Source organism: Oncorhynchus kisutch, unplaced genomic scaffold, assembly GCF_002021735.2.
Source record: "Oncorhynchus kisutch isolate 150728-3 unplaced genomic scaffold, Okis_V2 Okis01b-Okis20b_hom, whole genome shotgun sequence".
Taxonomy (NCBI): domain Eukaryota; kingdom Metazoa; phylum Chordata; class Actinopteri; order Salmoniformes; family Salmonidae; genus Oncorhynchus; species Oncorhynchus kisutch.
Genome location: NW_022261978.1, coordinates 470480 through 541994, shown reverse-complemented (window position 1 = coordinate 541994; position 71515 = coordinate 470480). Strand labels below are relative to the sequence as shown.

General features: G+C 44.0%; 6 protein-coding genes across 9 annotated transcripts in view; 3 read left to right on the top strand and 3 right to left on the bottom strand.

Annotated features, from left to right (window-relative positions):
* The window catches only part of LOC109884209 (uncharacterized), a 17686-nt gene extending 5090 nt beyond the window's left edge, over nucleotides 1-12596 (top strand). The window contains exons 6-10 of the mRNA XM_031811043.1: nucleotides 4798-5553; nucleotides 8342-8681; nucleotides 9205-9446; nucleotides 9617-9796; nucleotides 10565-12596. Coding sequence (XP_031666903.1) covers nucleotides 4798-5553; nucleotides 8342-8681; nucleotides 9205-9446; nucleotides 9617-9796; nucleotides 10565-10813 — 1767 coding nt within the window. The 3' untranslated portion in view covers nucleotides 10814-12596. The remainder of the gene's footprint in view (nucleotides 1-4797; nucleotides 5554-8341; nucleotides 8682-9204; nucleotides 9447-9616; nucleotides 9797-10564) is intronic.
* Nucleotides 12597-17481: 4885 nt separating this feature from the next.
* Nucleotides 17482-20756, top strand: LOC116358920 (dynein light chain 4, axonemal). Of its 2 annotated transcripts, none has more exons than XM_031811330.1 (4): nucleotides 17482-17630; nucleotides 19250-19333; nucleotides 19440-19523; nucleotides 19682-20756. In XM_031811330.1, the coding sequence occupies exons 2-4, from the start codon at nucleotides 19262-19264 to the stop codon at nucleotides 19844-19846; spliced, it is 321 nt and encodes a 106-aa protein (XP_031667190.1). In that variant the 5' UTR covers nucleotides 17482-17630; nucleotides 19250-19261; the 3' UTR covers nucleotides 19847-20756. The 2 variants fall into 2 exon arrangements, with proteins under 2 accessions (XP_031667190.1, XP_031667188.1); XM_031811328.1 differs by having other exon boundaries at nucleotides 17485-17626.
* Nucleotides 20757-29994: 9238 nt separating this feature from the next.
* Nucleotides 29995-42609, top strand: LOC116358812 (extracellular serine/threonine protein kinase FAM20C-like). Its single transcript, XM_031811042.1, has 10 exons — nucleotides 29995-30545; nucleotides 30968-31143; nucleotides 32102-32180; nucleotides 34641-34733; nucleotides 35502-35617; nucleotides 35955-36135; nucleotides 36734-36843; nucleotides 37964-38045; nucleotides 38200-38259; nucleotides 41411-42609. Exons 1-10 carry the CDS (start codon nucleotides 29995-29997, stop codon nucleotides 41697-41699), a joined length of 1737 nt encoding a protein of 578 aa, XP_031666902.1. The 3' UTR covers nucleotides 41700-42609.
* A 9812-nt stretch (nucleotides 42610-52421) lies between these two features.
* Nucleotides 52422-54052, bottom strand: LOC109886449 (protein turtle homolog B-like). The gene is made up of 4 exons (XM_031811040.1): nucleotides 53492-54052; nucleotides 52959-53315; nucleotides 52566-52817; nucleotides 52422-52429 (listed from the first exon to the last, which is right to left on the bottom strand). Exons 1-4 carry the CDS (start codon nucleotides 53763-53765, stop codon nucleotides 52422-52424), a joined length of 891 nt encoding a protein of 296 aa, XP_031666900.1. The 5' UTR covers nucleotides 53766-54052.
* Nucleotides 54053-54229: 177 nt separating this feature from the next.
* On the bottom strand, nucleotides 54230-59462 carry LOC116358797 (nodulation protein O-like). The gene is made up of 3 exons (XM_031810986.1): nucleotides 57753-59462; nucleotides 56221-56298; nucleotides 54230-55176 (listed from the first exon to the last, which is right to left on the bottom strand). Exon 1 carries the CDS (start codon nucleotides 59090-59092, stop codon nucleotides 58085-58087), a length of 1008 nt encoding a protein of 335 aa, XP_031666846.1. The 5' UTR covers nucleotides 59093-59462; the 3' UTR covers nucleotides 54230-55176; nucleotides 56221-56298; nucleotides 57753-58084.
* A 9006-nt stretch (nucleotides 59463-68468) lies between these two features.
* Nucleotides 68469-71515, bottom strand: part of LOC109876519 (zinc finger protein 883-like) — an 11367-nt gene continuing 8320 nt past the window's right edge. For all 3 annotated transcript variants that reach the window (XM_031811241.1, XM_031811242.1, XM_031811240.1), the window contains exon 4: nucleotides 68469-70951. In XM_031811241.1, the coding sequence (XP_031667101.1) occupies nucleotides 69081-70951 (1871 nt within the window). In that variant the 3' untranslated portion in view covers nucleotides 68469-69080. The remainder of the gene's footprint in view (nucleotides 70952-71515) is intronic.

Here is a 71515-nt window from a genome sequence, read left to right as displayed (position 1 = left end):
TATTGCCATGTTCCAACGCCTGCCTTTAACTCGCTGTCGCCTTCAAGATTCCAGAATGTCCAGTATTCCTGGAACCTCAGTCAAGACTCTAAACGGACTCTCTAATTATTTAAGCTGTGGACTGCATGGAGTGGGTGTCATGACGATGTAGTATGTAACCTATCCACCGTGAACACTTCTGTACCTACCAGATATCCTCTGTGGAATAACCTGTAGTCCAAACCTCTCAATGGCCTTCTGACCCAGTTTGTGTTGACGTTCTGATATCCTGGTCCCAGATCTGACCATCTTCTGGTGCTGCCCCTGTTTCTATAGGGCCCCCCCCCCCCCTCTCTCTCTCTGTCTGTCTGGTGTATTTGTACAATATTATTACAATATTTAAAAGCATGTGTTGCCTTATAGCTGCTCAGTTCCAACTCCACTGCATCTGGTCCGTATACTGTATTAGATCGATGGTTGATTGTCGTCTAGTCTTTGATACTGTGATAATAATAATAATACACATCCTACCACAAACACATCTTCATTCAGCTGTTAATGGATAAAAACAGATTCTCTTTACTGTCATTGGCTAAACCAGTAGATTCTGTTGACTCATTGGTTAAGCCAGTAGAAGGAGTGTTCATGTACTTCTTGGTGGTAATTTAACAGTTGATATAAATAGGTAGCACAACTTGACATAGTGGCCTACATTTATACCAAGCAGGGCTCTAGATTTCTTTTGTTTAAAATTTGTTTGTTTTTTCATTTGTCAATTTTTGGATGTAATTTCAAGAGCCATGTCATTGGCACTTTAATGTAATGACAAGAAGCCAACCTGAAGAATCAAATATGAAATGTTTGTCCATGTAAACTGTTTTATGGGGGGGGGGGTTCATTTCGAGGGCTTTTGCTTGTGTACCTCATTATATATGTTTGAATGAAGCGTAATGTGTAATATGCTTGACCTTTTTTAATAATTACCTTTGATTGTTATTGTTTTGATTCATGTCCAATATGGGTTTGATAAGAATGGAAAACCCCAGATTTTTAATGAATTATAAATGTGTATCAAGACTGCAGTTTGTGTCTCGTAATATTGGTAATATGAATGATGTACATTGAATTGTTGTTAATGGTAATAATGATGATAATGACGAGGATAATGTCGATGGTAACGTTGTGATAATGTAGCTGAAGCATGTTTTGCGAGCCCTTATTGTACAGGTAAGGTGAGCGTGGTCATGTTGACATTCGTTTGTTGTTGCTTTCTGTATATGTTCTGTTGTGCGAGGCTTTTAATAAACACCTCCAAGACCGTTCCTTTTGTCGTTCATCTCTTCAGTTCTTTACAGAGGAGTTCTCTGACCTCTTTTTTATATGCTGATTCTGGTGAGTTTATCGCTTTTAAGATTCAATCTGGAATCTTGGCTTTCAACTGAAGGAGAAGGTTGTATTTGATTCTCTATGGCTGGTTTCCAGGGCCCGGATCAAGCCTAGTCCTAGACTTGGAGTAGTAGGTCTGGGGAAACTGGCCTGAGCTCAGACCACTGTTTGTAGTTCCCTGATGGTCCACATGGTGGCACTGTTAACACAGGTCACATGGGCAGGATTTTTGCTCTTAGCCTGCACTCTCAAAAGGTTTGAAGAGATGAAGGTTGGGGCGCTGGTTGTGCTTCCGGGGCTTTGGTGGCCTTCAGGGGTTAGCCACGGAACACAGAAGTTGAGAGAATATCTGTGGACACACTATTGTGAGAAAAGATAGCCCCTTCTCTTCCCATTGTCCTTCCCACAACCTGTTTTAAGTACCTAGGTGTGGTGAAGAAGACGCAACAAACCCTGACAAACTTTTACAGATTGCACAATTGACAGGATCCTGTTGGGCTGTATCACAGCCTGGTATGGCAACTGCACGGCCCTCTCCAGAGGATGGTGCGGTCTGCACAACGCATCACCTGGGGCAAACTACCTGCCCTCCATGATACCTACAGCACCCAATGTCACAGGAAGGCCAAAAAGATCAAGGACAACAACCACCCGAGCCACTGCCTGTTCACCCTGCTATCATCCAGAAAGCGAGGTCAGTACCGGCACATCAAAGCTGGGACCGAAAGACTGAAAAACAGCTTTCATCTCAAGGTCATCAGACTGCTAAACAGAAATCACTAACTCAGAGAGGCTGCTGCCTACATTGAGACTCAATCAAGGGCCACTTTAATAAATGGATCACCAGTCACTTTATACAATACCACTCAAAATAATGCCACTTTAATAATGTTTACATATCTTATGTATCACATGTATATACTATCATTTTATACCATCATTAGCATCCATGTCCTCAACTCTCTACCACCTTCTCCCATCCAGCCCAGCCCATACTCTGACAGGCCACCCATGGTCCCCCCTCCTCTCCCAACCCCAGCCAGCCCAGCCCATACTCTGGCAGGCCACCCATGGTCCCCCCTCCTCTCCCAACCCCATCCAGCCCAGCCCATACTCTGACAGGCCACCCATGGTCCCCCCTCCTCTCCCAACCCCAGCCAGCCCAGCCCATACTCTGGCAGGCCACCCATGGTCCCCCCTCCTCTCCCAACCCCAGCCAGCCCAGCCCATACTCTGGCAGGCCACCCATGGTCCCCCCTCCTCTCCCAACCCCATCCAGCCCAGCCCATACTCTGGCAGGCCACCCATGGTCCCCCCTCCTCTCCCAACCCCATCCAGCCCAGCCCATACTCTGACAGGCCACCCATGGTCCCCCCTCCTCTCCCAACCCCATCCAGCCCAGCCCATACTCTGACAGGCCACCCATGGTCCCCTCTCCTCTCCCAACCCCAGACAGCCCTCCTCTGGATGGCCTCAATCATCTCTAGTTTGGTCTCCCTGTTCTTCCTCCATTCTCTCCCAGAACCAGCCCATCCTCCCTTCTCCTCACCCTCTCTCCTCTCCCCATCTCTGGCTGGCCTCCCGTTGCGGTTTAGGGACTGGACAGATGGGACTTCCTAGTGTGATGGCTGTCACTCCAGGACATCTACAGCACCTGGTGTCACAGGAAGAAGAAGAAGATCATCAAGGACCTCAGCCACCCACGACATGGCCTGTTCACCCCGCTACCATCTAGAACCCGGAAACAGTTCAGGTGCATCAAAGCTGGGACTGAGAGACAGAAGCTATTTTTCAGTCTCCAGGCCTTCAGACTGTTAAATAGTCACCACTAGCCGGCCTCAGTACTCTGTCCTGAACCTTAGAGACTGCTGCCCTATGTACATAGTCATTGAACACTCGTCACTTTAATCATGTTTACATACTGTTTTACCCACTTCGTATGTATATAATGTATTCTAGTCAAGGCTTATCCTAACTACTGCGGTACACCTTTTCTACTCATAAAATGTCCATACTGTCTATGCCCACCATCATATACATACACAGAGTAGACAAAACATTATGAACACCTGCTCTTTCCATGACAGACTGACCAGGTGAATCCAGATGAAAGCTATGATCCCTTATTGATGTCACTTGTTAAATCCACTTCAATCAGTGTAGATGAAGGGGAGGAGACGTGTTAAAGAAGGATTTTTAATCCTTGAGACATGGACTGTGTGTGTGTGCCATTCAGAGGGTGAACGGACAAGACAGAATATTTAAGTGCCTTTGAACAGCTGTGGTATTAGGTGCCAGGCGCACTGGCTTGTGCCAAGAACTGCAACACTGCTGGGGTTTTCATGCTCAACAGTGTCCTGTGTGTATCGAGAATGGTCCATCACCCAAAGGACATCCAGCCAACTTGACACAACTATAGGAAGCATTGGTGACAACTTGGGCCAGCATCCCTGCGGAACGCTTTCGACACGTAGAGTCCATGCCCCGACAGAGTGAGGCTGTTCTGAGTGCGGGGATTTGACTGTATTGTTTTGTGTTGTTAGATATTACTACACAGCTGGAGCTAAAAACATAACAATTTCGCTGCACCTGCGATAAAATCTGCAAAATATGTACGCGACCAATAACGTTTAATTTGATTTGATTTACTAGAGTATATTGTCCAGGCAGACTAGACTAGACTCGTGCTGTGCGTGGGGGATATCGTATCGAAGTGTAGGTTTATGTTCCGGTCTGGTAATAGAGGATGTATGCCTCATACACACTTCTGCTGTGAGCGCGCACATACACACAATCCATAAACGGGTGTAGTATTTTGGCCTCTCTCTCTCTCTCTCTCGTTCTGTCTCTCTCTCTCTCTCTCTCTCTCTCTCTCTCTCACACACACACACACACGCCTCTATCGTATTAGATGGTGTTTATAATGTTATTTTCCTCTTCACCTCCAATGACGCATCCCACACATACACACCCTTTACTCCCTCGTCTGTCTCCCCGCCTACTCTGTCACGGTTCCCATAGTAACTACGGACGGAGGACAGGAGCGGAGCTTAGCAACACCGAGAGAGGGAGACGGTCTTTCGATTTAGGCCTGCTGACAGAACAATCGGTATTTCTACATTTAGAGAAAAACGCAACAAACGCGTCTGTCAACCGCTGTCGTTTGTTTTCTGCGCGTTGGGAGTTTTTTTTTAGGGGTGGCGTATTATAATATAGGCCTAGGTTATTCGTTTTATTTAAGCATATAAAAAGCAGGTAGATTAATCAACTGATAGACTATCGAGGAGCGGATTATGAAATCGCACGAGTGATGTTGGCTATAGCATTTTCATAGCCTAATGTAATCTAGATTGTGAGAGGGAAAACTGACCTTATTTTTCAGTAGAATCTATCTTGCCAACTGAATTTGATCTCTGATTTGTAGGCTAATCTATCGATCGCTTTAGCCCATCTCGCCGCGCTGCCGCTATGAAGTTCGTTGTAGTCTTGGTCGGTGCTGGTTCCGTGGTCTTCCTCGGCGCGGTCATCTGCATCATCGCCAGTGTTTACCCGCGGAAAGCTGCCGCGCCCCAGGACCTGTCCGACAACGCGACTCTGTCTGCTGAGCCCTTGTTTTCCCTGGGCTCGGTGGCTCACGCCGGTCCATTGGGCGCTCTCCATGGTTCTGAATCCTACGAGGGCGGCGGAGGAGGCGGCTTGGGGCTGGGGGGTCCCTCCACTCTCAACGAGCTCAGCCCCGGGGAGGTGACCGGTGGTGGTGGAGGGGCGCCGAAACAGTTCAGTTTCAGCCGGCTCATCTGCACTCCGATTCCCGTCGGAGAATGCAATGCCAAGAGCATGAAGCAGCAGGCGGACGACCCTTCACTCTATGTGGGTGAAGACTGGAGCTACCTCCGGACCACCGCGGACGACCTCCGGCAGACGGTGGTGCAGCAGAACGGACAGATACTCATAGATCAGCGGACCATCCGTGAGCTGACGGGGAAACTATCGGAGTGCGAGACCGGCCTGGAGGACGGGAGTCCCGGGCACTCCGAGAGGAGCCTGGGGGCCTGGGCGGGCAACCGCCGACTCATGGCCGGGGATGATGTGAGCTCATCGGCCGCTGTGCAGCTGCAGACCGCTAGAGCCGTGGAGGAGCTAGAGAGGGCCATTCTCAACCTGAAAGACCGCATCGAAAAACTGGAGGTGGGTTGGGTGAATATTGAGTATAGCTTACCCTATAGCCCAAAGCCACAGACTGTAGTCATATACAGTCTCGATATAAACTAGCTATGAGCAAACATATGAATAAGCTACTTTTGTAAAAAGTTTAAACAGTAGAGATAATGCGCCTCGGGAGAGCGTATAACACACGTTAGCGCCTCGAGGGGCGCTTTTGATAGGTTTAACCTATATGTCCCAGTGTGTTTTATAATGTGTTGATCATCTCCAGTCAGTCACTGAGCGAGGCCTATAGGCTACTACGGTTAGCATATGTATTATCTATATGATCATGGGAGATTTATGCAATATGACTATATGGTTACTGATTGCTTGCCCCCAAACAGAGTGAATCTTTCAGTAGATAATCCAAAATAATGAAAAGCATGTCGCCACCAATTGTTAGCAATATCCAACACCGACAGAAAGACAGACAGACATGTTGCACAACCCAACGTCTCAACCTTATGCAACAAATAGGCTACAATATCAGCGCGGAAACAGAGGCGTCCCAATTCTAGAACCCCCACATGGCGCGCCCGTGATGCAATGCATGGGGCCAGGCATCGGCTATATCACGTGATAACGAGGTAAATGACCATGGGTCCAGTATTCCTAACGGTTAGAATATCCTAATGACATCAATTATTTGATTGACTTCAGGACCTCTAACTCACCCCGACCCTCCCTCCTCCCTCCTCCCTCCCTCCTGACTTGATAGACATCAGGATCCCTGACTCCCTCCCTCCTCCACATCCATCCATTCATCCATCCATCCATCCATCCATCCATCCATCCAACTCACAGTCTCTCTCATCAGCATCATTACATGCACCCGCTCCCTCAGTGCAAGGGGATATAGTTTCTTGCTGTCTCTCCCCCCTCACCACGCAGCTCTTACATCCACATCCGTCCACATCAATAAAATATGAAGGGATGCTGGATGAAGAGAGGAGAGACCTTGAGACTTAAGCCATACTGTGCGTGTGTGTGTGTGTGTGTGTGTGTGTGTGTGTGTGTGTGCGTGTGTGTGTGCGTGTGTGTGTGTGTGTGTGTGTGTGTGTGTATGTGTGTATACACCTGTGTTTTTGCTGTAGCTTGCTGTCTTAACGGTATTGAGTGTGTGCGTGTCGGAGAGAGAGAGAGAGGAAGATAGAGAGGGAGAAAGTGAGAGAGAGAGAAAGGACAGAGTAAATGAGAGAGGAAGAGAGAGAGAGAAAGAGAGAGAGAGAGAGAGAGAGGAGAGAGAGAAGAAGAGAGATGAGAGAGAGAGAGAGAGAGAGAAAGGACAGAGTAAATGAGAGAGGATGAGAGAGAGAGAGAGAGAGAGAGAGAGAGAGAGAGCTAGGGAGGGTGAGGAAGATAGCGAGGGAGAGAGAGAGAGAGATGAGAGAGAGAGAGAGGTGAAGAGAAATGAGAGAGAGAGATGGAAAGAGGGAGAGTCAGTCTGATGTAAGAAAGGCTATTTTATTGCTTGAGACACTTAACATTTCCCAGTTCATTCTAACATACTGCACAGTCCAGGAACAGTGAGTGTGAATGTAGTCTATAGCTGTCCAGGCATTCAATCTCTCCTCATGCCAATTCTCTCTCTCTCTCTCTCTCTCTCTCTCTCTCCCTCTCTTGCTCTCTCTGCCTCCCATCTTCTCTTTCAGTCTGTCTGTCTGTGTGTATGTCTGTGTGCATGTCTGTCTCTTGTTGCTCTCTCTTGTCGCAACCCTCTCACTTTACTCGTACTTAGTTGCTCTCTCTCTCTCTCATACTCTTTCTCTCTCTCTTTATCTCTCTCACTTTCTCTCATACTCTGTCTCTCTTTCTCCATCCTTCCTCTTTCACATACACCTACTCATTTCTCTCTTCCTTCCTCTCTACTCACCTCCACTCTCTCTCTCTCTTTCTCTCTCCCTTCCTCTCTATTCACCTCCTCTCTCTCTCTCCACTTTAACCCTCTCTATCTGCCTGCCTGTCTTCGTTGTTTTCTTAAAGATGCAGTAAGTCATGTCAGAAGCTAGCATATTAATTATTTACCAACAACAACTGAACAGTCCAATAAAACTCCACCACATAGTGGTCTAACAACAATATCTAGACTCTAGCAAGTAAGTTTAGTGGGTCAGAGTGCAATATTTATTTAGTTTCAAAGCACAAACATTTGTTAGCACATTTCTCAATCTGGCTTTAACTATGGAGGGAGCCATCCTGCCCCGCTAATTGCAAGGGGGTTGCCTAGCAACACAAACCTCTGAGAGAGTCAAAGTCTGCATTGCATATGACACATTCCCATGATTTGTAAATCTGTACCTCACAAAATAACTAGATACAGAGCATTCGGGAAATATGCAGACCCCTTCACTTTTTCCACATTTTGTTATGTTACAGCCTTATTCTAAATGGATGAAATAGTTTTTTCCCTTCATCAATCTAAACACAATACAAAAACTGAAATATTACATTTACCAACATTAAGAATTCAGAATATTTACTCAGTACTTTGTTGATGCACCTCTCGCTCGCTCTCTCTCACTCTCTGTGTCTCTCTCTCTTTGTCTTTCTCTCTGTCTTTCTCTCTCTCTCTCTGTCTCTCCCTCTCTCTCTCTGTCTCTCCCTCTCTATCTCTGTATCTCTCTCTCTGTCTCTCTGTCGCTCTCTCTGTCGCTCTCTCTGTCTCTGTCTCTCCCTCCTTGCACTATCACTCACTCCTCCACAACCTCCTCTTTTCTTTCTCTCCCTCCATACTAACCCCTTCCTCTTCTCTTTCTCTCTCCTCTCACAGTTGGAGATCGGCCCTGCTGCCCTGAACCTCTCCGTTGAGACTCCATCCCCCAGCACCGGTGTGGGCGTCAGCAGTGGCATCGCTACTAAAGTTCAAGGGTCACCATCATCAGCATCAACGACAGGAGGCGGTAGTGTCTCCTCGGGGGGGCGAAAGGCCCCTGGGGGCCCTGGCAGAGGAGGCGGAGGCCCCTGGAAGGACCTGGAAGGAGAGCTGGAGAGGAAGATTGAAATGCTGGAGAAAGAGCGGAAGGCGCTGAGGAAGGAGACACAGACACATCACAAACAGATAGACCAAGGGATTGATACTCTACACCACCGCATTGCAGAGCTGGAACAGAGTGAGTGGAACAGAAAAGGGGAGGAGGGAGGAGGGGTACTATAGGGAACTAAAAGAAGGTCAAATATGTTGAGCCCAGATTTGCTGGAAAGCAAAGTAGATAAGAAGGACAAAACGGTAACTTCTTATTTTACTACAACTACTACTACTATCTGTTTCCCAGAGCCAAATGTAAACCATCTCTCCCTCCCTCTCTCCTTCAGTCTGACAGAGGACAACTACCCTGATGTCCTCTCCTTCCCCATGAGGACCAAGTACATGTAACAACCATCTCTCCCCCTTCCTTCTCCATCTCTCTCCCCTCCTTCTCCATCTCTCTCCCCTCCTTCTCCATCTCTCTCCCCTCCTTCTCCATCTCTCTCCCCTCCTTCTCCATCTCTCTCCCCTCCTTCTCCATCTCTCTCCCCTCCTTCTCCATCTCTCTCCCCTCCTTCTCATCTCTCTCCCCTCCTTCTCCATCTCTCTCCCCTGATTCTCCATCTCTCTCTCCTCCTTCTCCATCTCTCCCTCCCTCTCTCCTTCAGGTCTGACAGAGTACAACTATCCAGACGGCTATGTCCTCTCCTTCCCCGTGAGGACCAGATACATGTACGGCCTGGTGCGGAGAGAAATGCCTGAGATGTATGCCTTCACCGCCTGCGTCTGGCTCAAGGTGAAAGAGGGGGGTATCGGCACCCCCTTCTCCTACTCCGTCCCGGGACAACCCAACGAGCTGGTGCTGCTGCAGGGGATACACAACCCGGTAGAGCTTCTTATCAACGACAAGGTAGGAGTGTGTGTGTGTGTCATTATCATATTCATTACTGAAACATATCAGTTATCTCCTCCTATTGTTCATACTTGTATAGTTTTATGAATAACATTGATTGGTCGAATGATTGCTTGATTGATCGACTGATTGGTGATTGAGCTAAATGTCCCTCCCCTCACTTCTAGGTAGCTCAGCTGCCCCTGTCCCTTGCCCAGGGTGTGTGGGAGCACATATGTTTGAGCTGGACCCTCAGAGACGGGGTATGGAAGGCCTACCAGGGGGGGAAGCTGAAGGGGCGCGGAGAGGGGCTGGCCGCATGGCACCCCATCAAGCCAGGAGGAGTGCTCATTCTGGGGCAGGAGCAGGTGGGTGAGAGGGATGGAGGTCTTGAGGGGTGAAGAGTTAGAGGGATGGAGGTCTGGTGGAGAGTTTGAGGTCTGGAGGGGTGGAGAGTTAGAGGGATGGAGGTCTGGTGGAGAGTTAGAGGGATGGAGGTCTGGTGGAGAGTTGGAGAGTTAGAGGGATGGAGTGATGGTTGGTGGAGTGTTAGAGGGATGGAGGTCTGGTGGAGAGTTAGAGGGATGGAGTGATGGAGGGGTGGAGAGTTAGAGGGATGGAGGTCTGGTGGAGAGTTGGAGAGTTAGAGGGATGGAGTGATGGAGGGGTGTAGAGTTAGAGGGATGGAGGTCTGGTGGAGAGTTGGAGAGTTGGAGTGATGGTTGGTGGAGTGTTAGAGGGAGGGTGTGATGGAGGGGTGGAGAGTTAGTGGGATGGAGTGATGGGTGGTGGAAGGATGGAGGGGTGGAGGGATGAGAGATTGAGGGGGGGTGGCTTATCCTGTGGCAAGAGGAAGTGAGAAGGGTGGGGTAGAGGTGGAGGGTGGAGGAATGGAGAGATAGATGGGGTGGAGGGATAGAGGGATAGAAGGGTAATAAGAAACCTTGAGAGGAACCAGACTTTTCTGTCAGGCTGGCTGGCTGGCTGGCTGGGTGGGTGGCTGGCTGGGTGACTGGCTGGGTGGGTGACTGGCTGGCTGGCTGGCTGGCTGGGTGGATGAGTTGTATTGTAATCCCTGATCGCTCTCTTTCTCTTTCACTCTCTATCATCTCTATCATATTATATTTCCTTTCTAGGACACGCTGGGCGGTCGTTTCGACGCCTCCCAGGCCCTGGTTGGGGAGCTCTCCCAGTTCAACCTGTGGGACAGGGTCCTGAAGCCTGCTGAGGTATCCGCTCTGGCTGCCTGTTCCTTGGGCACACTGGGCAATGTGGCCCCCTGGACAGACCAGGACGTGGAGGTCTACGGAGGGGCCACCAAGGAGGCTGTGGACCCCTGCAACCAGCCACCCCGGGCCAGCCCCAGCTCTAGCCCTAAACAGTGAGGGGTTAGATGGGTTGGTAGAGGGGTCTCTTGGTTGTTATAAAGGGTAGCCGCTCAGTGAGGCCAGAGGGGTAGTTGGTTTGTTGATGCTCCTCATAAGAGGGGGGTTTAAGGTGTTTTCCTGGGGCAGGGGTTGTGTGATGGGAAACTGGGGTAGAGATGGAGAGTCAGTTGAGTTGTTTTAAAGAGGCATTGCTATTTCCAAGAGAGGGTGGGTGTGCTTGAGGAAGCCTTTCGGAGGGTCTGGGATCAGGGGGCGTAGAGATTAGTTGAGTAGGAGTGTTGTTATCTGGGTGTTGTTCACCCACTGAAGGTGTTAACGTCAACAGCGCTACAGCTGTTGAGAACAACACCCAGACTACCTTTAGCTCCGCGGCCATGTGGGAAGATGTTAAGGGAAAGGTGCTGCTTTTTTTTTCACCCCTCTGATTTGTGTTTTAGAGAGTTGGGGGGGGGGGTTCTCAGCCCCCCAGGGAAGAGCTACATACACCACGCCTCATCTCATCTCATCACGTGTTCTGAAGCTTGTGCTTCTAACTTTGGAATAGGGATTTTCTTCTGCTTTTGGAGATGTTGCTCCTCAACTGTGTTTGTGATCAACAACGGCTCGGTAAAAGTCAGCGTCTGGACTGCTTTTTCTACTGCGCATTTTGTTGATTTTCTTTGCAGCAATGTTTTTTTTCGGTCTTCTTTCTATGTATGTCTGTTACGTGCTTTCAGATCAACCTGTTGCGACTCACAAAACCTCTCACAAAGATGCAATTGTAACGGCCCAGAACAACGTATTGCCAGAGAGATAGCTGTTGCGAGTCACATGGATCATGTAAATTAAGACGTCAATTGATTTCTTAGATTCATAACATCCATCTGGTTGACTTAAAGAGGCAGTCTGTTGAGTGATTCATATCATCCATCTGGTTGACTTAAAGAGGCAGTCTGTTGAGTGATTCATATCATCCATCTGGTTGACTTAAAGAGGCAGTCTGTTGAGTGATTCATAACATCCATCTGGTTGACTTAAAGAGGCAGTCTGTTGAGTGATTCATAACATCCATCTGGTTGACTTAAAGAGGCAGTCTGTTGAGTGATTCATAACATCCATTGTGGCAGGATCGCTTTGTTGTTGTTTGAACTGCAGATTGGCCCTTTACAGTGATTTGTGACCTGTCTCAATGGTTTTTAAATGTAAAGCTGATGGAATGGAATGTATATCTGTATGCATGAGAAAAGCTTTTTCAAAATTAGAGGTCAGAGGTCAGATTTCTAAATAGTCCAGCAACAACACAAAACCGTACAACAATATTAACTATTGAATGGTGCGCTTCACCCCACAAAGGCCTAAATGAATACGCACCTCAAAGAATGTGTATTTAGCTTGATCTTACCTTCACAGAATTGCTTAATAAGTGGGTACAGAAGGGACATTGGGACACTGATGTTGAGTTGGGGGGTGTAGTGAAGAAAAGTGTACCCGGATTATTGGGTGTCCTTCCCCCCACTTCACCATCGACATATGGTTGTAAAGTGCCTGTCTGGGTGTTACACGCCCAATGCAAATGTCAAATGTATTTTATTCTCTCTCTCTCTCTCTCTCTCTCTCTCTCTCTCTCTCTCTCTCTCATTCTCTCTCTCTCTCCTGCTATTGGTTATGATGTTATTGTAACCAGCTGTGATGTCAGTAAGTGTTGTGCTTGTTCATCTTGTGCACCTCCATGGATCTTCTATGATATTGTGACAATATGTGGATGAATAAAATAAAATGGTTATGATGTCGTAAGGAGGTACGTTTTGGCTCGCTGTGTGTGTATGGTCAAATCCTGTGTGTGTGTGTCGTGACTGGTCCTCCACCCACACAGAAGGAACTGTGGAGTTGAACTGTGCTGCTCTCTGATCTAGTATCATCTCTCCCACACTAACTGTTATGTATCTGTCTCTCTCCCTTAAAGGGATACTGTTATGTATCTGTCTCGTTCTCTTAAAGGGATTCTTTATGTATCTGTCTCTCTCTCTAAAAGGGATACTTTATGTATCTGTCTCTCTCTCTTAATGTGATACTGTTATGTATCTCTCTCTTTCTCTTAAAGGGATACTTTATGTATCGGTCTCTCTCTCTTAAAGGGATACTCTATGTATCTGTCTCTCTCTGTCTTAAAGGGATACTTTATGTATAGGTCTCTCTTTCTTAAAGGGATACTCTATGTACGGTATCTGTCTCTCTCTCTTAAAGAGAGACTTTATGTATCTGTCTCTCTTTCACTTAAAGGGATACTTTATGTATCTGTCTCTTTCACTTAAAGGGATAATTTCAGGGATACTTCCCCAGAGTCAGATGAACTTTAATGTCTCTGTGTCCAGTATGAAGCAAGTTAGAGGTGGTTTCATATTCCAATGCTAACTAGCATTAGCACAATGAATGGAATAGCATGCTAGCATGCTACAATGAATAGCATGCTAGCAGATACCCATAGACTTCCAGTCATTGCGCTGACGCCAGTTAGCAATTGCGCGAGCCCTAGTTAGCATCATCCTTCAAACTGTTTGTTTGTTGAACATCTTCGTTATTCTGTCTACCCACTTCAACACTATATTTTTGCCTCTACTTTATAATCTTTGTTAGGTCCCCCTCTCTCTGTCTCTATCTATTTCCCAGGCAAGCACACACACACACACACACACACATATGCATGTACGTGCGTACGCAGGCACGCACACACACACACTCACGGAGTCACGCGCACACACACGTCAGCTTGTGATATTAGCATCACATGCAGTCATAGCCCCACTCCCTCTCCTCTCCTGCTGAATAATACATGAGCTTTAATTATCTCTGTCACTCAGCTCTGGTCCCTACTGTCTCTCTCTTCCTCTGCACCCCCCTCTTTGTGGAAACTTCTCTAGCCCTCCGTCCCTCTCTCTCTTTCCTCCCACCTCTATCTTTCACTATCCCTCCATATTTCTCTCCCTGCATCCTCTCCTGCTCTCTGATATTTACGTCTTCCCCTCTGCCCTTTTCCTTCCCTTCTTTCTCATTAGATTCTAATCTACTTCTCTTTTCAGTTTCCCATCCATTTTTGATCTTTTAGTCACTATTCATCTATTCTGACATCCTGGACATGACCCATTATTTCTCTTGTTGCGTCACCCCCACCCCCCCATCCTGGACATGGCCCATTATTTCTCTTGTTGCGTCACCCCCACACCCCATCCTGGACATGACCCATTATTTCTCTTGTTGCGTCACCCCCACACCCCATCCTGGACATGGCCCATTATTTCTCTTGTTGCGTCACCCCCACACCCCATCCTGGACATGACCCATTATTTCTCTTGTTGCGTCACCCCCACCCCCCCATCCTGGACATGGCCCATTATTTCTCTTGTTGCGTCACCCCCACACCCCATCCTGGACATGACCCATTATTTCTCTTGTTGCGTCACCCCCACACCCCATCCTGGACATGACCCCCACCCCCCATCCTGGACATGGCCCATTATTTCTCTTGTTGCGTCACCCCCACACCCCATCCTGGACATGACCCATTATTTCTCATGTTGCGTCACCCCCACACCCCATCCTGGACATGGCCCATTATTTCTCTTGTTGCGTCACCCCCACACCCCATCCTGGACATGGCCCATTATTTCTCTTGTTGCGTCACCCCCACACCCCATCCTGGACATGGCCCATTATTTCTCTTGTTGCGTCACCCCCACACCCCATCCTGGACATGACCCATTATTTCTCTTGTTGCGTCACCCCCACACCCCATCCTGGACATGACCCATTATTTCTCTTGTTGCGTCACCCCCACACCCCATCCTGGACATGGCCCATTATTTCTCTTGTTGCATCACCCCCACACCCCATCCTGGACATGGCCCATTATTTCTCTTGTTGCGTCACCCCCACACCCCATCCTGGACATTACCCATTATTTATCTTGTTGCGTCACCCCCACACCCCATCCTGGACATGGCCCATTATTTCTCTTGTTGCGTCACCCCCACACCCCATCCTGGACATGGCCCCCACACCCCATCCTGGACATGACCCATTATTTCTCTTGTTGCGTCACCCCCACACCCCCCTCTTTCTTTATCACGCTCTCTCTCCACCAGTCAGTCAGTTAGTCACGACTGTTGGTTTTTCAGGGTAAAACAAACAACACTTCCTCTATGGTTGTCTGCATCCCAAATTACATCCTATGTCCTACTTTTGACCAGAGTCCTATTGGCCCGGGTCAAAAGTGGTGCACCATCAAGAGAATAGGATGCTATTTGGGAAGCATACGTTGTTATGTGAGTCAGCTCTTCTCTCTCTTTGCCAGAGATGATGAATGTCTGTGGCTAAGTGCCAAATGGCACCCTATTCACTGCATAGTGTAATACATTTGATCAGTGGCTCATAGGGCTTTTGACCAGGGCCCATAGTGCACTAGATAGGGAATAGGGTGCCATTTGGGACTGTGTTAGGTTCTCCACTGTGATGTCCTTACCCACCTCTCTTTTTCTCCTCTGATCTCTCTCTCCATTTCTTCTCCTCTTCCCTGTTGGTCCAGCTGGTGGATCTGCTGTCACTATTTACACTTTCCCATCTGTCAGACACTTCTCCTGCTCTCCCTTGTTTTATCTCTCCCTCTATCATTCTTCTCCCTCCTTATTTGTTCATTTCTATATGTTGTTTCCTCTCTCTTTCTAGTAGAGTATTTATGATCCCCAGTTCATTTAGCAGCATGTGGTAAAAACTCAATAAATACATGACAGTACATGTACAACAGTATACAGTATATACAGCAACATGGAAACATCACACGGATACAGATGATTGACAAAGCTGATAGCCCCCCCCCCCCCTCTCCTTCTCATATCCCTCTCCCTCTCGTGGATGAGGATAAGGCTAGTCCATCTAATCTTCTCTCATTAATGAGTTTAGTTGGGGATTACGACATGACTCACCTCCCTACACTCTGAGTTTTTGCACACACACACACACACACACACACACACACACACACACACACACACACACACACACACACACACACACACACACACACACACACACACACACACACACACACACACACACACACACACACACACACACACACACACACACACACACACACAAACACACTTCAGTATAATTCCTTGACTTCTGAAGTGGGACTCCAACTCCAACTAAAGTCATAACCTCAGGTGGTTCACTCAGGCTGATCAAAGCCCAGTGAACCCATGATGTCATGATGCCAACCCCCATAGAAATATAACTAATACCTGCTCTAGTAATTATATTTCTATGGTAAATCTATTATCTAATGTGACCCTAATCTAAAAAAAAAACATTAATTTAATTAATGATTCATTGTCTCTCACAGCATACATACTCATACAAACACGCAAGCACACACACCCACCCACACAAACACAGAGAGAGAGAGCAAAAGAGAAAGAGAGAGAGAGAGAGACAGAGGGAGAGTGAGAGAGAGAGAGAGAGAGACAGACAGACAGACAGACAGACAGACAGACAGACAGACAGACAGACAGACAGACAGACAGACAGACAGACAGACAGACAGACAGACAGACAGACAGACAGACAGACAGACAGACAGACAGACAGACAGACAGACAGACAGACAGACAGACAGACAGACAGACAGACAGACAGACAGACAGACAGACAGACAGACAGACAGACAGACAGACAGACAGACAGATAGAGAAAGAGAGAGAGAGTGTGAGAGAGAGAGAGAGAGAGAGAGAGAGAGAGACAGAGAGAGAGAGACAGAGAGAGACAGAGACAGATAGAGAGAAGGAGATTACTCCTCCCTTTTGTCATCAGCTCAATGTGATCTGTTGTTTTTGTCCATCTCTCCAGGAATTGATAATCTGCAATAATCCACAACTGGAATCATTATTATCTCCTGGACAACATGTACTCAGTATATTCCCAAGAAACTGAACTCATACACCTTTTGAAAAAACATTGTAATGAGAAAATAAATAAAATTGGTCTAGAGACATAATTGTTATGTCACAAACAGCACTCTATTCCCTATATATTGCACTACTTTTGACCAGGGCCCATTGTATACTTAAAGTTAGCAGGTGACCTAGTGGTTAGAGTGTTGGGCCAGTAACCAAAAGGTTGGTGGATCAAATTCCTGAGCTGACAAGGTAAAAATTGGTTGTTCTCCCCCTCAATGTAAATAAGAATTTGTTTTTAACTGACTTGCCTAGTTAAATAAATTGAAGGCTAGGGTCTACAATAGACCAAGTCCATCTAGTCTATTTGATTCTTGTTTGCAACTGTGCATAAATCCACATCTGAGGTTTATTTCTCTTTTTTTCATGCAGGATATTTGGGTTAAAACCTTCACACAAACAGATGTGGCTGCAATCACAACTTAATAGGCCTATGGGTCATGCAGACAGACTAGACAGGATAACATAGGGAGGAGAGAGAAACAAGACATATTAAGTTGGCATAAGGACACTGAAATTAAATTGTCAATGTAGCTAGCTTAGAAAATGTATTGCTTCCAAATGACACATCCTTATAAAAACAAAGCCACATGATTTCTATCAATCTATTTGTGTTGAGCAGAGCATTGACAAACTTATCACCGTCTTGCCAGGGGTTAGGAGCGATTGATTGACAGGCTTCTAAACCACTGAAGAAGACGCTCGGCTAAGTAGGCGTGTTTTTAATGTTCCTGTTGAAGGGATCTGTTTGTTGCTATGGTTGAAAATGTCTCCTTAACAACCGGACTAAAAGTGGAGTAAACTTCGGTTGTATTACCAAACGGTACGTAAGTACAACATGCAGTACCTTCCTAAAACGTATCTCTACAATAAAATCACATAAATTACAACGGGCAAGTAAGAATTCAAATTATTTTGGAAGTGAAACAACAGCATGTAGTCGGCTATTGCTAGCTAGCCAAATTGCTAACGTTAGCCTGCTAGCTACCCATCAAAAACAAAGCTACCAGTAACGTTACATAAAGAAAACAAAAAAAACATGTTGAGCAAACTTTGGCAAGCAACATAGCTACGCATTTAACTTTAGCACACGTTCTCATCCATGCACCGGGTAGGTTGACGTAACGTACCACTAGTTAATCAGTAACGTTAGCTTTACTATATCTCTTTGGACACTGTTAACTAACCTCCAGACGAGCTTCAATGCCATACAACTCTCCTTCCGTGGCCTCCAACTGCTTTTAAACGCAAGTAAAACTAAATGCATGCTCTTCAACCGATCGCTGTCCGCCTGACTAGCATCACTACTCTGGATGGTTCTAACCTAGAATATGTGGACAACTACAAATCCCTAGGTGTCTGGTTAGACTGTAAACTCTCCTTCCAGACTCACATTAAGCATCTCCAATCCAAAATTAAATCTAGAATTGGCTTCCTATATCGCAACAAAGCATCCTTCACTCATGCTGCCAAACATACCCTCTTAAAACTGACCATCCTACCGATCCTCGTCTTCGGTGATGTCATCTATAAAATTGCCTCCAACACTCTACTCAACAAACTGGATGCAGTCTATCACAGTGCCATCCGTTTAGTCACCAAAGCCCCATACACTACCCACCATTGTGACCTGTACGCCCTCGTTGGCTGGCCCTCGCTTCATACTCATCGCCAAACCCACTGGCTCCAGGTCATCTACAAGTCTTTGCTAGGTAAAGGCCCACCTTATCTCAGCTCACTGGTCACTATAGCAGCACGCGCTCCAGCAGGTATATCTCACCTGTCACCCCCAAAGCCAATTCTTCCTTTGGTCGTCTTTCCTTCCAATCCTCTGCTGCCAATGACTGGAACGAACTGCAAAAATCTCTGAAGCTGGAGACTCATATCTCCCTCACTAGCTTTTAATAAGCACCGTCTGTCAGAGCAGCTCACAGATCACTGCACCTGTACATAGCCCATCTGTAAACAGCCCATCTATCTACCTACCTCATCCCCATACTGTATTTATTTATTTATTTATCTTGCTCCTTTGCACCCCAGTATCTCTACTTGCACATTCATCTTCTGCACATCTACCATTCCAGTGTTTTAATTGCTATATTGTAATTACTTCGCCACCATGGCCTATTTATTGCCTTAACTCCGTTATCTTACCTCATTTGCACTCACTGTATATAGACTTTTTGTTTTCTTTTGTTCTACTGTATTATTGACTATGTTTTGTTTATTCCATGTGTTGTTGTATGTGTCAAATTGCTATGCTTTATCTTGGCCAGGTCGCAGTTGCAAATGAGAACTTGTTCTCAACTAGCCTACCTGGTTAAATAAAGGTGAAATAAAATAAATATAGGTAGCTAGCTAAGTTAGCTTGCTACAAAGTTACTGATTCGTTTAGCTAGCTATGAAGAAACTAGTTAAGCCTTAACCAGTGTCTCTGTGTTTGTAGCGGTGGGGTGGAATGGCAGAGACAGCAGAGAGTAAGAAAGAAGAGGCAGACTACAAAAGGCTGCACAGCTTTCCTCTTATCAGGGTGAGGTGTGTGTGTGTGTGTGTGTGTGTGTGTGTGTGTGTGTGTGAGTGAGAAAGAGAGAGATCAGGGTAAGGTGTGTGTGATGACATGTTGTTTCCCTCCGCAGCACACAGACATGCCAGAGGAGATGAGAGTGGAGACCATGGAGCTCTGTGTCACAGCCTGCGAGAAGTTCGCCACCAACAATGAGGTGTGTGTGTAAAATGCAGAGCTATGACACCTGGAAAGTTTGTTTGGATATGACTAGCAACATGACATCAATACCTATGGTGAGTTACTGTACTTGACAAATCTCTCTCTCTCCCCCTTTTCACTCCCCCCACCTCCCACTCCACCTCCCTCTCTCAGAGTGCAGCGAAGATGATCAAGGAGTCAATGGATAAGAAGTTTGGCAGCTCGTGGCACGTGGTAATCGGCGAGGGCTTTGGCTTCGAGGTGACACACGAGGTCAAGAACCTGCTCTACATGTTCTTTGGAGGAAGCCTGGCCGTGTGTGTCTGGAAGTGCTCCTAGCATCAACAACCAAATTAGATCTATAGATCTGTCTGTCCATCTACACTATATATACACACATAATGGTATAGTGGATTTGGCTATTTCAGCCACACCCGCTGACAGGTGTATAAACTCGAGCACACAGCCATGCAATCTCTATAAACAAGCATTGGCAGTAAAATGGCCTTACTGAAGAGCTCAGTGACTTTCAACGTGGCACCGTCATAGGATGCCACCTTTCCAACAAGTCAGTTCGTCAAATTTCTGACCTGCTAGAGCTGGCCCGGTCAACTGTAAGTGCTGTTATTGTGAAGTGGAAACGTCTAGGAGCAACAATGGCTCAGCCGTGAAGTGGTAGGCCACACAAGCTCACAGAACAGGACCGCTGATGCGCTTAGCATGTACAAATGGTCTGTCCTCAGTTGCAACACTCACTACTATCTATCTGTCCATGGATCATCTCTCTCTCTCTGTCGGTTAGCTTTCTCTTTCTTATTCTCTCCCGTCTGAATTGATTTGAAGTATCCTGTCCAATTGGACTTGTTCTTAAAATGCTGTGTGTGAATTCACTTCGACACAAATGAAATGCAGCCAGGGTCTCCAATACCTGTGTGTGTGTGTGTGTGTGTGTGTGTGTGTGTGTGTGTGTGTGTGTGTGTGTGTGTGTGTGTGTGTGTGTGTGTGACACTTCTCATTCATTCCATTCAATATGTTTTAGTATTTTATAATTGTAAGTATGTGTAAATACTTTGATGCCGATTGGATTTTAAAAATATTTTTCTGTTTTTTACAGATACAGTACATACAACTGTTATTGACAAACAATTTGTTAGTATTTGTAGCTGACAGGTTGATACTGGCAATTTTCTGTTTGAAATGAACTGATTGTGAAATAAAACCTGAATTGTACTGAGAAATGTACTCACTATGAGTGTTACTGTCTAGTTGTCTGTGTCGTAGAGCCTCTCTTTCACATCTTTCAATTCAATTTCAATTCAAGGGCTTTATTGGCATGGGAAACATGTGTTAACATTGCCAAAGCAAGTGAGGTAGATAATATATAAAGTGAAATTAACAATAAAAAATTAACAGTAAACATTACACATACAGAAGTTTCAAAACAATAAAGTATAAATTATATATATAAATTATATATATATACAGTGTTTTAACAATGTACAAATGGTTAAAGGAGACAAGATAAAATAAATAAACATAAATATGGGTTGTATTTACAATGGTGTTTGTTCTTCACTGGCTGCCCTTTTCTCGTGGCAACAGGTCACAAATCTTGCTGCTGTGATGGCACACTGTGGAATTTCACCCAGTAGATATGGGAGTTTATCAAAATTGGATTTGTTTTCTAATTCTTTGTGGATCTGTGTAATCTGAGGGAAATATGTCTCTCTAAAATGGTCATCTTTCTCTATCTGATAACTATCTTCTTTCTATCTTCTTTAAATGGTACATAGAGAGGGGGGGGGGTAACCAATTTTGGGAAGGGGAGACAGAGACTTGATGATTTGTTTTGTGGAAGACATGTTCTTGCGATTACAGAATGTCCTAACACTCATTGGTTACTAGAGACCTGGTTGGTTTCTATAGGGACATGGTTACATGGGGATAGAATATGGTTGCTATAGGGACATGGTTACATGGGGATAGAATATGGTTGCTATAGGGACATGGTTACATGGGGATAGAATATGGTTGCTATAGGGACATGGTTACATGGGGATAGAATATGGTTGCTATAGGGACATGGTTACATGGGGATAGAATATGGTTGCTATAGGGACATGGTTACATGGGGATAGAATATGGTTGCTATAGGGACATGGTTACATGGGGATAGAATATGGTTGCTATAGGGACATGGTTACATGGGGATAGAATATGGTTGCTATAGGGACATGGTTACATGGGGATAGAATATGGTTGCTATAGGGACATGGTTACATGGGGATAGAATATGGTTGCTATAGGGACATGGTTACATGGGGATAGAATATGGTTGCTATAGGGACATGGTTACATGGGGATAGAATATGGTTGCTATAGGGACATGGTTACATGGGGATAGAATATGGTTGCTATAGGGACATGGTTACATGGGGATAGAATATGGTTGCTATAGGGACATGGTTACATGGGGATAGAATATGGTTGCTATAGGGACATGGTTACATGGGGATAGAATATGGTTGCTATAGGGACATGGTTACATGGGGATAGAATATGGTTGTATTAGGGACATGGTTACATGGGGATAGAATATGGTTGCTATAGGGACATGGTTACATGGGGATAGAATATGGTTTCTATAGGGACATGGTTACATGGGGATAGAATATGGTTGCTATAGGGACATGGTTACATGGGGATAGAATATGGTTGCTATAGGGACATGGTTACATGGGGATAGAATATGGTTGCTATAGGGACATGGTTACATGGGGATAGAATATGGTTGCTATAGGGACATGGTTACATGGGGATAGAATATGGTTGCTATAGGGACATGGTTACATGGGGATAGAATATGGTTGCTATAGGGACATGGTTACATGGGGATAGAATATGGTTGCTATAGGGACATGGTTACATGGGGATAGAATATGGTTTCTATAGGGACATGGTTACATGGGGATAGAATATGGTTGCTATAGGGACATGGTTACATGGGGATAGAATATGGTTGCTATAGGGACATGGTTTACATGGGGATAGAATATGGTTGCTATAGGGACATGGTTATATGGGGATAGAATATGGTTGCTATAGGGACATGGTTACATGGGGATAGAATATGGTTGCTATAGGGACATGGTTACATGGGGATAGAATATGGTTGCTATAGGGACATGGTTACATGGGGATAGAATATGGTTGCTATAGGGACATGGTTACATGGGGATAGAATATGGTTTCTATAGGGACATGGTTACATGGGGATAGAATATGGTTGCTATAGGGACATGGTTACATGGGGATAGAATATGGTTGCTATAGGGACATGGTTACATGGGGATAGAATATGGTTGCTATAGGGACATGGTTATATGGGGATAGAATATGGTTGCTATAGGGACATGGTTACATGGGGATAGAATATGGTTGCTATAGGGACATGGTTACATGGGGATAGAATATGGTTGCTATAGGGACATGGTTACATGGGGATAGAATATGGTTGCTATAGGGACATGGTTACATGGGGATAGAATATGGTTGCTATAGGGACATGGTTACATGGGGATAGAATATGGTTGCTATATGGACATGGTTACATGGGGATAGAACATGGTTTATTTTGGGACATGGTTACATGGGGATAGAACATGGTTTATTTTGGGACATGGTTACATGGGGATAGAATATGGTTGTTATAGGGACATGGTTACATGGGGATAGAATATGGTTGCTATAGGGACATGGTTACATGGGGATAGAATATGGTTTCTATAGGGACATGGTTATATGGGGAAAGAATATGGTTTCTTTTGGGACATGGTTACATGGGGATAGAATATGGTTGCTATAGGGACATGGTTACATGGGGATAGAATATGGTTGCTATAGGGACATGGTTACATGGGGATAGAATATGGTTGCTATAGGGACATGGTTACATGGGGATAGAATATGGTTGCTATAGGGACATGGTTACATGGGGATAGAATATTGGTTGCTATAGGGACATGGTTACATGGGGATAGAATATTGTTGCTATAGGGACATGGTTACATGGGGATAGAATATGGTTGCTATAGGGACATGGTTACATGGGGATAGAATATGGTTGCTATAGGGACATGGTTACATGGGGATAGAATATGGTTGCTATAGGGACATGGTTACATGGGGATAGAATATGGTTTATTTTGGGACATGGTTACATGGGGATAGAATATGGTTGCTATAGGGACATGGTTACATGGGGATAGAACATGGTTTATTTTGGGACATGGTTACATGGGGATAGAATATGGTTGTTATAGGGACATGGTTACATGGGGATAGAATATGGTTGCTATAGGGACATGGTTACATGGGGATAGAATATGGTTGTTATAGGGACATGGTTACATGGGGATAGAATATGGTTGCTATAGGGACATGGTTACATGGGGATAGAATATGGTTGCTATAGGGACATGGTTACATGGGGATAGAATATGGTTGCTATAGGGACATGGTTACATGGGGATAGAATATGGTTTATTTTGGGACATGGTTACATGGGGATAGAATATGGTTGCTATAGGGACATGGTTACATGGGGATAGAACATGGTTTATTTTGGGACATGGTTACATGGGGATATAATATGGTTGTTATAGGGACATGATTACATGGGGATAGAATATGGTTGCTATAGGGACATGGTTACATGGGGATAGAATATGGTTGCTATAGGGACATGATTACATGGGGATAGAATATGGTTGCTATAGGGACATGGTTACATGGGGATAGAATATGGTTGCTATAGGGACATGGTTACATGGGGATAGATTATGGTTGCTATAGGGACATGGTTATATGGGGATAGAATATGGTTGCTATTGGCAGCAGCTTGAGAAAGGACTTTGACTTTTTTTGCCCTCAGAACAGACTCAGTTCGTCAGGACATGGACTCTATAAGGTGTTGACAGCATTCCACAGGGATTCTGGCCCATGTTGACTCCAATACTTTTCACAGTTGTGTCAAGTTGGCTGGATGTCCTTTGGGTGGTGGACCATTCTTGATACACACAAGAAACTGTTGAGTGTGAAAAACCCAGCAGTGTTGCGGTTCTTGACACAAACCAGTGCACCTGGCACTTACTACCATACCCCGTTCAAAGGCACTTACATGCCTTGTCCATTCACCCTCTGAAAGGCATACATACACAATCCATGTCTCAATGTTTAAAAATCCTTCTTAAACACTGATTGAAGTGGATTTAACAAGTGACATCAATAAGGGATTATAGCTTTAACCTGGATTCATCTGGTCAGTCTGTCATGGAAAGAGCAGGTGTTCATAATGTTTTGTCCACTCAGTGTATATAGGGGATAGAAGTCATTTTCTTTATGGTTGGATATCAGGGAGACATATTTGACTAAATCATTTATCTGAAAAGAAACTATAGGGGAGGTGAGAATGCAAGATTTTGACAGGAGGGGAAAGTAACAAAGTTTTGACGAGGGAAAATACAAGGATTTTGACAGAGAAAGAAAGCAGGATTTAGTGAAAGGAGTGAAAAGAACGAGGGAGATTTTGGCAGAGGAGGTGAAAGCGAGAGAGCGATTTTGTTGTTGACAGATTATTACACGGGTAGTGTGTGTTGCAATCTGGACAGAAGCAGCTGCTTACTCAAAGACTGACCTCTGATCAGGTCACCTTGTCCTCTGACAACACACACAATGTCTCACGTTAGACTCTGTGTCGTCTCTCTCGGTCTCCCTTTCCCACACACAGGAACCTACTGATGTAACAATAGCTGTAATAACCAACATGTTTTGAGACTTCCCAGTAAACATTTAGCCACCCTCAGGTACCCTGTTTGATCCTCATGTATTATTCAGGTCAGATGCCCTTTATCTCCTCCCGTGTGTGTGTGTGTGTGTGTGTGTGTGCGTGCGTGCGTGCGTGCGTGTGTGTGTGTGTGTGTGTGTGTGTGTGTGTGTGTGTCTTTATATATCTCATCCCCTGTGTCTCTCTGCTCTGCTGAGATATTAATAAAGAACCAAAGAGTCAGACTGAGACAGCGTAGCCTAGTGGTTAGAGCGTTGGACTAGTTAACCGAAAGGTTGCAAGATCAAATCCCTGAGTTGACAAGGTACAAATCTGTCGTTCTGCCCCTGAACAAGGCAGTTAACTCACTGTTCCTAGGCCGTCATTGTAAATAAGAATTTGTTCTTAACTTACTTGCCTAGTAAAATAAAGGTGGAAAAAATGTTATTACCAGGATCACAATATGATCTATGGTTGATACAGCTAAATAGTCTATACTAGAAAATGATATACTCTATCTATCCCAGGATCTCTATATAATCTATGGTTGATACAGCTAAATAGTCTATACTAGAAAATGATATACTCTATCTATCCCAGGATCTCTATATAATCTATGGTTGATACAGCTAAATAGTCTATACTAGAAAATGATATACTCTATCTATCCCAGGATCTCTATATAATCGATGGTTGATACAGCTAAATAGTCTATACTAGAAAATGATATACTCTATCTATCCCAGGATCTCTATATAATCGATGGTTGATACAACTAAATAGTGTATACTAGAAAAGTATATACTGCTATATCTCTGTTTGGTTGAAGGCTTCTACTGTCTGTGACAAGAGGTTCATTTTTACTTCATACTGCCATGTTAGAAACCCTTGCTGCTGTATCTTAGCAACCTCTCCACTGGACAGAGCGGTAGATGCTGGACTGGCCCTGACCGGCTGTGTGTGTGTGTGTGTCTTGTTAGAGAAAACTCACAGAATTCAATAACTGCATACAAAACAGGTAAAGAAAAAAAGAGAGTCGGCTCTTAGAATGTGAACGAACTAATGTCAGGAATAGAAATAAAGAAGAGAGAGAGAGAGAGAGAGAGAGAGAGAGAGAAAATGAGAGGAGAGAGAATGAGAGGAGAGAGGGAGGGAGAGAGAGAGCGAGAGGGGGTGTGTGTAACAAGAAAGCAAGGGATGATTTTTTTTCATCCTGTCCGTGCCAGTAGGCCTCTGTTGAGAATTGATTAAGCATAATCCAACATTAATGTGACTGTGTGCATCCATGTGTGTGTTTGTCTGAAGGTATATCAGAGTCTGAGTGGTATGGGAGCCGGTACATCATCAGCTCTAATGGAGGGAAGAAGCATAGTGGAAGGTATATCAGAGTCTGAGTGGTATGGGAGCCGGTACATCATCAGCTCTAATGGAGGGAAGAAGCATAGTGGAAGGTATATCAGAGTCTGAGTGGTATGGGAGCCGGTACATCATCAGCTCTAATGGAGGGAAGAAGAATAGGAGAGGGGAAGGATACAGCTGGATGGGAAAGAGAGGAGAAGAAATGTTCCTCCTTTAGAGTGTCACACACGCACCCACACGCACCCACCCACACGCACCCACGCACCCACGCACGCATCCATCCACGCACGCACCCACGCACGCACCCACCCACGCACGTACACACACACACACCCACGCACCCACCCACACACGCACCCACATACCCACGCACGCACCCACGCACCCACGCACGCACCCACCCACGCACGCACGCACCCACGCACCCACGCACGCACCCACGCACCCACGCACGCACGCACCCATCCACGCACGCACCCACGCACGCACCCACCCACGCACCCACCCACGCACGTACACACACACACACCCACGCACCCACCCACACACGCACCCACATACCCACGCACCCACCCACACACGCACCCACATACCCACGCACCCACGCACCCATCCACGCACCCACGCACGCACCCACCCACGCACCCACCCACGCACGTACACACACACACACACCCACGCACCCACCCACACGCGCACCCACATACCCACGCACCCACCCACACACGCACCCACATACCCACGCACGCACCCACGCACGCACCCACCCACGCACACACGCACCCACGCACCACGCACGCACCCACGCACGCACCCACGCACCCACCCACGCACGCACCCACGCACGCCCCCACCCATGCACCCACCCACCCACGCACCCAGTCACGCACCCACTCACGCACCCACGCACGCAGACACACAGACAGACAGACAGACAGACAGACAAGCATAGAGACAGACAGACAGACAGACAGACAAGGTGACAGACAAGGCGACAGACAGACAAGGCGACAGACAGACAGACGAGCATACAGAAAGACAGACAGACAGACGAGCATACAGACGAGCATACAGACAGACAGACAGACAGACGAGCATACAGACAGACAGAGACAGAAAGAGAGAAATACAGACAGGTAGACATACATGCATACATACAGACAGACAGACAGGAAGACAATGTGACAGACAGACACACAGACAAGCATACAAACAGACAGACAGACAGACAGACAGACAGACAGACAGACAGACAGACAGACAGACAGACAGACAGACAGACAGACAGACAGACAGACAGACAGACAGACAGACAGACAGACAGACAGACAGACAGACAGACAGACAGACAGACAGAAATACAGACAGGTAGACATACATGCATACATGCATACATACAGACAGACAGACAGACAGGAAGACAATGTGACAGACAGACAGACAGACAGACAGACAGACAGACAGACAGACAGACAGACGACAGACAGACAGACAGACAGACAGACAGACAGACAGACAGACAGACAGACAGACAGACAGACAGACAGACAGACAGAGAGAAATACAGACAGGTAGACATACATGCATACATGCCTACATACAGACAGACAGACAGACAGACAGACAGACAGACAGACAGACAGACAGACAGACAGACAGACAGACAGACAGACAGACAGACAGGAAGACAATGTGACAGACAGACAGACAGACAGACAGACAGACAGACAGACAGACAGACAGACAGACAGACAGACAGACAGACAGACAGACAGACAGACAGACAGACAGACAGACAGACATGTACAGGGAAAGATAGAGAGACAGACAGACAGACAGACAGACAGACAGACAGACAGACAGACAGACAGACAGACAGACAGACAGACAGACAGACAGACAGACAGACAGACAGACAGACAGACAGACAGACAGACAGACAGACAGACAGACAGACAGACAGACAGACAGACAGACAGACAGACAGACAGACAGACATGTACAGGGAAAGATAGAGAGAAAGAGGGATGAGTAAACAACTTTATTGCTCTAACAGCACTCGGGTCACTCTAACCTGGCACACCTCCCTGCCTATGCCAGGGGACAGAGATATAGAGCGATGGAAGGGAGAGAGATATTGAGAGAAAACAGTTTAATATAGGTTGACAAGATATCAGAGCTCTGTCTCATTCCGGGAAAGTGAGGAAACAAGAAAAAACAAGAAAGAAGAAGGAGGAGAACATAAGGGGGGAAACCTTTAAAGAAAGAAAGGCGAGTAACAAGGGAAGGAAAAAAGGAGGGAGGAGAAAGAGAGGTGGTAAAATTATACCTTCTTCCCTCATTCGTTTCAGTGACCCTCTATAAAGGGGGACGTGGTCGTGCCTGGGGGAGTCTGTGCTTTGTCCTTAGGACTGAGTTGACCGTTGTCTATTACTGCAAACCAAATGGCACCCTATTCCCTACAGAAAGAGGTAGTTGTATTGGGGGTATCTAGGTAGTTGTATTGGGGGGTATCTAGGTAAAGAAAGAGGTAGTTGTATTGGGGGGTATCTAGGTAGTTGTATTGGGGGGTATCTAGGTAGGTGTATTGGAGGGTATCTAGGTAGTTGTATTGGTGGGTATCTAAGTAGTTGTATTGGAGGGTATCTAGGTAGTTGTATTGGAGGGTATCTAGGTAGTTGTATTGGAGGGTATCTAGGTAGTTGTATTGGAGGGTATCTAGGTAGTTGTATTGGGGGGTATCTAGGTAGTTGTATTGGGGTTTATCTAGGTAGTTGTATTGGGGGTATCTAGGTAGTTGTATTGGAGGGTATCTAGGTAGTTGTATTGGGGGGTATCTAGGTAGTTGTATTGGGGGGTATCTAGGTAGTTGTATTGGAGGGTATCTAGGTAGTTGTTTTGGAGGTATCTAGGTAGTTGTATTGGAGGTATCTAGGTAGTTGTATTGGAGGGTATCTAGGTAGTTGTTTTGGAGGTATCTATACCAGAATAGAGGGCTGCTCTGACTTTCGAAAGGTCCAGTCTCTATGGGCTTCTTTCTATCTCTTTCTCTATGCTGTTTCTGAGACTCTTTCCTTCCCTCGTTCCTCTAACTTTCTCTCTCATTCTCCCACATTCATCCCCTCAACCTCTCCTACTCATCCTCCTCCTCTTCTTTCTCTCTCTCCAATCCTCCCTCGTCCTTTCACCTCTATTTATCCAGTCTCTCTCCTCTTCCACCTACTCTCTCTCTCTTCCTTTTTTCTCCTCCTTTACATATTTTTATCTCTCAGTCTTTCTCCAACTGTTTCTCTCCCTCAGAGCGATGAGGTGGTGTACGCGCCGTCGCTCTCGGACTGTCTGTCTATCGCTGGTCGTTGCCTCCCTCTCTCTCCATCTCCTCCTCATCATACTATCTCGCTCCGTCTACCAGAACCACTGTGACGCCCCCTCCCCTCGTCAGACACACCTCCACACCCTCCGAGCCCTGGTGGATACCAACTACACCTCCAGGATGTTGGACAACCACGCCAGCTATGCCAAGACACCCCCGGACACCAGAAAAGTGAACTCTTCCCATATGGACAGCAATGGCCCTCAAAAAATGTCCGAAAAGGACGCTGTCACAACCAAAATGGCCGTCAAGGTAGGTCATGGACATAAGGAGGAAGGGCCTGTAGACACACACACCATGACGGTAAGGGTAGGAAAGTTTGGCTCGATGGGGATTAAGCCTATGGGATCGGGGATGTCGAAATTAGAGGCTCTTTTTAGCCACCCGCTCTACAACATGCCAACCCCGCCCATCCATGAAGATGATTGGCTGCTGAAGGTGAAGCCCAAAGGGAAGGCGCGCGAGACGAGCACACAGATGTGGTGAGTTGAGGGAAGTAGCGTGATTGTTCTGAAAAAACAGACGCATGCTGCATGATCCTTTAGTTCATTACGGCAAATATCCCTCCTATTTCTCCTGGCGTCTCCTCCACTTCCTCCTCTGAACTACTTCTCTCTTGTCCTCTCCTCCTGTCGTCTCCTCCTCTGAACTACTTCTCTCTTGTCCTCTCCTCTGGTCGTCTCCTCCTCTGAACTACTTCTCTCTTGTCCTCTCCTCCTGCCGTCTCCTCCTCTGAACTACTTCTCTCTTGTCCTCTCCTCCTGTCGTCTCCTCCTCTGAACTACTTCTCTCTTGTCCTCTCCTCCTGTCGTCTCCTCCTCTGAACTACTTCTCTCTTGTCCTCTCCTCTTGTGTCTCCAACCCTCTTCTCCTCTCCCTCTCTTTCCCCCTCCACCCTCCCCAGGGTGAGTTACAGTGACATCGGCGATGACTCAGCCCATTGGAACAGGAGCAGTGACAGCCACCCCCCCTGGCTGAGGTTCCATCTTGGTATCTCCCGTTGGCAGCTCTACCCCCACCTGGACCCCAACATGGCACCTCTTGCTCAGCAGCTCAGCACACACCGTATCGTCAGCGCAGGTGTGCGTGTGGTGTGTGTGTGTGTGGCGGAATAGGGGGAAGTTCCCCTTTGACACTGATCTTGGATCAGTATAGCAATTTCCCCACTAAGGGGGTTAAGGTTAGAATTGGGGGAGGGCAAGCTGATCCTAGATGTCTGTCAAAGGGAAACTTCACCCTGGAGTGTGTGTGGGTGGGTGGTGTGTTTGGGTGGTGTGTGTGTTGGGGAGGGGTCTTGGGAGCCTGATTGTTGGGGGTGGGAGATATGGGGGCATTATGTCCTGTACATACAGAGAATGAAGTAGCACCCTAGAACACTATGTAGTTTACTACACCAGTGCCCTACTGTTAAAATCGCTGCGTGAGTTCCAATAATATCTCCTGTAGTGTACACTCGTATACTATTACACCAAAAGCATTGGATTGGTGGAGGCATGGGCTAGTGGGAGTTTCCAACATATTTCTTAAACCAGTCATGTCCTTTCAAATTAGTGAAGGGAAGTGAACAGGTGCACACTTTGGGAGGAAGGGCAGATTGGGAGAATTGCAATTGCATTTCCTTAATCCCTCCCCTCTTCTCATCCGATGGGTTTTGAGAAGGAGGTGAAGAGAGAGGACGTGAGGCAATGCAGTTGAGATTCTCCCATAGCTGGGAGGTAGTCTCTGTTGTGACGTTTAGAGTCAGGTATGAGGAGACCACTAGTGGATTAATGTAGAACTGCAGGATGAAAACATACAAACTGGATGACCTTATTTAGTTTCAAACAGGGGAACCCTGTGTGTGTGTGTGTGTGTGTGTGTGTGTGTGTGTGTGTGTGTGTGTGTGTGTGTGTGTGTGTGTGTGTGTGTGTGTGTGTGTGTGTGTGTGTGTGTGTGTGTGTGTGTGTGTGTGTGTGTGTGTGATAGAGAGAGCTCAGTGTGTTCTCAGTATGTGAAATTCAAGTGTTGCTATGGTAACCCGTCTCTCTCTCTCTCTCAGTGCAGAAGTCTGGAGGGACACAGCTCAAGCTGGTGATGTCATTTCCTAACTACGGACAGGCCATCCTCAAACCAATGAAGTGAGAGACTTACACACACATGTACACGTACACACGTACAGTACCAACAGTTTGGACCCACCTACTCACTCAAGGGTTTTCACTTAATTTTTACTATTTTCTACATTGTAAAATAATAGTGAAGACATCAAAACTATGAAATAACACAAGTGGAATCTGGTAGTAACCAAAAAAGTGTTGAACAATATATTTTATATTTGAGATTCTTCAAAGTAGCCACTCTTTGCCTTGGTGACAGCTTTGCACACTCTTGGCTTTCTCTAAACCAGCTTAATGTGGTAGTCACCTGGAATGTATTTCAATTAACAGGTGTGCCTTGTTAATAATAATTTGTGGAATTTCTTTCCTTCTTAATGCGTGAGCCAATCAGTTGTGTTGTGACAAGGTAGGGGTGATATACAGAAGATAGCCCTATTTGGTAAAAGACCAAGTCCATATTACGGCAAGAACAGCTCAAATAAGCAAAGAGAACGACAGTCCATCATTACTTTAAGAAATTAAGGTCAGTCAATCTGTAAAATTTCAAGAACTCCGAAGGTTTCTTCAAGTGCAGTCGCAAGAACCATCAAGCACAGAGTTCAAGTAACAGACACATCTCAACATCAACTGTTCAGAGGAGACTGTGTGAATCAGGCCTTGATGGTCGAATTGCTGCAAAGAAACCACTACTAAAGGACACTAATAATAAGAAGCGACTTCCTTGGCCTGAGAATCACGCGCAATGGACATTAGACCGGTGGAAATCTGTCCTTTGGTCTGATGAGTACAAATTTGAGATTTTTGGTTCCAACCGGCGTGTCTTTGTGAGACGCAGAGTAGATGAACAGATGATCTCTGCATGTGTGGTTCCCACCATGAAGCATGGAGGAGGAGGTGTGATGGTGTGGGTGTGCTTTGCTGGTGACACTGTCAGGGATTTATTTAGAATTCAAGGCACACTTAACCAGCATGGCTACCATAGCATTCTGCAGCGATACGCCATCCCATCTGGTTTGTTCTTAGTGGGACTATAATTTGTTTTTCAAAAGGACAATGACCCAAAACACACCTCCAGTCCACACCTAAAGCCTCTTGAAGCTAGGGGGCACAATTTTTATTTTTGGAAAAATAACGTTCCCAAAGTAAACGGCCTATTTCTCAGGTCCAGATGCTAGAATATGCATATAATTGACAGCTTAGGATAGAAAACACTCTAAAGTTTCCAAAACTTTGTTTGTGAGTATAACAGAACTGATATTGCAGGCGAAAGCCTGAGAATAATCCAATCAGGAAGTGACTCTTATTTTGAAACCATTGTGTTCCTATGCATCCCTCTTGACCATAGAAAGGGATATCAACCAGATTCCTTTTTCTATGGCTTCCCTAAGGTGTCTACAGCCTTTAGACATAGTTTCAGGCCTTTATTTTGAAGAATGAGCGTGAACGACCACATTGCGTAAGTGGGCAGGTGGGGGCTCTCAGAGTGATTCTTGCGCAAAAGAGAGAGGCAGCCATTGTTCCTCCCGGTCCTAGTGAAAAGCCAACTGTCCCGGTTGATATATTATCAAATAGATATTTGAAAAACACCTTGAGGATTGATTATAAAAAACGTTTGCCATGTTTCTGTCGACATTATGGATATAATTTTGAATATTTGTCTGCGTTGTCATGACCGCTATTTCCGGTGGATTCCTGGGCATAACGCACCAAACTAACAGAGGTATTTGGATATAAAAAATATCTTTATGGAACAAAAGGAACATTTGCTGTCTAACTGGGAGTCTCGTGAGTGAAAACATCCGAAGATCATCAAAGGAGATGGTTAATTTGATTGTTTTTCTGATTTTCGTGACCAAGCTTCCTCATGCTAAGTGTACATAATGCTATGCTAAACTTACACAAATGCTTGTATTGCTTTCGCTGTAAAGCATAATTTCAAAATCTGAGACGACAGGGTGATTAACAAAAGGCTAAGCTGTGTTTCGCTATATTTCACTTGTGATTTCATGATTATGAATATTTTCTAGTAATATTTTTTGACTGTTGCGCTATGCTATTCAGTGTTGCTGATGACAAATATACCGGATCCGGGATGGGTAGTTCTAAGAGGAAGATGTGTAAGGGCTATTTGACCAAGAAGGAGAGTGATGGAGTGCTGCATCAGATGACCTGGCCTCCACAATCACCCGACCTCAACCCAATTGTGATGGTTTGGGGTGTATAGTCTGTATAGTTGTGTTCCTGTGTTGACTGTGTATGGTCTGTATAGTTGTGTTCCTGTGTTGACTGTGTATGGTCTGTATAGTTGTGTTCCTGTGTTGACTGTGTATGGTCTGTATAGTTGTGTTCCTGTGTTGACTGTGTATGGTCTGTATAGTTGTGTTCCTGTGTTGACTGTGTATGGTCTGTATAGTTGTGTTCCTGTGTTGACTGTGTATGGTCTGTATAGTTGTGTTCCTGTGTTGACTGTGTCTCTGTCAGACAAGAGCGCGATGAGGAGACCAACTTCAACCTCTACTACTTCTCTGACTTTGAGAGACACAACGCAGAGATCGCTGCTTTTCACCTGGACAGGTAAACAACGAGTCTGTTTCTCACCTTGATAGCAACAGCCAGGGAGTATATAGCAACACTCAGGGAGTATATAGCAACAGCCAGGGAGTATATAGCAACAGTCAGGGAGTATATAGCAACAGTCAGGGAGTATATAGCAACAGTCAGGGAGTATATAGCAACAGTCAGGGAGTATATAGCAACAGTCAGGGAGTATATAGCAACAGTCAGGGAGTATATAGCCACAGTCAGGGAGTATATAGCAACAGTCAGGGAGTATATAGCAACAGTCAGGGAGTATATAGCAACAGTCAGGGAGTATATAGCCACAGTCAGGGAGTATATAGCAACAGTCAGGGAGTATATAGCAACAGTCAGGGAGTATATAGCAACAGTCAGGGAGTATATAGCAACAGTCAGGGAGTATATAGCAACAGTCAGGGAGTATATAGCAACAGTCAGGGAGTATATAGCAACAGTCAGGGAGTATATAGCAACAGTCAGGGAGTATATAGCAACAGTCAGGGAGTATATAGCAACAGTCAGGGAGTATATAGCAACAGTCAGGGAGTATATAACATACCACACCACTGACTGAAATGGTGGAGAATAGAGCAGACATTGAGAAGCATTAAATATGGACTCCTCTCTCTCTCTCTCCCTCTCTCTCTCTCTCTCTCCCATCTTTTTCTGCCTCTCTCTCCTCTCCCTCTCTCTACACCCCCCCACCTCTCCCATCTCTCTCCTCTGTCCCTCCTCTCCTATCCTCTCCACTCCCCTCGCTCTCAGGGTGTTGGGTTACAGGCGGATCCCCCCAGCCGTTGGGAGGCTGGTTGACGTGGTAACAGAGATCAAAGACATCACCACTGACCACAAACTGGCCCGGACCTTCTTCACCTCTCCTGGTCTGTTTATCATTATTTCACTCCTTCCTTCCTTCACTCTATCCCTCTATCACACTCACTCCATCTCCCTCTCTCTCACTCCTCTTTCTTTACCAACTCTCTCCTTATATTACATGTTTCACATCTCTGTTTTCTCTAGTGGGGAATATGAAAATAGATGCTGGATATTATTCAGCAGAAAGGCAATTTTTGCTGAATTAATTTCTTTCATTTTCAATCTTTCTCTCTGTCAGCTCTTGAATTGCTGCCTCTCCTGTCATCTACACTGATGATGAAGAGAAGAGTGCACTCAAACTCTCCTCTCCTCTCCCCCTCCATCCCCTTCTATCTCCCCTAGTGAATAATGTGTGTTTCTATGGCCAGTGTTCCTACTACTGCAGTACGGAGCACGCTGTGTGTGGCCGACCCCAGAACCTTGAGGCCTCCCTGGCCATGATGCTGCCGGACACCTCCTTGGCCACCAGACGTAGCTGGAGGTCTCCCTGGAAACGCTCCTACAGCCGCAGCAAACTGGCAGTGTGGGTATAGAGTCTATAGCTATATCTATAGATAGATAATAACTCTAACCCTAGCCTCAACTCCAACTCCAACCCTAGCCTCAACTCTAACCCTAGCCTCAACTTTAACTCTAACCCTCAACCCTAAATCTAATCCTAGCCTCGATCCTAACTCTAACCCTCAACCCTAACTCCAACCCTCAATCCTAATTCTAACCCTCAACCCTAATTCTAACCATCAACCCTAATTCTAACCCTCAACCCTAACTCTAACCCTCAACCCTAATTCTAACCCTCAACCCTAATTCTAACCCTCAACCCTAACTCTAACCGTCAACCCTAACTCTAACCGTCAACCCTAATTCTAACCCTCAACCCTAACTCTAACCCTATCCTCAACCCTAATTCTAACCCTCAACCCTAACTCTAACCCTCAACCCTAATTCTAACCCTCAACCCTAATTCTAACCCTCAACCCTAATTCTAACCCTCAACCCTAATTCTAACCCTCAACCCTAACTCTAACCCTCAACCCTAATTCTAACCCTCAACCCTAACTCTAACCCTCATCCCTAACTCTAACACTAGTCTCAACTCTAACCCTGTTGTCATGTTGCAGGTGGGAGAAAGACCCAGACTACTGTGACACAGTGAAGAAGACCCCACCATACAACAAGGGAACCAGACTGGTGGACCTGATAGACATGACTATACTAGACTTCCTCATGGGTCGGTCTGGGCTGGGGAGGGAGGGAGACTGGTGGACCTGATAGACATGACTATACTAGACTTCCTCATGGGTCGGTCTGGGCTGGGGAGGGAGGGAGACTGGTGGACCTGATAGACATGACTATACTAGACTTCCTCATGGGTAGGTCTGGGCTGGGGAGGGAGGGGGGAGACTGGTGGACCTGATAGACATGACTATACTAGACTTCCTCATGGGTCGGTCTGGGCTGGGGAGGGAAGGAGACTGGTGGACCTGATAGACATGACTATACTAGACTTCCTCATGGGTCGGTCTGGGCTGGGGAGGGAGGGAGACTGGTAGACCTGATAGACATGACTATACTAGACTTCCTCTTGGGTAGGTCTGGGCTGGTGAGGGAGACTGGTGGACTTGATAGACATGACTATACTAGACTTCCTCATGGGTCGGTCTGGGCTGGGGAGGGAGGGAGACTGGTGGACCTGATAGACATGACTATACTAGACTTCCTCATGGGTAGGTCTGGGCTGGGGAGGGAGACTGGTGGACCTGATAGACATTACTATACTAGACTTCCTCATGGGTCGGTCTGGGCTGGGGAGGGAAGGAGACTAGTGGACTTGATAGACATGACAATACTAGACTTCCTCATGGGTCGGTCTGGGTCAGGACATAATAATATATTAGAACTATAATAGTAATGAGACTGTAATAGTAATGAGACTATAATAGTAATGAGACTGTAATAGTAATGAGACTGTAATAGTAATGAGACTATAATAGTAATGAGACTGTAATAGTAATGAGACTGTAATAGTAATGAGACTATAATAGTAATGAGACTGTAATAGTAATGAGACTGTAATAGTAATGAGACTGTAATAGTAATGAGACTGTAATAGTAAGGAGACTGTAATAGTAAGGAGACTGTAATAGTAATGAGACTGTAATAGTAATGAGACTGTAATAGTAATGAGACTGTAATAGTAATGAGACTGTAATAGTAATGAGACTGTAATAGTAATACCTTTCTATTGTGATGTTCATGGAGACCAAAGTCTTTTCAATTAGCAGAAAGAGGAAAAAGCTGAAAATAAAACACAAACAAACACGCGTTCAACACAAACTATTTTGATTCAGGTAATATGGACCGACACCACTATGAGACGTTTGAGAAGTTTGGCAACAACACTTTCCTTCTGCACTTAGACAATGGGAGGGCGTGAGTATCCTGACAATGAAATTGATGATCTGTTTTTCTTAATGGTGTGTGCATGCATGTGTGTGTGTGTCTGACACTATGTCTGTGTGCTGACTACAGGTTTAACTAACGTCAGTTGATTGTAACATTGACACTGTGTGTGTGCTGATTACAGGTTTGGGCGTCACTCTACAGATGAACCCTCTATCCTGACACCTCTGGAGCAGTGCTGCAGGTATAACATGTGGTGCATAATTAAGCCCCAAGACTCGATGTCCGCACCCCCGCAGGAATCTAAGTAGCATAATAAAAACATCTCCATAAAAATACATCTGTTTCTGTTAGAGATATCTGTTTCTGATAGAGATATCTGTTTCTGATAGAGATATCTGTTTCTGATAGAGATATCTGTTTCTGATAGAGATATCTGTTTCTGATAGAGATATCTGTTTCTGATAGAGATATCTGTTTCTGATAGAGATATCTGTTTCTGATAGAGATATCTGTTTCTGATAGAGATATCTGTTTCTGATAGAGATATCTGTTTCTGATAGAGATATCTGTTTCTGTTAGAGATATCTGTTTCTGTTAGAGATATCTGTTTCTGATAGAGATATCTGTTTCTGATAGAGATATCTGTTTCTGATAGAGATATCTGTTTCTGATAGAGATATCTGTTTCTGATAGAGATATCTGTTTCTGATAGAGATATCTGTTTCTGATAGAGATATCTGTTTCTGTTAGAGATATCTGTTTCTGATAGAGATATCTGTTTCTGATAGAGATATCTGTTTCTGTTAGAGATATCTGTTTCTGATAGAGATATCTGTTTCTGTTAGAGATATCTGTTTCTGTTAGAGATATCTGTTTCTGATAGAGATATCTGTTTCTGATAGAGATATCTGTTTCTGATAGAGATATCTGTTTCTGATAGAGATATCTGTTTCTGATAGAGATATCTGTTTCTGATAGAGATATCTGTTTCTGATAGAGATATCTGTTTCTGTTAGAGATATCTGTTTCTGTTAGAGATATCTGTTTCTGATAGAGATATCTGTTTCTGATAGAGATATCTGTTTCTGATAGAGATATCTGTTTCTGATAGAGATATCTGTTTCTGATAGAGATATCTGTTTCTGATAGAGATATCTGTTTCTGATAGAGATATCTGTTTCTGATAGAGATATCTGTTTCTGATAGAGATATCTGTTTCTGATAGAGATATCTGTTTCTGATAGAGATATCTGTTTCTGATAGAGATATCTGTTTCTGATAGAGATATCTGTTTCTGATAGAGATATCTGTTTCTGTTAGAGATATCTGTTTCTGATAGAGATATCTGTTTCTGATAGAGATATCTGTTTCTGCATGGGCTGCGTCTCAATCCACCGGTGTTGGTCTTCCTCATCTACAGTGGGAGGTGGCAGAGCCTTAACAGACCAGCAGACATCAAGAAATGTGTATTTCTATAAACATAGATAGCATCCAAACGGTTTGGCGTACGAAGTAATGTGACCACTCTATGGAAAGATAAGACTCAGGAACACGATGGTGTTCTAACAGAGTAATGTGACCATTCTATGGAAAGATAAGACTCAGGAACACGATGGTGTTCTAACAGAGTAATGTGACCACTCTATGGAAAGATAAGACTCAGGAACACGATGGTGTTTTAACAGAGTAATGTGACCACTCTATGGAAAGATAAAACACAGGAACATGATGGTGTTCTAACAGAGTAATGTGACCACTCTATGGAAAGATAAGACTCAGGAACATGATGGTGTTCTAACAGAGTAATGTGACCACTCTATGGAAAGATAAGACTCAGGAACATGATGGTGTTTTAACAGAGTAATGTGACCACTCTATGGAAAGATAAGACTCAGGAACATGATGGTGTTCTAACAAAGTAATGTGACCACTCTATGGAAAGATAAGACTCAGGAACACGATGGTGTTCTAACAGAGTAATGTGACCACTCTATGGAAAGATAAGACTCAGGAACATGATGGTGTTCTAACAAAGTAATGTGACCACTCTATGGAAAGATAAGACTCAGGAACATGATGGTGTTCTAACAGAGTAATGTGACCACTCTATGGAAAGATAAGACTCAGGAACACGATGGTGTTCTAACAGAGTAATGTGACCACTCTATGGAAAGATAAGACTCAGGAACATGATGGTGTTCTAACAGAGTAATGTGACCACTCTATGGAAAGATAAGACACAGGAACATGATGGTGTTCTAACAGAGTAATGTGACCACTCTATGGAAAGATAAGACTCAGGAACATGATGGTGTTTTAACAGAGTAATGTGACCACTCTATGGAAAGATAAGACTCAGGAACACGATGGTGTTCTAGCAAAGTAATGTGACCACTCTATGGAAAGATAAGACTCAGGAACACGATGGTGTTCTAACAGAGTAATGTGACCCCTCTATGGAAAGATAAGACTCAGGAACATGATGGTGTTCTAACAGAGTAATGTGACCACTCTATGGAAAGATAAGACTCAGGAACATGATGGTGTTTTAACAGAGTAATGTGACCACTCTATGGAAAGATAAGACTCAGGAACATGATGGTGTTTTAACAGAGTAATGTGACCACTCTATGGAAAGATAAGACTCAGGAACACGATGGTGTTCTAACAGAGTAATGTGACCACTCTATGGAAAGATAAGACTCAGGAACACGATGGTGTTCTAACAGAGTAATGTGACCACTCTATGGAAAGATAAGACTCAGGAACACGATGGTGTTTTAACAGAGTAATGTGACCACTCTATGGAAAGATAAGACTCAGGAACATGATGGTGTTTTAACAGAGTAATGTGACCACTCTATGGAAAGATAAGACTCAGGAACATGATGGTGTTTTAACAGAGTAATGTGACCACTCTATGGAAAGATAAGACTCAGGAACACGATGGTGTTCTAACAGAGTAATGTGACCACTCTATGGAAAGATAAGACTCAGGAACACGATGGTGTTTTAACAGAGTAATGTGACCACTCTATGGAAAGATAAGACACAGGAACATGATGGTGTTCTAACCAAAGGGGTTAAACATGTGTAAAGAACAATAGAATAATTGCGTATCTTTCCCATAACTCTCAGATAAAGGAGACACTTGGAAACAAACTTCCTTCTGCTGCATTGTTTTCCGTGTGAATCTGTTATTCAATGTGTTTCTGTAGGATAGTATTTTTTTTATATATATACCAAGAGGTCCTAAAATTCTAAATAAAATAACTAAATGACCATCTTAAAACAATTCAGTATGTTAGTAGAACCCCCATCACTACCCCAGCATTATCATATATTCCTCTTCTGTCTCATAGCTCTCACTCCATCACTCTCTCTCTCTATAGGATCCGTCGCTCCACCCTCCTACATCTGCGTCTCCTCTCCCTGCCCCAGTACCGTCTCAGTGATGTCATGAGGGACTCCCTTTCCCATGATCCTTTATTCTCCGTGGCCCCCCTCCTCTCGGAGCTGCACCTCTCCGCCCTGGACCGTCGCCTAGTGACCGTGCTCCAAACCGTGAGCCGTTGCCAGGAGCGACAACGTAGTCGCCATGGAGAAGGCGATGATGATGTCATCTATGATGATGTCACTGATTATAAGACTTTGGTTAAACACGTGACACCTGCAGGGTAGTGTGGCCACGCCCCCTCGACAACAGCATTTCAACCGTCTGAAGAAATTATGTCATGGCGCATCACCATGGTGATGATGATTTGTGTGTGACATCATTGCATCAGCAAGTCACAAGAGTGACATAATTACATTTAGAGTTCCTGGCATCATTCATTTGGCTCCTAACTGTTAGAGAGGAGAGCTGTGTCTGCAGTGTCACAGTAGTTAGGTAATAGGATGCCTTTCCAGACACAGACTATGTGTAGGTTTAGTGTGGTGTATGGATGGGATGTTTAAATCACTGTGTACATTTATTATTCGGCCTCATTAAATGTTGTTCTATTTAATACATGGAGCGTACTTAGTGAAATCAAGCTCAGTTTTAGCAAATACTTTTATTTAAGAGGATAGTTCAACCCTAAATCAAAGTCATTCTAATTGAGTAGTGATATTGCATTTTACAAAAGCGTTTTACAAAGAACAAAAAAAAAATAGATATTAAATAGCAACATGTGATTGAAGGGCCCGATTCAGACTTGAGATGAGTAGACTCAACATTGTGATTTAAGTCCATGTGAAGTCAAATTATCTCCAGCATGAATAGGGCCTGAAGTGAATAACAGTGTGGTTGTACAGTCTTGTACATAAATTGTTAACAGTAATGAAGCTACAGTAATGATTTCCCAATTTGTTGTGTCGTCACCCACGGCGACCCAAAAGACTATGGGCAACATTTTCCTCTCGCTAAACCTCACGCAAAGAGTTAAAGAAATACTGCTTAATGACAAGTTTGGTATTGTCTTGTTCCCTTTCAGATATACAAAGCAAAGCTCAGTCTCAAGCCATAAGACATGTAGAAATAGGCCAAGATGCTATATTATACTATATGAAACTCTATATTAGACCCTATATTATACTTTATTAAACCCTATAGTAGACCCTATATTATACTATATTAAACCATATAGTAGACCCTATATTATACTATATTAAACCCTAGATTATACTATATTAAACCCTATAGTAGACACAGTATTATACTATATTAAACCCTATAGTATACTATATTAGACCCTATATTATACTATATTAAACCCTATATTATACTATATTAAACCCTATAGTAGACCCTATATTATACTATATTAAACCCTATAGTAGACCCTATATTATACTATATTAAACCTTATAGTATACTATATTAAACCTTATAGTATACTATATTAAACCCTATAGTAGACCCTGTATTATACTATATTAAACCCTATAGTAGACCCAATATTATACTATATTAAACCCTATAGTATACTATATTAAACCCTATAGTATACTATATTAAACCCTATAGTAGACCCAATATTATACTATATTAAACCCTATAGTATACTATATTAAACACTATAGTATACTATATTAAACCCTATATTATACTATATTAACCCCTATATTATACTATATTAAACCCTATAGTAGACCCTATAGTAGACCCTATATTATACTATATTAAACCCTATATTATACTATATTAAACCCTATATTATACTATATTAAACCCTATAGTAGACCCTATATTATACTATATTAAACCTTATAGTATACTATATTAAACCCTATAGTAGACCCTGTATTATACTATATTAAACCCTATAGTAGACCCTATAGTATACTATATTAAACCCTATAGTAGACCCAATATTATACTATATTAAACCCTATAGTATACTATATTAAACACTATAGTATACTATATTAAACCCTATATTATACTATATTAACCCCTATATTATACTATATTAAACCCTATAGTAGACCCTATATTATACTATATTAAACCCTATATTATACTATATTAAACCCTATAGTAGACCCTATAGTATACTATATTAAACCCTATAGTATACTATAGTAGACACTATAGTAGACCCTATATTATACTATATTAAACCCAATATTATACTATATTAAACCCTATAGTAGACCCTATAGTAGACCCTATATTATACTATATTAAACCCTATAGTAGACCCTATAATATACTATATTAAACCCTAAAGTAGACCATATAGTATAGATTCCAAGAACACAGGATGAGATGTTACTATCCTTTGTGCAAGCACTTACAAGAGTTAATGAACAGTGAGCCTGGTGAAATTTTATATTAAACCCTATAGTATACTATATTAAACACTATAGTATACTATATTAAACCCAATATTATACTATATTAAACCCTATAGTAGACCCTATATTATACTATATTAAACCCAATATTATACTATATTAAACCCTATAGTAGACCCTATATTATACTATATTAAACCCTAGATTATACTATATTAAACCCTATATTATACTATATTAAACCCTATAGTATACTATATTAAACCCTATATTATACTATATTAAACCCTATAGTAGACCCTATAGTATACTATATTAAACCCTATAGTAGACACTATATTATACTATATTAAACCCTATAGTAGACCCTATAGTAAACTATATTAAACCCTATAGTATACTATATTAAACCCTATAGTAGAGCCTATAGTATACTATATTAAACCCTATAGTATACTATATTAAGCCCTATAGTATACTATATTAAACCCTATAGTATACTATATTAAACCCTATATTATACTATATTAAACCCTATAGTATACTATATTAAACCCTATATTATACTATATTAAACCCTATAGTATACTATATTAATCCCTATATTATACTATATTAAACCCTATAGTATACTATATTAAACCCTATATTATACTATATTAAACCTTATAGTATACTATATTAAACCCTATATTATACTATATTAAACCCTATAGTATACTATATTAAACCCTATAGTATACTATATTAAACCCTATATTATACTATATTAAACCCTATAGTATACTATATTAAACCCTATATTATACTATATTAAACCCTATAGTATACTATATTAAACCCTATATTATACTATATTAAACCCTATATTATACTATATTAAACCCTATATTATACTATATTAAACCCTATATTATACTATATTAAACCCTATATTATACTATATTAAACCCTATATTATACTATATTAAACCCTATATTATACTATATTAAACCCTATATTATACTATATTAAACCCTATATTATACTATATTAAACCCTATATTATACTATATTAAACCCTATATTATACTATATTAAACCCTATAGTATACTATATTAAACCCTATATTATACTATATTAAACCCTATAGTATACTATATTAAACCCTATATTATACTATATTAAACCCTATAGTATACTATATTAAACCCTATATTATACTATATTAAACCCTATATTATACTATATTAAACCCTATATTATACTATATTAAACCCTATATTATACTATATTAAACCCTATATTATACTATATTAAACCCTATAGTAGACCCTATATTATACTATATTAAACCCTATATTATACTATATTAAACCCTATATTATACTATATTAAACCCTATATTATACTATATTAAACCCTATAGTATACTATATTAAACCCTATATTATACTATATTAAACCCTATAGTATACTATATTAAACCCTATATTATACTATATTAAACCCTATAGTATACTATATTAAACCCTATAGTATACTATATTAAACCCTATATTATACTATATTAAACCCTATATTATACTATATTAAACCCTATATTATACTATATTAAACCCTATAGTAGACCCTATATTATACTATATTAAACCCTATATTATACTATATTAAACCCTATATTATACTATATTAAACCCTATATTATACTATATTAAACCCTATAGTATACTATATTAAACCCTATATTATACTATATTAAACCCTATAGTATACTATATTAAACCCTATATTATACTATATTAAACCCTATAGTATACTATATTAAACCCTATAGTATACTATATTAAACCCTATAGTATACTATATTAAACCCTATAGTATACTATATTAAACCCTATATTATACTATATTAAACCCTATATTATACTATATTAAACCCTATAGTATACTATATTAAACCCTATAGTATACTATATTAAACCCTATATTATACTATATTAAACCCTATAGTATACTATATTAAACCCTATAGTATACTATATTAAACCCTATAGTATACTATATTAAACCCTATAGTATACTATATTAAACCCTATAGTATACTATATTAAACCCTATAGTATACTATATTAAACCCTATAGTATACTATATTAAACCCTATAGTATACTATATTAAACCCTATAGTAGACCCTATATTATACTATATTAAACCCTATATTATACTATATTAAACCCTATATTATACTATATTAAACCCTATAGTATACTATATTAAACCCTATAGTATACTATATTAAACCCTATAGTAGACCCTATAGTATACTATATTAAACCCTATAGTATACTATATTAAACCCTATAGTATACTATATTAAACCCTATAGTATACTATATTAAACCCTATATTATACTATATTAAACCCTATAGTATACTATATTAAACCCTATAGTATACTATATTAAACCCTATAGTAGACCCTATAGTATACTATATTAAACCCTATAGTATACTATATTAAACCCTATATTATACTATATTAAACCCTATAGTAGACTATATTATACTATATATTATACTATATTAAACCCTATAGTATACTATATTAAACCCTATAGTATACTATATTATACTATATATTATACTATATTAAACCCTATAGTATACTATATTATACTATATATTATACTATATTAAACCCTATAGTATACTATATTAAACCCTATATTATACTATATTAAACCCTATAGTAGACCCTATATATAGTAATATAAAGTAAACATGTCTAAAAAGTGTCTTCTGCTGACAATGCAGTTTTTCAAGAATTTTCCTGATGTTTGCAGAGATCATATTTGCGGTAAATGCTGCAGATGTTGGCTTAAATCAACTTTAAAATTCAAGTGTAGTATGCTTGTTGACTATGTGCTTTCAATTGAATCCCAAGCAGAGTCATCTTGTGTTCAACACTTCTTGTTGTGTTCAGGTCTCCTTTCATTCAAGTCAATTTGCTTCTGGGTGTGTTGACAGTGCTCTAAACCTCAGCGAGGTCCTCCTGTGAGAGAGCTCTGATGAGAAAGGAGGCAACATGTTGTCATCAAACCTCACTTCTGGGGTCTCATTTAAAGTCATTGTTTCAAGTTATATTAGTCGTATGTACAGGATACACATGGTATACACTGTCCAACTAAATGCTTACTGGCAGGTTCCTTCTCAATAATGCAACAACAGTAAGACATAATAACAGATAACAATACGAACATAAAGTAAATGTCTCAGAAAAATAGAACAAAGATTTTAGCATAAGTATAATACAGGAAGAAAAATAAACTAAAGTAAAAAAATACATTAAAAAAAACTATAAAAATAACAATAACGAGGCTATACAGGGGTACAGGTTAGTCGAGGTAATTGAGGTAATATGTACATGTACTGTAGGTAGGGGTAAAGTGCAAATGGTCCGGGTAACCATTTGTTTAATTGTTCAACAGTCTTAAGGCTTGGGGGTAGAATCTGTTAAGGAGCCTTTTGGTCTTAGACTTGGTGTTCGGTACCGCTTGCCATGCAGTAGCAGAGACAACAGTCAATGACTTGGGTGGCTTGGGTCTTTGACAATGTTTTGGGCCTTCCTCTGACAGCGCCTAGTATAGTCCTGGATGACAGGAAGCTTGGCCCCAGTGATGTACTGGGCCGTACGCACTACCCTCTTTAGCGCCTTACGGTCAGATGCCGAGCAGTTGTCAAGATGCGCTCAATGGTGCAGCTGTAGAACTTTTTGAGGATCTGGGGACCCATGCTAAATCTTGTTAGTCTCCTGAGGGGGAAAAGGCATGGTCGTGCCCTCTTCACAACTGTCTTGGTGTGTTTGGACCATGATAGTTTGTTGGTGATGTGGACACCAAGGAACTTGAAGCTTTCGACACACTCAACTACAGCTATGTTCATATGAATGGGGGCGTGTTCGGCCGTCCTTTTCATGTAGTCTATAATCAGCTCCTTTGTCTCGCTCACATTGAGGGAGAGGTTGTTGTCCTGACCTCCTCCCTATAGGCTGTCTCAGTGTTGTTGGTGATCAGGCCTACCACTGTTGTGTCATCTGCAAAATTAATGATGGTGTTGGAGTCATGCTTGGCCATGCATTCGTGGGTTAACAGGGAGTACACGAGAGGACTAAGCACGCACCCTTGAGGGGTCCAGTGTTGAGGATCAGTGGCAGATGTGTTGTTGCCTACCCTTACCTCCTGGGGCAGCCCGTTAGGAAGTCCAGGATCCAGTTGCAGAGGGAGGTGTTTTGTCCCAGGGTCTTTAGCTTAGTGATGAGTTTTGTGGACACTATGGTGTTGAACTCTGAGCTGTATTCTCACATAGGAGTGCCTTTTGTCCAGGTGGGAAAGGGCAGTGTGGAGTGCAATTGAGATTGTGTCATCTGTGGATCTGTTGGAGGGGGATATGCAAATTGGAGTGGGTCTAGAGTTTTCGGGATGATGGTGTTGGTGTGAGCCATGACCAGCCTTTAAAAGCACTTCATGGCTACAGAGGTGAGTGCTACAGACAGGTTACCTTGGCGTTCTTGGGCACAGGGACTATGGTGGTCTGCTTGAAACATGTAGTTATTACAGAGAGGTTGAAAATGTCAGTGAAGACACTTGCCAGTTGGTCCGCGCATGCTGTGAGTACACATCTTGGTACTCCGTCTGGCCCCGCGGTCTTGTGAATGTTGACCTGTTTAAAGGTCTTGCTCACATCTGCTACAGAGAGCGTGATCACACAGTTGTCCAGAACAGCTGGTGCTCTCATGCAAGCTTCAGTGTTGCTTGCCTCGAAACGAGGATAAAAGGCATTTAGCCTGCCTGGGCAGTTCGTGCCTGTGTTTCCCTTTGTAGTCTAATAGTTTGCAAGCCCTTCCACATCCAATGATCGTCAGAGCCGCTTTGCCTGTTTGATGGTTCAAAGGCATAGAGGGATTTCTTATAAGCATCTGGATTGGTTTCCTGCTCCTTGATAGTGGCAGCTCTAGCCTTTAGCTCAGTGCGGATGTTGCCTGTAATCCATAGATTCTGGTTGGGATATGTACATACAGTCACTGTGGGGATGACGTCATCGATGCACTTATTGATGAAGCCAGTGGCTGAGGTGGTATACTCCTCAATGCCATCGGATGAATCTGGGAACATATTCCAGTCTGTGCTATTAAAACAGTCCTGTATCTTAGCATCCATGTTATCTGACCACCTCCGTATTGAGCGACTCACTGGTACTTCCTGCTTTTGTTTTTGCTTGCAAGCAAATCATCATCAAATAAAATGTATTTATAAAGCCCTTCTTACATCAGCTGATGTCACAAAATGCTGTACAGTAACCCAGCCTAAAACCCCAAACAGCAAGCAATGCAGGTGTAGATGCACGGGGCTAGGAAAATCTCTCTGGAAAGGTCCGAACCTAGAAAGAAACCTAGAGAAGAACCAGGCTATGAGGGGTGGCCAGTCCTCTTCTGGCTGTGCTGGGTGGAGATTATAACAGAACATGGCCAAGATGTTCAAATGTTCATAGATGACCAGCAGGTTCAAATAATAATTATCACAGTGCAGAAACGAGGAGGATAGAATTAGGCTCAGATCTGCCAAATGGAGGGCGAGAGAGAGAGCTTTGTACGCATCTCTGTGTGGAGTAAAGGAAGGTCAACAGTTTTTTTTCTTTCTTCTGGTTGCACATGTGACATGCTGGTAGAAATGAGGTAAAACTGATTTAAGTATTGCTGTATTAAAGTCCCCGGCCACTAGGAGCGCCGCTTCTGGATGAGGATGTTCTTTTTTGCTCATGGCCTTATACAGCTTGCTGAGTGTGGTATTAGTGCCAGTAAATAGACAGCTATGAAAAATATAGACGAAGATTCTTGGTAGATAGGGTGGTCTACAGCTTATCATAAGGTACTCTACCTCTGGTGAGCAAAACCTTGAGACTTCTTTAATATTAGACATCCCGCACCAGCTGTTATTGACAAATAGACACAGACCACCACCCCTCGCCTTACCGGAGGTAGCAGTTTTGTCTTGCCGAAGCACAGAAAACCCAGCCAACTGTGTATTATCTATGTCGTTGTTCAGCCACGACTCGGTGAAACATAAAATATTACCGTTTCTAATATTCTGTTGGTAGGATAGTCTCAAATGGAGCTCATCCAGTTTATTCTCCAGTGATTGCATGTTGGCCAATACGACGGATAGTAGAGGCGGGTTACACACTCGCCGAAAATTCTCACAAGGCACCTGGATCTGTGGCCCCTGTCTCTGTCTCCTCTTCATGCGAATGACAGGATTTGGTCCTGGTCTGGCAGCAGCAGTATATCCTTTGCGTCAGACTCATTAACGAAAAAAACATTTTCCAATTCGAGGTGAGTAATTGCTGTTCAGATATCCAGAAGCTCTTTTCGGTCATAAGAGACGGTGGCAGAAACATTATGTACAAAATAAGTTACAAACAGCGTGAAAAGAAAACACACAAAATAGCACAATCGGTTAGGAGCCTGTAAAATGGCAGCCATCCCCTCTGGCGCCATTATTCTCTGTGTGCAAAGAAACAGTGTGACAGTGGTCAGTCCAGTTCAAGTGTTAAGCAGTCTGATGGCTTGTAGATAGAAACTGTTTCTGAGCCTGTTGATATCAGACCTCATGCTCCGATACCGTCAGCCCGACGGTAAGGGTGTGAACAGCTCGTGGCCGGGGTGTGTGGGGTCCTTGATGCTGGGGGCCTTCCTCAGGCACCCTATAGTCTGTATAGATGTTAATACATTTAAAATAAACAACTTTTAAATCATTGTATATCTTAATACATTTAAACCACGCAGCTTCTGGTCTGCATAACATACAAGTGTTATATGCATTCCTAACTGTCAAGTACAAGTACCATTTAATTATGAGATTTTCGGATTTGATGTAATGGCCTGGCTCACTGGGTGGCAGCACTGGCGCGGTTGAATTTCACAACATCGTACAGGACATCCTCTTTCTGGGGTCGAGGCAGTTGGATGGTCGAGTACAGAGGCACTTCATGGATACTGGAGCCAGAGAAGTAGATGCTGGCGTAGTGAACATCATCCTGGCTGTCTGTGTCTGCTCTCTGTGCTGCATTAGGGGTCATGGCCATGCCTGCGACGTTGACATGAACAAGACATGAGTTTACCTGATGGGGAAACAAAATTCCATTTGTTCCATTGTGCTAGAGAAGCCTAATCAAGCGCAGTATCTGAAAGAAAACTAAAAAATATGATGTGATCTTAACTCACCTGTCCATTGTCTGCTGTGTCCCTCTTGACAGAGGTGGATGTGGAGGCCTTCTTCCTGTTTCGCACATGAACGTGGGAGTAATTGACAGAATGAATGAATAAACAACAATTAAGCTAGTAACATATCAGAATGATAAAGTGAAATGACAAGATGCTCACCTGAACCACATGAAGCCAGAGAGACAGAGGATGAGAACCAGAACAAGCACTGTGATACCTGTAGCTGCATTCTTCACAGATGTTTCTTTCCCTAAACCAACATGGACAACATGAATACACGTGTACCATATAGCGTAGCCTGAAATATTTGAATGATTAAACCATATTTGACCTGCTATAATTATCAATTGAGATGTAGAATTCTGGGCACCAACTTCATTCACAGCCTCACAGTAGTATTCTCCTCTGTCCTCAGAGATCAGGTTAGTGATGCTGTAACTCTGTCCTGATGCTTTTGGTGAGGTTACATTCTTCTTGTACCAGGTGTATTTGTCCACAGGTGGGTTGGCATCACAGCTGCAGGTCAGAGTCACTGAACTGCCCTCCACTATTCCACCAGAGGGACTGACTGACACTGAGGTGTTTTTGGGGGCATCTGGTGTTGACGAAGACAGAGGGGTAAGTGTACACAGTCAACATCATGCTGCCACTTCAACAATAGGTTCTGACGTAACCACACCAAGACAGTCTTAAAGAAGGCACAACAACACTTTTTTCCCCTCGGGAGACTGAAAAGATTTGGCATGGGTCCCCAGATACTCAAAAGGTTCTACAGCTGCACCATCGAGAGCATCCTGACCGGTGGCATCACCGCCTGGTCTGGCAACTGCTCGGCATCCAACCCTAAGGTGCTACAGAGGGTAGTGCGTACGGCCTAATACATCACTGGGGCCAAGCTTCCTGCCATCCAGAACAGCAAACGGTACCGAAGAGCCAAGTCTAGGTCCAGAAGGCTCCTTAACAGCTTCTTCCCCCAAGCCATAAGACTGCTGAACAATTCATCAAATGGCCACCTGGACTATTTACAGCTACTAGCTGTTTATTACCTATGCATAGTCACTTTATCCCTACCTACACGTACAATTTACCTTGACTAACCTGTACCCCCGCACATTGACTCGGTACCGGTACCCCCTTTATTGAGCCTCGTTAGTGTTATGTCATTTTATGCGTTACCTTTTATTTTTGACTTTGTTAATTTAGTAAATATTTTCTTAACTCTATTTCTTGAACGGCATTGTTGGGTGAGGTCTACACCTGTTGTATTTGGTGCATGTGACAAATTCAATTTGATTAGATTCGATGAGACTAGATCTCTGGTCCTCTTTCTTGCAAACACGTGACATTGATCTTAATCTATTAACCATCTGCAGCACCAAAAAGCGAGCAAATTCATTGTGCGGTTTGGGGGTATTTCAAGTTCAGGAGTTTAAAAGAACTCAACTCAATACAAGAGCACACACAGTACAAGTTTAAAACGGTCATTTATTTACAAATACTTACAAATGACAGTGAGAGTCTCGTCAGCAGAGTGGAGATTCTCATATCCTTTTGCAATACAGGAGTAGCTGCCTGCATCCTCTCTGCTGACTGGGTCTAGGAACAGGTAGTTATCTTGGGTGTTCACGAGTTGTCCATTCTTGTACCAGATGTAGGTGGGGTTGGGGTTGTCAGTCAGAGTACAGGTGGTTCTACAGGTCAGTATCACCGCCTTTCCTTCTGTCACCATGGCAGAAGACGCCTTCACCTGCAGGCCTGGGATTAAAAATACCGTAGTACGTTCCTTCACAACAATTCTAATCATATAAAGCAAAACATTCATATTATACAGACTGCCATTCCCACTAAGGTCAAAATACTTGAATGTAACTGATTAGGCATCACATAATGGTGTACCTGTGACAGACAGCCTGACACGCTCCTCTCTTTGAAGGAAATTATACCAATCGAGTTGCGTCCGAGTCTTGAATGTGAACCAGTACTCAGCTGAGTCACTCTCTCTCAGGTCTGTGATTCTCAGGGTGCAGTCTTTCTCTTTAGTTCCAAGGTACTCAGCACGACCTGCATACTCTGGCACCGAGCTCAGGATTTTAGGCGCTTCATTATATTTCTCTTGGATATACCAGTTTGGTTCTGAGACTACATGATAACTTGGATGTTGATATGTGCAGGGCAGTTCCACTGTTGACTCCTTCAAGGCACAGATACTCTGATGGATGTAAGTCACGTTGAAACAGTTCTGACCCAGAACACCTAAAATACCAAAGTAACCCATCGGTTTCATCAATTAGTCAATTATCTTTAAATCAGTTCATTCAGGACTGAACAATAACACTTCAGTGATAGTAAGAATCATGGTAAGATGCAAATTTCAAAATATGAATAATCCTAATAATCTTTTGCAAAAAATACTGAAGTTACAGACTCACACACTGCAGGAGAGTGCAGATCCTCGTGGCCTTTTACAGCACAGGAGTAACTGTGTGTAAAATAACTGATAACAGAGTATTGTTGAATGGTGGGTTCATCTAGACGTTGTTCATTCCTGTACCAGATGTAGGTGGGGTTGGGGTTGTCACTCAGAGGACAGGTGGATCTACAGGTCAGTGTTACCCTCTGTCCCCACACTGCGTTGCTGGGAGACACCATAACTTGGCTTTTTTGTCCACACTTTGTTGCCGTAGTTGCTGATTTGAGTGTCATAAGAATCCATAGAGAAGTGTCACTCAGTGAGGTGTGAAAGACTTATCCTTAATTGTTTAATGACATTTTCGAATTGTATGTAGGTCTATGGTAAAGCTAGCTTACCTTGGTTAGTCTAGCGTACTGTAGGTAGATATATACAGGGCCTTCGGAAACGATTCATACGCCTTATTCCACTTTGTTGTTTTACAGCCTAAATTATAAATGGATTAACTAGATTTGTTTCTCACCCATTGGGGTGGCAGGGTAGCCTAGTGGTTAGAGCGTTGGACTAGTAACCGGAAGGTTGCAAGTTCAAACCCCGAGCTGACAAGGTACAAATCTGTCGTTCTACCCCTGAACAGGCAGTTAACCCACTGTTCCTAGGTCGTCATTGAAAAGAAGAATTTGTTCTTAACTGACTTGCCTGGTTAAATAAAGGTAAAATCTACACACAATAATGAAAGTGAAAACACGTTTTTATTATTTATTGAATTTATTGAAAATGAAATACAGAAATATCTCATTTACACAAGTATTCACACCCCTGAGTCAATACTTTGTTGCAGAACCTTTGCCAGTGATTACAGCCGTGAGTCTTTCTGGGTAAGTCTAAGAGTTTAGCACACCTGGATTGTACAATTTGACCATGATATATATTTTTTAATCTTCAAGCTCTGCCAAATAGTTTGTTAATCATTGCTAGACAACAAGTCTCTCTCAGATCAGCCCTGGGAGATTGAGTAACAAACAGAGCTGTGTCCCTGTTGCCCAACACATTTAACCTCGCCACAGTACTTAATAGTAGTGGCACCATTCCTAATAGTATAGGGTGAAACGTTAAAAAATAACCGACTGTAGCAGCCCCTTAGATTGTTTAATATCATTTTTATTTTACCTTTATTTAACCAGGTAGGTCAGTTGAGAACAAGTTCTCATTTACAACTGCGACCTGGACAAGACAAAGCCGTGCGACAAAAACAACAACAGTGTGATGTCCATCACTCTGGAGGGTAACTAGCTAACGCCACTCTGGCTGGTAACTTTAGTGGTAGCTACCTCCATCGATTGAATTTACGTTAAAACCAAAAGCGAAAATGACAGTCATTCTGGGGTATGGAACAATCCTCTTCCAGATATAGTATGTCCTCTTATTCCAATGTATGTTAACTTCTGAATTCGGCTCTTCTCTACTCGTTATCGTTCTTCTCCTTCTGCAACACACCCGCCTACGCACTCACTCGCGCCACCTCTCCCCAGGTCCTTTCAGCCGGTCGTGACGTCACCGGGCTCATAGTGGTTTTGGAAAGTCCCTAAACAAATCAGCAGTGCGGCTGGGCAGGGTTGTGTGTGTTTCGGGGGGACGCATGGCTCTCGACCTTCGCCTCTCCGGAGTCCGTAAGGAAGTTGCAGCAATGGGACAAGACTGCAACTACCAATTGCGTAGAAAAAGTGGTAAAAGTAAAACAATATATATATATATAAGTCCCTGAACAGAACAGCAAAAGCCATATCCCTAGACTCCACCACAAGTGGTATTCAGTGATGTGTTGTGTTGGATTTGCCCCAAACATAACACTTTGTATTCAGAACAAAGTACATTTCTTTGTCACATTTGTTTCGCAGTTTTACTTTAGTGTCTTATTGCAAACAAGATGCACATTTTGGAATATTTTTTATTCCTTTCAGGCTTCCTTCTTGTCACTCTGTCATTTAGGTTAGTATTGTAGATGAACTACAATGTTGTTGATCCATCCTCGGTTTTCTCCAATCACAACCATCACAACCATTATACTCACCATTAGCTCATCCCTGAGCGGTTTCCTTCCTCTCCGGCAATTGAGTTAGGAAGGACGCCTATATCATTATAGTGACTGGGTATATTGATACACCATCCAAAGTGTAATTAATAACTTCACCACACTCAAAGGGATATTCCATTTATTTGTATTTTTCCCACCTACCAATAGGTGCCCTTCTTTGCGAGGCATTGGAAAGCCTCCCTGGTCTTTGTAGTTGAATCTGTGTTTGAAATTCAGTGTGTTTGAAATTCCGTGTTCGACTGAGGGACCTTACAGATAATTAATTGTATGTGTGGGGTACAGAGATGAGGTAGTCATTCAAAAATCATGTTAAACACTATTATTGCACACAGAGTGAGTCCATGCAACTTAAGCACATTTTTACTCCTGAACATATTTATGCTTCCATAACAAATGGGTGGAATACTTATTGACACAAGACATTTCAGCTTTTCATTTTTTATGAATTTGTAAAACTTGCTTAAAACATAATTCCACTTTGAAATGATGGGGTATTGTATGTAGGACACAACATCTCAATCTCAATGAATCTTAAATTCAGGCTGTGATAACAAAATGTGAAAAAAAGTCAAGGAGTGTGAATACTTTCTGAAGGCACTATATGTAGATTGAACAATACAGAGAAAGAGGGTAAGAAATGAATGAGTCCATACCTGCCACAGACCAGAGAAAGACCACCAACACACTTCCTGCTGTTCTCAAGGCCATTGTTGCATCTCCCACCCTGCAGTCTTAGACACATAAAGGTAGACAACTAAAACACTTGATAACTGGCGAAATAACTACACCTGATACTTAGCACACAGTGTTAAGGGTGTGTAAGGGAGGCGAAGTCAGGTGCAGGAGAGTAGCGTGTAGTAACAGACACACTTTTATTCCGATCCAAAACGACAGCACAGAATACAATAAACCCACATAACATACAACAATTTCACACAAAGACATGGAGGGGAACAGAGGACTAAATACATGCAATGTGATTAGGGATCAGGTGTGTATGGAACAAGACAAAACAAATGGAAATAAGAAAAATGGAGCGGTGCTGGCTAGAAAGCCGGTGACGCCGAACAAGGAGAGGAGCCGAAGTGACACACAGCATGATTATTAATGTATTGGTCTGAATCTGTTTTATTCTCAGAGGGGGGGGGGGGGGGGGGGAGGGGGGGGGCTGTCTTGTAACAATTTAAGTCTCATGCAATATAGTCCTGCATTGAACACCACATATAGGCTACTTGTAGGCTATATCATAGAAATTAAAAGCTATTTCCATGTGAAAATGTTATAGGATTTGCTCCATTGGTTTTGTTGGTAGGTCTACTTTATGCTCCAATAACCACAATAGCCGGCTAGTAGGCTATATGTGGTGTTCAATGCAGGCCTACATTACATGAGACTTTTAAATGTGTTTTTACCTCATGAAAGGCTTGGCATGAATTAATTCATATTTTACTTGGTCTGTAACTGTAAGGGTAAAGCCTCAGTGTTCACTGTAAATGTGTGCTGGAGGTTGCACACAATTCTCACAATGTTCAAGTTTCCACTCACAAGACCTCAAATTTGCTCAGTGCCCCAAAACATTAGAGGGAACATGGGTCAGGACACAAGTAGCTGATACAGAACTATACTTCCTTTTTAAGACCGTCTACACCGAGTATACAAAACATTAGGAACACCTGCTCAGGTGACCAGGGGAAGCTATGATCCCTTATTGATGCCACTTGTTAAATCCACTTTAATCAGTGTAGATGAAGGGGACTAGACGGGCTAAAGAAGAATGTTTAAGCCTTGAGACATGGACTGTGTACATGTGCCATTCAGAGGGGCTGAATGGGCAAGACAAAATATTCATTAAGTGCCTTTGAACGGGGTATGGTAGTAGGTGCCAGGCGCACTGGTTTGTGTCTACAACGGCAACGCTGCTGGGCTTTTCACTCTCAACAGTTTATCTTGTGTATCAATAATAGTCCACCACCCAAAGGACATTCAGCCAACTGTGGGAAGTATTGGAGTCAACATGGGCCAGCATCCCTGTGGAAGGCTTTCGGCACCTTGTAGAGTCCATGCTCTGACAAATTGAGGCTGTTCTGAGCGTAAATGGGGGGGTGCAACTCAATATTAGGAAGGTGTTCATTCTGCAGAACAAACCACCAAGAACAAGTAGAATGGTAATGTAAAAGGTACTTACAGAGCGAAGAGAGGAGTTTGGTAGGAGACCTTATACTGGCTGTGTGAAACAGAAGAGTGTGAGTTCTGTGGTTGACACCAACCAGATGTACTGAGGGTCTAAGATGTTGATGCACAGCTGGCTTCCTGTACCCTTGATGCCTTTTCCTGACAACCAACACGCCACTGAAGTGCTTATAAACAACATGTGAACATAATTGGACCGTACCAATAGGCCTGTGGTTTCTCTGCACTTCTGTAGGTCTCACCAGCTACACTAAAACATGTTTCCAGTGGACTGTACTACATCGCTCTCTACTGGCATCTCAACAACACAACAGCCATCAATGTTTCTCAAAAACAGTCTATTTTGCAACAGACAGGCACTTCCTGGTTTCTGTGGTGGATGCCTGTGTAGTGAACATCATCCTGCTCGCCTGTGTAGTGAACATCAATCTGCTCGCCTGTGTAGTGAACATCATCCTGCTCGCCTGTGTAGTGAACATCATCCTGCTCGCCTGTGTAGTGAACAACATCCTGCTCGCCTGTGTAGTGAACATCATCCTGCTCGCCTGTGTAGTGAACATCATCCTGCTCGCCTGTGTAGTGAACATCATCCTGCTCGCCTGTGTAGTGAACATCATCCTGCTCGCCTGTGTAGTGAACATCATCCTGCTCGCCTGTGTAGTGAACATCATCCTGCTCGCCTGTGTAGTGAACATCATCCTGCTCGCCTGTGTAGTGAACAGCATCCTGCTCGCCTGTGTAGTGAACATCATCCTGCTCGCCTGTGTAGTGAACATCATCCTGCTCGCCTGTGTAGTGAACATCATCCTGCTCGCCTGTGTAGTGAACATCATCCTGCTCGCCTGTGTAGTGAACATCATCCTGCTCGCCTGTGTAGTGAACATCATCCTGCTCGCCTGTGTAGTGAACATCATCCTGCTCGCCTGTGTAGTGAACATCATCCTGCTCGCCTGTGTAGTGAACATCATCCTGCTCGCCTGTGTAGTGAACATCATCCTGCTCGCCTGTGTAGTGAACATCATCCTGCTCGCCTGTGTAGTGAACATCATCCTGCTCGCCTGTGTAGTGAACATCATCCTGCTCGCCTGTGTAGTGAACATCATCCTGCTCGCCTGTGTAGTGAACATCATCCTGCTCGCCTGTGTAGTGAACATCATCCTGCTCGCCTGTGTAGTGAACATCATCCTGCTCGCCTGTGTAGTGAACATCATCCTGCTCGCCTGTGTAGTGAACATCATCCTGCTCGCCTGTGTAGTGAACATTATCCTGCTCGCCTGTGTAGTGAACATCATCCTGCTCGCCTGTGTCCACTCTCTTTGCTGCAGTATAGGTCATGGCCTGATGTAGTCAGGTGGTTAAAACACATTGCTGTATTCATTTCTATCCACTAGATGAAACTGTCCATTTAAGAGATCAGTAAATCATGTGTACAAGGTGTTATGGGATTGCGCCTGCACATTGTGTAAGAGCGAGAGCAAGAAATTACATTGGAGAGCTGTTGTAATCCATTATGGGTCCAATATGACTTATTATGGGTCCAATGTAACTCACCAGCATTATGACCAGGAATACAACTTTCCCGAATTGGATCCTTTGTTCATACCCCCCAGGGCAATTGAACTTATCCCAGAGGCTGCTCCAAGATGACGCTGGCGGAGAAGAGTTATTCGGAGTGGACTTTTAGTCAGCCATCACTAGCTGGCCTCCACCCGGTTACTCAACCCTGCACCTTAGAGGCTGTTGCCCTATATAGACATGGAATCACTGGTCAATTTAATAATGGAACACTAGTCACTTTAATACTGTTTACATATTGTACTGCTTTACTCATTTCATATGTATTGTTGGGTTCTGAGAATATGAAATGTTAGTTATTCATGTCACTGATGGAGTGCTAAGGTTTAGAGGCTCTACACCAGAAGCTAAGGGTTATAGGAGGAAGGTATATAGTGGGGTAGAGGTCAGGTTAGACGAAGTGAGGAAGAACAGATATCACTAAGGTTCTGTCGAGCAACAGGGATGCATTGGCTGTTCGGTTGTGGAGGAGGAGACTCAGCCTTGGAGAAAGAGTTAAATATCAGTACTTGTGTGAGATTTTTTGGGGGGTCTGAATTACAGCTGTAATAACCCTTTGGGAAGAATTAAACTTGGTAAAGCTTCTCTAGTGTCAGTGAGTTGTCAGAGTACAGGTGGTGCTACAGGTCACTTTGAGTTGGTGTACCAGATGTAGGTGGAGTTGTCAGAGTACAGGTGGTGCTACAGGTCACTTTGAGTTGGTGTACCAGATGTAGGTGGAGTTGTCAGAGTACAGGTGGTGCTACAGGTCACTTTGAGTTGGTGTACCAGATGTAGGTGGAGTTGTCAGAGTACAGGTGGTGCTACAGGTCACTTTGAGTTGGTGTACCAGATGTAGGTGGAGTTGTCAGAGTACAGGTGGTGCTACAGGTCACTTTGAGTTGGTGTACCAGATGTAGGTGGAGTTGTCAGAGTACAGGTGGTGCTACAGGTCACTTTGAGTTGGTGTACCAGATGTAGGTGGAGTTGTCAAGAGTACAGGTGGTGCTACAGGTCACTTTGAGTTGGTGTACCAGATGTAGGTGGAGTTGTCAGAGTACAGGTGGTGCTACAGGTCCCTTTGAGTTGGTGTACCAGATGTAGGTGGAGTTGTCAGAGTACAGGTGGTGCTACAGGTCCCTTTGAGTTGGTGTACCAGATGTAGGTGGAGTTGTCAGAGTACAGGTGGTGATACAGGTCCCTTTGAGTTGGTGTACCAGATGTAGGTGGAGTTGTCAGAGTACAGGTGGTGCTACAGGTCCCTTTGAGTTGGTGTACTAGATGTAGGTGGAGTTGTCAGAGTACAGGTGGTGCTACAGGTCCCTTTGAGTTGGTGTACCAGATGTAGGTGGAGTTGTCAGAGTACAGGTGGTGCTACAGGTCCCTTTGAGTTGGTGTACCAGATGTAGGTGGAGTTGTCAGAGTACAGGTGGTGCTACAGGTCCCTTTGAGTTGGTGTACCAGATGTAGGTGGAGTTGTCAGAGTGCAGGTGGTGCTACAGGTCCCTTTGAGTTGGTGTACCAGATGTAGGTGGAGTTGTCAGAGTGCAGGTGGTGCTACAGGTCCCTTTGAGTTGGTGTACCAGATGTAGGTGGAGTTGTCAGAGTTCAGGTGGTGCTACAGGTCCCTTTGAGTTGGTGTACCAGATGTAGGTGGAGTTGTCAGAGTACAGGTGGTGCTACAGGTCACTTTGAGTTGGTGTACCAGATGTAGGTGGAGTTGTCAGAGTTCAGGTGGTGCTACAGGTCCCTTTGAGTTGGTGTACCAGATGTAGGTGGAGTTGTCAGAGTGCAGGTGGTGCTACAGGTCACTTTGAGTTGGTGTACCAGATGTAGGTGGAGTTGTCAGAGTGCAGGTGGTGCTACAGGTCCCTTTGAGTTGGTGTACCAGATGTAGGTGGAGTTGTCAGAGTACAGGTGGTGCTACAGGTCCCTTTGAGTTGGTGTACCAGATGTAGGTGGAGTTGTCAGAGTACAGGTGGTGCTACAGGTCACTTTGAGTTGGTGTACCAGATGTAGGTGGAGTTGTCAGAGTACAGGTGGTGCTACAGGTCACTTTGAGGTAGTGTACCAGATGTAGGTGGAGTTGTCAGAGTACAGGTGGTGCTACAGGTCCCTTTGAGTTGGTGTACCAGATGTAGGTGGAGTTGTCAGAGTGCAGGTGGTGCTACAGGTCCCTTTGAGTTGGTGTACCAGATGTAGGTGGAGTTGTCAGAGTGCAGGTGGTGCTACAGGTCCCTTTGAGTTGGTGTACCAGATGTAGGTGGAGTTGTCAGAGTTCAGGTGGTGCTACAGGTCCCTTTGAGTTGGTGTACCAGATGTAGGTGGAGTTGTCAGAGTACAGGTGGTGCTACAGGTCACTTTGAGTTGGTGTACCAGATGTAGGTGGAGTTGTCAGAGTTCAGGTGGTGCTACAGGTCCCTTTGAGTTGGTGTACCAGATGTAGGTGGAGTTGTCAGAGTACAGGTGGTGCTACAGGTCACTTTGAGTTGGTGTACCAGATGTAGGTGGAGTTGTCAGAGTGCAGGTGGTGCTACAGGTCCCTTTGAGTTGGTGTACCAGATGTAGGTGGAGTTGTCAGAGTTCAGGTGGTGCTACAGGTCCCTTTGAGTTGGTGTACCAGATGTAGGTGGAGTTGTCAGAGTACAGGTGGTGCTACAGGTCACTTTGAGTTGGTGTACCAGATGTAGGTGGAGTTGTCAGAGTTCAGGTGGTGCTACAGGTCCCTTTGAGTTGGTGTACCAGATGTAGGTGGAGTTGTCAGAGTGCAGGTGGTGCTACAGGTCACTTTGAGTTGGTGTACCAGATGTAGGTGGAGTTGTCAGAGTGCAGGTGGTGCTACAGGTCCCTTTGAGTTGGTGTACCAGATGTAGGTGGAGTTGTCAGAGTACAGGTGGTGCTACAGGTCCCTTTGAGTTGGTGTACCAGATGTAGGTGGAGTTGTCAGAGTACAGGTGGTGCTACAGGTCACTTTGAGTTGGTGTACCAGATGTAGGTGGAGTTGTCAGAGTACAGGTGGTGCTACAGGTCACTTTGAGTTGGTGTACCAGATGTAGGTGGAGTTGTCAAGAGTACAGGTGGTGCTACAGGTCACTTTGAGTTGGTGTACCAGATGTAGGTGGAGTTGTCAAGAGTACAGGTGGTGCTACAGGTCACTTTGAGTTGGTGTACCAGATGTAGGTGGAGTTGTCAGAGTACAGGTGGTGCTACAGGTCCCTTTGAGTTGGTGTACCAGATGTAGGTGGAGTTGTCAGAGTACAGGTGGTGCTACAGGTCCCTTTGAGTTGGTGTACCAGATGTAGGTGGAGTTGTCAGAGTACAGGTGGTGATACAGGTCCCTTTGAGTTGGTGTACCAGATGTAGGTGGAGTTGTCAGAGTACAGGTGGTGCTACAGGTCCCTTTGAGTTGGTGTACTAGATGTAGGTGGAGTTGTCAGAGTACAGGTGGTGCTACAGGTCCCTTTGAGTTGGTGTACCAGATGTAGGTGGAGTTGTCAGAGTGCAGGTGGTGCTACAGGTCCCTTTGAGTTGGTGTACCAGATGTAGGTGGAGTTGTCAGAGTACAGGTGGTGCTACAGGTCCCTTTGAGTTGGTGTACCAGATGTAGGTGGAGTTGTCAGAGTACAGGTGGTGCTACAGGTCACTTTGAGTTGGTGTACCAGATGTAGGTGGAGTTGTCAGAGTACAGGTGGTGCTACAGGTCACTTTGAGTTGGTGTACCAGATGTAGGTGGAGTTGTCAAGAGTACAGGTGGTGCTACAGGTCACTTTGAGTTGGTGTACCAGATGTAGGTGGAGTTGTCAGAGTACAGGTGGTGCTACAGGTCCCTTTGAGTTGGTGTACCAGATGTAGGTGGAGTTGTCAGAGTACAGGTGGTGCTACAGGTCCCTTTGAGTTGGTGTACCAGATGTAGGTGGAGTTGTCAGAGTACAGGTGGTGATACAGGTCCCTTTGAGTTGGTGTACCAGATGTAGGTGGAGTTGTCAGAGTACAGGTGGTGCTACAGGTCCCTTTGAGTTGGTGTACTAGATGTAGGTGGAGTTGTCAGAGTACAGGTGGTGCTACAGGTCCCTTTGAGTTGGTGTACCAGATGTAGGTGGAGTTGTCAGAGTACAGGTGGTGCTACAGGTCCCTTTGAGTTGGTGTACCAGATGTAGGTGGAGTTGTCAGAGTACAGGTGGTGCTACAGGTCCCTTTGAGTTGGTGTACCAGATGTAGGTGGAGTTGTCAGAGTGCAGGTGGTGCTACAGGTCCCTTTGAGTTGGTGTACCAGATGTAGGTGGAGTTGTCAGAGTGCAGGTGGTGCTACAGGTCCCTTTGAGTTGGTGTACCAGATGTAGGTGGAGTTGTCAGAGTTCAGGTGGTGCTACAGGTCCCTTTGAGTTGGTGTACCAGATGTAGGTGGAGTTGTCAGAGTACAGGTGGTGCTACAGGTCACTTTGAGTTGGTGTACCAGATGTAGGTGGAGTTGTCAGAGTTCAGGTGGTGCTACAGGTCCCTTTGAGTTGGTGTACCAGATGTAGGTGGAGTTGTCAGAGTGCAGGTGGTGCTACAGGTCCCTTTGAGTTGGTGTACCAGATGTAGGTGGAGTTGTCAGAGTACAGGTGGTGCTACAGGTCACTTTGAGTTGGTGTACCAGATGTAGGTGGAGTTGTCAGAGTTCAGGTGGTGCTACAGGTCCCTTTGAGTTGGTGTACCAGATGTAGGTGGAGTTGTCAGAGTACAGGTGGTGCTACAGGTCACTTTGAGTTGGTGTACCAGATGTAGGTGGAGTTGTCAGAGTGCAGGTGGTGCTACAGGTCCCTTTGAGTTGGTGTACCAGATGTAGGTGGAGTTGTCAGAGTTCAGGTGGTGCTACAGGTCCCTTTGAGTTGGTGTACCAGATGTAGGTGGAGTTGTCAGAGTACAGGTGGTGCTACAGGTCACTTTGAGTTGGTGTACCAGATGTAGGTGGAGTTGTCAGAGTTCAGGTGGTGCTACAGGTCCCTTTGAGTTGGTGTACCAGATGTAGGTGGAGTTGTCAGAGTGCAGGTGGTGCTACAGGTCACTTTGAGTTGGTGTACCAGATGTAGGTGGAGTTGTCAGAGTGCAGGTGGTGCTACAGGTCCCTTTGAGTTGGTGTACCAGATGTAGGTGGAGTTGTCAGAGTACAGGTGGTGCTACAGGTCCCTTTGAGTTGGTGTACCAGATGTAGGTGGAGTTGTCAGAGTACAGGTGGTGCTACAGGTCACTTTGAGTTGGTGTACCAGATGTAGGTGGAGTTGTCAGAGTACAGGTGGTGCTACAGGTCACTTTGAGGTAGTGTACCAGATGTAGGTGGAGTTGTCAGAGTACAGGTGGTGCTACAGGTCCCTTTGAGTTGGTGTACCAGATGTAGGTGGAGTTGTCAGAGTACAGGTGGTGCTACAGGTCCCTTTGAGTTGGTGTACCAGATGTAGGTGGAGTTGTCAGAGTACAGGTGGTGCTACAGGTCCCTTTGAGTTGGTGTACCAGATGTAGGTGGAGTTGTCAGAGTACAGGTGGTGCTACAGGTCACTTTGAGTTGGTGTACCAGATGTAGGTGGAGTTGTCAGAGTACAGGTGGTGCTACAGGTCACTTTGAGTTTGTGTACCAGATGTAGGTGGAGTTGTCAGAGTACAGGTGGTGCTACAGGTCACTTTGAGTTGGTGTACCAGATGTAGGTGGAGTTGTCAGAGTACAGGTGGTGCTACAGGTCACTTTGAGGTAGTGTACCAGATGTAGGTGGAGTTGTCAGAGTACAGGTGGTGCTACAGGTCACTTTGAGTTGGTGTACCAGATGTAGGTGGAGTTGTCAGAGTGCAGGTGGTGCTACAGGTCCCTTTGAGTTGGTGTACCAGATGTAGGTGGAGTTGTCAGAGTACAGGTGGTGCTACAGATCCCTTTGAGTTGGTGTACCAGATGTAGGTGGAGTTGTCAGAGTACAGGTGGTGCTACAGGTCCCTTTGAGTTGGTGTAACAGATGTAGGTGGAGTTGTCAGAGTACAGGTGGTGCTACAGGTCCCTTTGAGTTGGTGTACCAGATGTAGGTGGAGTTGTCAGAGTACAGGTGGTGCTACAGGTCCCTTTGAGTTGGTGTACCAGATGTAGGTGGAGTTGTCAGAGTACAGGTGGTGCTACAGGTCCCTTTGAGTTGGTGTACCAGATGTAGGTGGAGTTGTCAGAGTTCAGGTGGTGCTACAGGTCCCTTTGAGTTGGTGTACCAGATGTAGGTGGAGTTGTCAGAGTACAGGTGGTGCTACAGGTCAGTGTCAGATTCCTCTGCCCCTTTGTCACTCACTCCCTACATCACAAGGGACTTGCTGTGGGGTCGTACTCTGGTGACCTGGTCCTCATGCTCAGAGCGGTGTATGTGTCACTGTTAGGATCAGGCGGACTCTCTGTTGGAGAGAGACACACACAGAGTCATGGGTAACTGCATACGTGGACTGTGTCTGGAAGTGGGCGTTCTGAAACAAGTGGGAGGCTCAACATCAGTGGGTGTATTGAATCCTAACCGCTAATTTGGCAGATTGGTTGCCACCAAAGACTGTTTAAAGTGACTGCTTGCTGCTTCCTTGTAGCATTTTAACTAAGCCTACCTCTTTTCCTAACCTGCTAGGTTAGGTATCCTAACCTGACACGTTAATTATCCTAACCTGCCTAACTCAAATCAAATGGTATTTGTCACATCCGCAGAATACAACACCTTACAGTAAAATGCTTACCAACAATGCAATTCAAGAAAGAGTTAAGAAAATATTTACTAAATAAACTAATGTAAAAAAAAGTAACAAGAAATGTAAATAATAATAACGAGGCTATATACAAGGGACACCGGTACTGAGTCAATGTGCGGGGGTACAGGTTAGTTGAGGTCATTTGTAAAGTGACTATGCATAGATAATAAACAGCGAGTAGCAGCAGTGTAAAAACAGGAGGGGGGGGGGGGGTCAATGTAAATAGTCTGGGTGGCCATTTGATTAATTGTTGTAAAACTTTTTGAGGATCTGGGGACCCATGCCAAATCTTTTCAGTGTTGTGAGGGGGAAAAGGTTTTGTCGTGCCCTCTTCACAACGGTCTTGGTGTGTTTGGACCATGATAGTTTGTTGGTGATGTGGACACCAAGGAACTTGAAATTCTCGACCCGCTCCACTTCAGCACTGTCGATGTTAATGGGGGCCTGTTCAGCCCTTCTTTTCCTATAGTCCCCGATCAGCTCCTTCCTCTTTCTCACATTGAGGGAGAGGTTGTTGTCCTGGCACCACACTGCCAGGTCTCTGACCTCCATATAGGCTGTCTCTTCATTGTCGGTGATCAGGCCTACCACTGTTGTATCGTCAGAAAACTTAATGATGATGTTGGAGTCGTGCTTGGCCACACAGTCGTGGGTGAACAGAGTACAGGAGGGGACTAAGCACGCACCCCTGAGGGGCCCCAGTGTTGAGGATCAGCGTGGCAGATGTGTTGTTGCCTACCATTACCACATGGGGGCAGCCCGTCAGGATGTCCAGGATCCAGTTGCTGAGAGAGGTGCCCAGTCCCAGGGTGATTAGCTTAGTGATGAGCTTTGTGGGCACTATGATGATGAACGCTGAGCTATAGTCAATGAACAGCATTCTCACATAGGTGTTCATTTTGTCCAGGTGGAAAAGGGCAGTGTGGAATGCGATTGAGATTGCATCATTTGGGGATCTGTTGGGGCGGTATGCGAATTGGAGTGGGTCTAGGATTTCTGGCATGATGGTGTTGATGTGAGCCATGACTAGCCTTTCAAAGCACTTCATGGCTACCGGCGTGAGTACTACAGGGTGGTAATCATTTAGGCAGGTTACCTTTCTTGGGCACAGGGACTATGCGTGTCTGTTTGAGACATGTAGGTATTACAGACTCGGTCAGGGAGAGATTGAAAATGTCACTGAAGTCACTTGCCAGATTGTCCCCACACGCTTTGAGTACACATCTTGCTAATCCGTCTGGCCCAGCAGCTTTGTGAATGTTGACCTGTTTAAAGGTCTTGCTCAAATTGGCTACGGAGAGCGTGATCACACGGTCATCTGGAACAACATGTGCTCTCATGCATGCTTCAGTGTTGCTTGCCTCAAAGCGAGCATAAAAGGCATTTAGCTCGTCTGGTACGCTCAAGTCACAGGGCAGTTCGCGGCTGGGTTTCCCTTTGTAGTCCGTAATAGTTTTCAAGCCCTGACACATCCGATGAGCATCAGAGCCGGAGTAGTACGATTCGATCTTAGTCCTGTATTGATGCTTTGCCTGTTTGATGGTTCATCAGAGGGCATAGCGGGATTTCTTATAAGCTTCCGGGTTAGAGTCTCGCTCCTTGAAAGCGGCAGCTCCACCCTTTTGTTCAGTGCAGATGTTGCCTGTAATCCATGGCTTCTGGATGCAGTTTTTACATAGAGTCGTGGCCAAAGGTTTTGAGAATGACACAAATATTAATTTCCACAAAGTTTGCTGCTTCAGTGCCTTTAGATATTTTTGTCAGATGTTACTATGGAATACTGAAGTATAATTACAAGCATTTCATAAGTGTCAAAGGCTTTTATTGACAGTTACATGAAGTTGATGCAAAGAGTCAATATTTGCAGTATTGGCCCTTCTTTTTCAGGACCTCTGCAATCCGCCCTGGCATGCTGTCAATTAACTTCTGGGCCACATCCTGACTGATGGCAGCCCATTCTTGCATAATCAATGCTTGGAGTTTGTCAGAATTTGTGGGGTTTTGTTTGTCCACCCGCCTCTTGAGGATTGATCACAAGTTCTCAATGGGATTAAGGTCTGGTGAGTTTCCTGGCCATGGACCCAAAATATCGATGTTTTGTTCCCCGAGCCACTTTTCCTTAAGGCAAGGTGCTCCAGGATCATGCTGGAAAAGGCATTGTTCGTCACCAAACTGTTCCCTGGATGGTTGGGAGAAGTTGCTCTCAGAGGATATGTTGGTACCATTCTTTACTCATGGCTGTGTTCTTAGGCAAAATTGTGAGTGAGTCCACTCCCTTGGCTGAGAAGCAACCCCACACATGAATGGTGTGACCATTGTCCTCATGCAGTGGGACATCTCCTTCCCATAAGATAAAGGATTTAATGTGTTTTTGTATTGAATACATGTATCGTGGAAATTACTACCAGGAACTCAGTCAAACTTTAATGAATAATTATTTATTATCAGCAAGCTGGAGAGATTGCAACAAACATAATGCACCAGAGTACACATCGGTCAGGAGCTCTTTCGGGGCAGTCCCGTTAGTTCTCTTATATACTGCTAACACAGACAAGTTATATTTGCATGATTTACATTATTCATCATGAATTCATCATTAACATTTGGTTCATGCATGTGACTGGCGTCATCTATCTTAACTTATACAACCTCTTCTGGTCATTCTGCCAAAAGGTCTGAGGGTTCATGACCATCTCCCTCCTCACTTATCTACCTAGCATCTACAGGAACCAATGATTGTATAAGACAAGATGAACAATTTCTCTTCAGACAACATTTGCCCCACACATGAATACACACCTGGTATTGTTGAAATATTATTCTACATAAAAGTTATTTAATGAATAGGAATTAATTAAATAAGATACAGCTCTGAACCCCCCCCACCCCACACACGGCACTCCTACTCCGAGACGCTTGACACATATGGATCCAGAGCTGCATATTATCTACACGTTACCATGGTAATCAGACTTAAACAGTTAGAGAATGGGAGTTGGATGACTCTTCACAGATGTTCTCTATTAAACTTTTAGGGATCTGGAACCGGTGCCAGAGAAGAGGGAGATGAAAGAAAACATGTTTGAGCTTTCTGGTGTTTTTTCAATGACCCTGAATAAGCAAAGCTCTTTCCACATAGACAAGAGTAAGGTTTCTCTCCAGTGTGTGTGAGCTGGTGTGTAGTCAGGCTGGAATCTTGAGAAAAACTCTTCTCACACTGATCACAGCTATAAGGCTTCTCTCCTGTGTGTATGCGTTGGTGTTTAGTCAGGTGTTCTGATGTCCTGAAACTCTTCCCACACTGATCACAGCTATAAGGTTTCTCTCCAGTGTGTGTGAGATGGTGTTTGGTCAGGGTGAAATCTCGAGCAAAACTCATTCCACATTGATCACAGCTATAAGGCCTCTCTCCTGTGTGTATGCGCTGGTGTATAGTCAGGTGTCCTAAATTCCTGAAGCTCTTCCCACACTGATCACAGTTATAAGGTTTCTCGCCTGTGTGTATGCGCTGGTGTATAGTCAGGTATCCTGAACGATTGAAGCTCTTCCCACACTGATCACAACTATAAGGCTTCTCCCCTGTGTGTATGCGCTGGTGTGTAATCAGGGCTCCTGAATGATTGAAACTCTTCCCACACTGATCACAACGATAAGGCTTCTCTCCTGTGTGTATGCGCTGGTGTGCAGTCAGGTTTCCTGAACGATTGAAGCTCTTCCCACACTGATCACAGCTGTAAGGCTTCTCGCCTGTGTGTATGCGCTGGTGTGCAGTTAGGTCTCCTGATTGATTGAAGCTCTTCCCACACTGATCACAGCTATAAGGCTTCTCTCCTGTGTGTAAGCGTTGGTGTATAGTCAGGTGTCCTGATTGATTGAAGCTCTTCCCACACTGATCACAGCTATAAGGCTTCTCTCCTGTGTGTGTGCGTTGGTGTTCGCTCAGGGTTCCTGAATGATTAAAGCTCTTCCCACACTGATCACAGCTATAAGGCTTCTCTCCTGTGTGTATGCGTTGGTGTGTAGTCAGGTGTCCTGAATGATTGAAGCTTTTCCCACACTGATCACAGCCATAAGGCCTCTCTCCTGTGTGTATGCGCTGGTGTGTAATTAGGGATCCTGAAAGAATGAAGCTCTTCCCACACTGATCACAGCTATAAGGCTTCTCTCCTGTGTGTATGCGCTGGTGTGTAATTAGGGATCCTGAATGATTGAAGCTCTTCCCACACTGATCACAGCTATAAGGCTTCTCTCCTGTGTGTATGCGCTGGTGTGTAGTCAGGTGTCCTGAACGATTGAAGCTCTTCCCACACTGAACACAGCCATAAGGCCTCTCTCCTGTGTGTATGCGCTGGTGTGTAGTCAGTTGTCCTGAACGATTGAAGTTCTGCCCACACTGATCACAGCTATAAGGCTTCTGTCCTGTGTGTATGTGCTGGTGTGCAGTCAGATCTCCTGACATCCTGAAGCTCTTCCCACAATGATAACAGCTATAAGGCTTCTCTCCTGTGTGTATGCGTTGGTGTGTAGTCAGTGCTCCTGATTGATTGAAGCCCTTCCCACACCAATCACAGCTATAAGGCTTCTCTCCTGTGTGTATGCGTTGGTGTGTAGTCAGGTGTCCTGATTGATTGAAGCTCTTCCCACACTGATCACAGCTATAAGGCCTCTCCCCAGTGTGAATCCGCTGGTGAATGATCAATTCTGTCTGTTTAGCAAAACTCTTCCCACAGTCAAAGCAGCGGTGGTGAGGTTTCTTCCCTGTAAGTTTCTGCTGGTGTTTACTAAGATGTTCTGATCTGGAGAGACTCTTCTGGAGAAACATCTTGTCAGCATCATGTTGTTGTTGAGGCTCCCCAGATGATAAGCCCCTCCCACTGAGAGAGCAACGGTTAGGGCTGTCCGCTGTGAAACAAAGATAATGAATAGCAGGTTAACCAATGGGACTTTGATAAATGCAGAAAATTGCGTGCGACCATGTTATTTGTTATTGGATTAGCATATTTGATTCTGAAATTCAGACATGAAATTATGTGAAAACTATTTCTAAGATTGATACTTTCCGTTTCCCTAACTCACTGCTGTCATGACTTTCCCTCCTGGTTGATGATCAAAGAGTGCCCCCCCGAGAGGAAGGGGGGGGGGGGGTTTCTAGGACTTTAACAACCGGTCGTAAACTCTCTCTCTCGTGTGCGGCAGTATCGAGAAGTCAAAAATCCTTTGCGTGTAGAGAGAGAATTTGCCGCCAAAACGCCAACATCCAAAAGTGGATAATGAAACAATATTTCTCCCATAAAGAATGTGGGAAATGGTTGGTGGGGATTCAAACAATAATCATGTCAACAGTTGTTTTGCGTATAACTAAATACAGTTGAAGTCTGAAGTTTACATACACCTTACCCAAACACATTTAAACTCAGTTTTTCACAATTCCTGACATTTAATCCAAGTAAAAATTCCCTGTCATAG

Excerpts from the sequence above, each read along its gene's own strand:
- LOC116358920 (XM_031811330.1), top strand. The coding sequence starts at position 19,262 with ATGGCAGAGACAGCAGAGAGTAAGAAAGAAGAGGCAGACTACAAAAGG. Across the intron at positions 19,334-19,439 it reads ACAGCTTTCCTCTTATCAGG|CACACAGACATGCCAGAGGA; the intron begins GTGAGGTGTGTG and ends TTCCCTCCGCAG. Across the intron at positions 19,524-19,681 it reads AGTTCGCCACCAACAATGAG|AGTGCAGCGAAGATGATCAA; the intron begins GTGTGTGTGTAA and ends TCCCTCTCTCAG.
- LOC116358812 (XM_031811042.1), top strand. The coding sequence starts at position 29,995 with ATGAGGTGGTGTACGCGCCGTCGCTCTCGGACTGTCTGTCTATCGCTG. Across the intron at positions 31,144-32,101 it reads ACACCGTATCGTCAGCGCAG|TGCAGAAGTCTGGAGGGACA; the intron begins GTGTGCGTGTGG and ends TCTCTCTCTCAG. Across the intron at positions 32,181-34,640 it reads GCCATCCTCAAACCAATGAA|ACAAGAGCGCGATGAGGAGA; the intron begins GTGAGAGACTTA and ends TGTCTCTGTCAG.
- LOC109886449 (XM_031811040.1), bottom strand. The coding sequence starts at position 53,765 with ATGACACTCAAATCAGCAACTACGGCAACAAAGTGTGGACAAAAAAGC. Across the intron at positions 53,316-53,491 it reads TCTGCACTCTCCTGCAGTGT|GTGTTCTGGGTCAGAACTGT; the intron begins GTGAGTCTGTAA and ends TTGGTATTTTAG. Across the intron at positions 52,818-52,958 it reads TGTCAGGCTGTCTGTCACAG|GCCTGCAGGTGAAGGCGTCT; the intron begins GTACACCATTAT and ends TTTTAATCCCAG.
- LOC116358797 (XM_031810986.1), bottom strand. The coding sequence starts at position 59,092 with ATGACCTATACTGCAGCAAAGAGAGTGGACACAGGCGAGCAGGATGAT.